Source organism: Aythya fuligula, chromosome 2, assembly GCF_009819795.1.
Source record: "Aythya fuligula isolate bAytFul2 chromosome 2, bAytFul2.pri, whole genome shotgun sequence".
In the NCBI taxonomy this organism is placed as follows: domain Eukaryota; kingdom Metazoa; phylum Chordata; class Aves; order Anseriformes; family Anatidae; genus Aythya; species Aythya fuligula.
Window position 1 is genome coordinate 117,225,139 of NC_045560.1, and position 72,089 is coordinate 117,297,227.

General features: G+C 40.9%; 1 protein-coding gene across 2 annotated transcripts; it reads left to right on the forward strand.

The window, feature by feature from the left end:
* Positions 1-13,084: 13,084 nt before the first annotated feature.
* On the forward strand, positions 13,085-21,819 carry AQP4 (aquaporin 4). 2 transcript variants are annotated; one of them, XM_032180731.1, is made up of 5 exons: positions 13,085-13,150; positions 17,140-17,554; positions 18,464-18,628; positions 19,005-19,085; positions 21,236-21,819. In XM_032180731.1, exons 2-5 carry the CDS (start codon positions 17,174-17,176, stop codon positions 21,512-21,514), a joined length of 906 nt encoding a protein of 301 aa, XP_032036622.1. In that variant the 5' UTR covers positions 13,085-13,150; positions 17,140-17,173; the 3' UTR covers positions 21,515-21,819. The 2 variants fall into 2 exon arrangements, with proteins under 2 accessions (XP_032036622.1, XP_032036621.1); XM_032180730.1 differs by lacking the exon at positions 13,085-13,150 and adding an exon at positions 13,280-13,353.
* The last annotated feature ends 50,270 nt before the right edge of the window (positions 21,820-72,089 follow it).

The following is a 72,089-nucleotide window of genomic DNA, read 5'->3' on the forward strand; positions in this document are numbered from 1 at the left end:
TAAAAATATTTATCTGGGGGGAGAACTGCTAAGCTCTTGGTTCTGTAGCTAATTGCAGGGAGTTCTTCAGAGTCCTGAGGTGTAGCTCTGCTTGTGGTTGCAGTATCAGACTTGGACTTCAGACACCTGGATTCTCCTCCAACTTCTGTAGCACCATGGACTTGTTGAGCAACCTGACCTGCTCTCTGCCTCAATTTCCCCACTGGTAAAATGGTCCTGTAAATGGGTGGTAATTATACCATGTGTCTTCTGCTAAAAGTATCGAACTCTGTGCTTTAACAGATGTGTTTTGAAGTAGGGTATTAGCATGGAATTTAACTCATAGGATGTTCATGCCCTTTCTTTACATTTTCTTTCCAGTGGATTGGAAGAAGCCAGGGACTTCCCAGTTTTGTTCCAGCCAAGAAGTGCATCATTCAGCTTTGTTCTTCGCAGTTGGCAGCCTTAAGAATGCAAGCTCTGTTTCAAAACACTGTGCATCTGTCAAGCCTGCCCAGGCACTGCCTCAGCATAAAACCAGTGCCAGGTTGTCTGACCAGAGGAAAGTGCCCCTCCGGTTCCTTTTGTACAGATGAGAGCAGACAGACAGGCTGAGAATCTTGCTTTCTCATTTTATTCTGAGCCCATTTTAAGAGAAGCTATTTTGTTCTGGTGCAATAGCCCTAAACAGCATGATGCTCAACTTAGAGGTTCTGCAGAAGTAGAAGAGAGATGTGAGCACAGTAAGCAACATTAATCATAGAATCATAGAATGGCTTGGGTTGGAAGGGACCTTAAAGGTCATCTAACTCCAACCCCCTGCCATGGGCATGGACACCTCCCACCAGATCAGTTTGCCCAAATCCCCATCCAACCTGGCTTGAACACCTCCAGGGATGGGGCATCCACAGCTTCTCTGGACAGCCTGTGCCACTGCCTCACCACCCTTACAGTGAAGAATGTCCTCCTAATGCCTAGTCTAAATCACCCCTCTTTTAGTTTAAGACCATTCTTCTTTGTCCTATCATTATCTATCTGAGTAAAGAGTCCTTCTCCATCTTTTTTGTAAGCTCCCTTTAAGTATTGAAAGCTCACAATGAGGTCTCCCCAGAGCCTTCTCTTCTCCAGGCTGCATATCCCCAGCTCTCTCAGCCTTTCTTCATGGATCCCACACATGTAAGCAAAATCCTTCCTTCTTGAAAACGCTACTGCTGCATCACCTTGCACCCAGGATCATATTCCACCAGTTCTGGCAAGGTTCTGGCAACCCTTGAGACAGCCTCCAGTTTGCCTGGCTTCTAGAGACTCTCAGGATTAACTCCCACTAGAACAGCCACTTTTCCTATGGCTCAGTGGAGGCTACTAATAACGTGGAGACTGTATTGACACAGAATACATTGCTTTGTCTTTAGAAAGTGATGTGATTCACAAACCTGATAGAGAATAAAGAACCCCCTTTCCTTACAAAATGAAATAGAAAAAGCATAACTATCATCACCTATATATGTGTATATATATGTTTAAATATGTAATTATTCCTGCCTTTCCTCTGCCTTCTCACAGTTTCCTGCCTTCTTAAGTATGTCAGCACAAACGGGTGCAGCGATTGCTGGTTCACTCTCAGCTGTCAAGCACAAGCCAGCTCCAGCCCAGCACATCTATGTTATCGTAGCACTGAGGCTGCACTAATAAGCCTGCCTGAGAGTATGGTACTGTCAGTCACCATCTGTGCGCACATATCTGTCTTGTCCTATTCACGTAGAAATTCCTCCCATGTATGTCAGATTTTCTCCTCAAATTCGTTCCAGAAAAGAGTTTCCACTGAACCTCCCAGTTCTGCTCATTTTTCAAGATTTGCAAATGAAGTGTCCCATAAAATTAGCATTCAACAACATTCTGGGACGTGACAGGTAGGAGCAGAGCAATTTTATCCAGGCATCACATAGAGCTGTAAATCAGCACTCCGTGGACTGTAAATACATGTCAGTAGGATATTAAATGCTAAAGGTTTAATTTTCCCAAGCTAGTTACTTGGGTGTAAAAACTGGATGTAGGCAGACTAGCATCTGCCTATTGAATTATCTCTTTCTTAATAAAAGCAGGCACTCATGTAGACAGATCTACAGATCTACAGATCAGTTTTAGGAATTAGTTATAATTCATCAGAAAACTGTGTGTGTGTGTGTACAGAGAGCTGAGTTCTCTATCTAAAAGTTTCCTCCCTACTAACTTACGCACATGCATGTATAAATGCATACATATATATTATAAATGCACTTGAACACACAATGTATTTATTTATTTGAGAGGCATAACATTTAGCCAAATGTTTTTCAATGATTGTATTGGGAGATACTTAGCTTAAGTTCTGCATTTGACCTTAGAGATCTTAAATCTGTATTAAGAGATACACTCTAAAGAAAAAGAGCTCCCATCTATTGGCTTGGGATGTACTGGCAGAACTCGGATTAACTTTATTCCCATCTCTGACTATAGCAGAGAATGAATGTGGTGGCATTCTAAGTGCAAAGGTATTGCATGATGTATAGGCATGAAGATGTCTTAATAGTGTGTTGTGGAGCCACCAGCTTATTCCAAATGAACCTGAGCTATTCATAGGGACTGCAAGTTTACCTTTTGCACAGGTTTTCTTCTTGCTTCTTTAGCTTGCCCAGAACAGAATGCTGCCAGGTCTGAGGGACTGCAGTTTATGCAGCTCTACCTGGTTCTTATCATGGGTAAGGCTACAGGTTTTGGGGGGAGAGGTCCTTTGGTGGGGAGCTTGGGAGGAGGGGAAGTTGGCAGGAGTATCAGCCTCTCTCTGCTTTCAGGAATGTCCTGGTGGTGTCACCTATAACGTACTCTGAGACATAGACACCAGCTGTCACCTTTTCTGTGACTTCTGCTATTGTTTAAAAAGAGAGAGAAAAAAAAGAAAAGGGACAGAGGGAAAACCTCTAATGAGAAGGGGAAATGTTAATTGTGGCTGGAGGTGACAGTGCACAATAAGAAATTTTGCTGCCTTGCTTTTGTATCTCTGATGAAAGTACCCTAAGAGTGCAGCACAGCAAACGCTCAGCTCTGAGGGAGGATGATGTTTCCAGAAATCATCATGATCCCTGAAGGTCCTCCTGAATAGCAGGAAAAACACAAATACAGAACCAAGTTTAGACAAAATTGTTCAGTGTCTCAGCCATGCTGCCAACAGATGCTCTTCTCCCATTTCTCCTTGAACCTTCCCAACTGCCTTCAGACAAGGGGCTACCAGGTAGGGACCAGGTGGGCCCAGGATCCTGCATTGCCTGTGAGTGCAGAAGCTTCAAATGGAAATGTCGCTACCAGGCAAAAATCTGACTCACAACTGGCTTTCTGCCATGCTTAAAAGTGCTGCTAAGACTGAATTTTTCAGGTTAAGCCATTGAACGTTAGGCTACTTCATCCGCAAGCCAGCGGTTGGAGGCTGCAGGCAAATCTCTTCAGGTCTGAGCAAGTGCTGCTGCCAGGCAGATCATGAGCAGCTGCAGGTGCCTCCTCAGAGAGGCAGGTGCCCCTAAGGGATCCCCCAAAGTGTGGCTGGAGAACCCACTTCTTAGGTAACCATGCCTAACAGCTGTGGGTAGGGTAGCAAGGTTTAGTATGAAAAAACAACCCTAAACGGACTTTAACTGGAAGCAGCAGAGGCTACTTTGTCAAACCCATAACTTTCTGAGCAAGCCATAGAGAAGGAGAGGGAATAATTCAGGACACTTGAGAGATTCTTTTTAGCATTTTAAGTTTTGCTATTTTTTTCTTCCCCTCCTGCAAGCACTAAGGCATTTCTATAATTTATTGCAATTTACCAAAGGAAAACAAGCTCTCCCACTGACATCTTTATAGCTCAAATCTGTTCTCTGTGCTGTCTTGGTTGCAAAACTGGGCACACACTGAATGAGAGAAGTGAGAGAAGCTGGGAACTCGTTATGTAAAATCTACAGTAACCAAGCTTTTCTAGTGCTATTATGCCCTGACCCCTTATTTTGGAGCAGTAACAAAACCACTGAGACTGGACAATTATAGGGTTTCCCAGGCTCTTTTTTTTTTTTTTTTTTTTTTTTCTTTTTTTTTCTTTTTCTTTTTCTTTTATTTTCTTTCTGGCCTCATCACAAAACCCAGGCAAATCAATGGTGTGCCCAAACTTTCTGATGTGGTCTAGGTCTTTCAGTATACCTAATGCACAAAGAAATAGTGGGGAAATAGCTCTGTTTTATTTATTATCTGAACAGGACAGTAGCCTGTCTACAAATTCCTTGCTCTGCATCACTGAAGAAATCTCTGACACGTTTTCTAATTGTTTGATATTTGGGCTGCACCATGATCCCTATCGCTTTTATATTCGCTTTGTTTTCTGCATGTGGTTTAAATTCTTGACACTCATGTGTGATTCAAGTAATTATTCTCCTCTCCAAGACTTGATATTTGTTCCATTTCAACATCCTCACTCAAGTAAAAAATAAAGAGCTTTCTTGTCTACAGGCTGCTAGGACTTCATACGCATATTCTGCCTCTTCATGATGTTGGAAACTGAGTCATCTACAATTCCACAGCTATGCTATCAGCACTTTGAGACAATGCATTTGGGATCAGGATGAGCTAAACCTTTTAAGGATGAATTAAGAATTTCTGAAACTGGACAGCAAAAACTACATTGTGAAACTGCATGGAAATGCCTTGCTGTGCCATTCACGCACATATGTTCAGTTCACAAGTCTAAAACCGTTTTCTAAGAGCCAGTTCTGCAAACTCCACCCTGCAGGACTGAGGAACAGCCGGTGTGGTTTTCTGCCCCTTTTTACAGCCCGAGGAACGAGCACGCTGGAGTCTCACTGATGACGGTGCTGATGAGGCGTGTAGCTGAAAAGAATCCCTTTCACTGGCGTGTTGGTTCTGCCGCGCTGCTGGGAAGAACAATCTGCTTGTGTCAGTCAAGTACACACTGTGAAACTGAAAATCTAATGGGTTTGGGGGATGTCAAACTTATTCAAAAGGGGATATATGATACCAAAAACCCCTCAGAATTTCCCATTTCTCTGATGCATTCTTAAAATATATATCTTCTCTGTACGCATTCTTACAAAAATAGATAGACTTTTAACAAATATTTTTGTCATATATCCTTGAAGAGTAGGATTAGCCATTTCTACTTCCTTTTTAAACACTAATTTAATACAATACCAGCCTTCACAAAAATAATTCTCTCCACAAAACTTACACAGGACACTGCAAACAGTTTATATCAGGGCTATAAAGGCTAGCCAAAGCACGGGTGCAGGAAAAGAGATGACTGATGATTATGGAGAAGTAAGCCTTGCAGAATGGTGTCAGGCTAATTGTTATGTATTAATGTCTGCAAACAAATCAACACAATATTTATTATCTTCTGGGAAAAAAAAAAAAAAAAAAAAAAGTGTTTTGGTGCTGTTTTTAATTATTTACACAGCTCACTGCTTTTTTCCTCAGTCGGCTTGAAAAAGAGCAGCTTATCCTTCTCTAGGAGCCCACAGAAGGCAGTAGTGGAGGTTATACTGGAAAAATATTGCTTAGAAAGGAACATGAGTTTCTTGCAAAGAAATACAAGGAAAGCCCTGTGGCCCACTGCTTGATTTCATCCAGTCTTCGCAAATTGCATCCACCACTCTCCCTCCACCCCCCTGGGGTGCCAGGAAACATGCAAACACTGGACTAGAGCTTTAGGTCTCAAAAGACTGTTTGCTATGGCTGCATGTGCTTCCAGGGCACATTCACAGCAATTCAGCAGCTGAAGACAGAATATTGTTGAGTGACCAGTTTTCATATGTTGGCCAACCAACCATGCACACCCATTCAGAGGCTATAAGCTGGTACCAATAAAGATGAAAGTGGTGGCAAGAAGTATTTATTTCTTTGTATTTTACTTTGCTGGCAATTCAGACAAATGCAAGACTCTTCAGAGCAGTACAGTTTCTGTCATAAAAGAAATTGAATAAATCCAATTTCTCAGTGTAAAAACCTTTTTATTAGTCCACTAAAAATGCAACTGCATCAAAAGTTATTAGTCTTTCCCTAATATTTTTTTGTATTTGTTTTTAAACTGTAAGCATGAGAAACTGACAGAAATGAAACTAATGTTCTACAAAGGATTTAAAAAACAAAAACAAAAACAAAAAACAAACAAAAAAAAACCACCATGCTGTCAGATTTTCTTTAGAAGCTTATGGACAAAAGAGCTTGAACTTGTAAATATGCATAGTCAGACCCTGCTCCTCAGGTAGTTCAATGAAAGAAGAACCTTTGCATTGAGGAAAGATCAACATCTTCACTTGTCCTGAGGTGTAGCTTTTAGAAGGTATTACTATTGAGGGGGAAGAAGAAAATAAATAAATAAATAAGAAAAAAATCCATAAAATACATAATATTAAGAAGCCTGTTACTATTGTAATCTGCAAAGACAGCCTGAATGATCTAAAACAAAATTGTCTTGTTCAAAACATGCTGCATAAACCCATTCATGGCATATATTTCCACTAAGTGTATTAAACTGTGAATATAAAGCTATATATGTATTATATGTATTATCATTATATTGTTATAGCAGATGGCTTGGACAAAGAAGAAATTCCCAGCATTGAGGCACATATCAACCATCCAATGCCACCAAGTCTTGGCATTTTCCTTCACTACCACCATCCCCAAAAATAAGAAAAAAAAAAAAAGTTAACAAATCATTTTTAAAATTACAGAGTGGTTGACAGAGGTAGCTGCACTGAGCAGTGTGTTTGTGCATTTCTTGAGGCTTTACCACAATACTGAGTGACATTTGTTTAAAACGTTACCACTGTACATTAGCCATGGAGCATTAAATGGATTCAGACCTGGTTGACAGATCTCTGAAAGTACTTAATGGACCTGTAATGGTAGCTGTTGGCAGGGATCTGAAGGGATTGCTGTAGGGCCTCATGTGCTTCAGGGGGTTCCTCAGTAAGTAAATCTGAAGGTAAATATAGAATCACTGCCAATTTAGTTTGAACATGGATTAGTATGTTTAGAAAAGGATGGACAGAGCAGAGTGGATTATTTTTCTAGTTTGATCCGTGCCAGACAACAAGTCTTCCAATACAAGGAAATTCAAAATTTCATGTCTCAGAGTAAAACAAGCCTTATCTGCAGAATGATGTCTGTGTCCTGAGAAGCACTGAGGGGGCTATGTGGAGGTGTGAGGAAGAACGCTTCCTCAGTGTGATGCTGCAGTGAGAATGGCTCATACAATTCCTAGGTGTGCTACAAGATGTGTTTTTACTTCAGAATAAGCCTGCTGGGAGCCCAATATTTAAAAAATAAAAAATAAAAAATTTAAATAACATGTTGGAAAAGTAGCAAAGGCAAACTCAAGAGCTGAAAAAAAACTGTTAGAGAAATTTCTTTAGAGTGAGAGCTCAGCCTGCTTAGCTTTTCAAAAGGATGATGAAGGGATGACTTGCTCACATTATATAAGTATCCTCATGGGAAAAAAGTAGAAGTACAAGAGGCTTTTTAATCTGGGAGAGATCAGCGTAAGAAGAACCACTGTATGGCAAATGAATTCATACAAACTCATTTTAGCGAGAAAGGCCATTTTTGGTGATGTAAATGATTAGTCTGGGGAATGAACTGCCAAGGGAATGGGTAGATTTTCTATCCAGTGAGTTTTCAAATCAAGTAAAGACGCTTTTTGTAAAATAGGTTTAAACGAATGTAAGTTATTGAGCTGTATTACGAGGTGAAAAGTGATGGTCTGTGATATATAACATTAGCTAGAAAATGTATTGCTGTCTAGTCTTAAACTGCATGATTCTTTGACTCTTGTGAACAGAGCCTTTCAGTTGTGGCCACATTAAGTAGAGATGGAAGTAATATAACAACTAAGACAAAATGCACCTTCAAATAAACCACCTTCTGCTGTTAGCAAGCAAAGTTCTCTCCTGGAAACCAGATTCTTGCTTGAGTGTGTTTCTTGTTGCACAGATAATGGAATTAGGTGTCATAAAATGTCTTTATGATATAGGTCTTTATGATAAAGATTTATGATATAGGTCTTTGTGATAAAGGTCTTCTGGTCAGTTATAACTTTGTGGGTGTGGGGTTTTTATTTATTTATTTATTTTTAAGTAGTACTCTTTGTTTTTAACATTAGGTATAAAAAAAAAATAAAATATGAAATACACAAACAACATCACTTCTACCATGGCTCAACAGCTGATAGGATCAAAAATCATTGAGGATAACAGCTGCACAGAGAAAGAGAGGCAGAGCTGTCATGACCTTCATTTCTGAAGGAAACTAAGAGCCTGGGGTGGTGCTGAGGGAAGAGGCTGAGTGTTTGGAGATGAGGAGCTGATAAACAGCAAGACTGTGAAGAATGAGCAGCTCAGATCAGCCAGGAAAGCATGTCTGGATATTAAAGAACGCGCAACAGTGGGGTATACAAACTGTAATACTGTTTTTTCTGTGGCTGATAAAACCTGTGAGAGCTTAACCGAATTTCAGTGTCCCACCTAGAGAAGTTAGACAAATCTCTTTGGCCCCACTGGGTGCAACTACTTGCCCTCAGCACATAGCCCATCAACACTTTGGGCTCTTTTTCTCTCCCAGCACAGGTCATTACCTCCCTCCTTCTCTCACGTTTTCAGTCGTCCTTCTGTGACCCTTTCACACCCACTGCTGCACCCCCATGAGTGCCCAGGGCTGCTCTTCCCCTCCAGCTCATCAACCCCTTACTGTGTGACTACTCCTACATATTGCTAGCGAAGGGCCTATCCATGCCACATTGTAATTAAACTGTTTCTAAAAACCAAAAGCCTCCAGGTGATTCCTATGCTACCTAGATCACAGTTTTGCTTTTCCAACTGTAACTGCTGCTTATTGAGCTGGGGTGGGGGGGAGAGCAAAGAAAAAGCAGTCAATCCAAATTGTCTCGTCAGGAAGGTAATGGAGCAGGACGAAGGAAGCACAGCAGTCATCCAAGTGCACAGCTTCTTGTAAAACCTTTATGAAAAGCCTGAATGAATCCCTCAAGTGAATGGCCATTTTGTCCCTTTCAGTTCTTCTTCTCCAGCATGGGACTCAATGTGCAGCTTGTGGACAGACAGATTCCACAATAAACAGAGAAGGAGAGTAAAACTAAACCCTCTGGAGCTTGGCCAGCAGCAATGTCAAATCTCTTGACTGATTTCCCAGTGAATTCTTGCTCTAAATGTCAGGAGAACATAGCCCTGCAGCCAAATCTGGACCAGACTGATACCAAGGCGTGACAAAATGAATGACCTAAGTAACAAGATTACACCACAGGAAAATTAGAACTTCAGAAATGTGCAAAGATCACATTTCAGTAAGCGGTGCTTTATGTAAGATCCTTTTAGTAGACAAAGCTTAGCCCAAACTTATAAAACATAAAGTGGTGAGGAGAGGAGGGTTCATTAGTGGCGACAGAACAAAATGTTCGGTCCAGCAGTAAAGAAAGTCGGCGTTTCTGCAAGCGTCAATCATTTCTGAAAGGCTTGCAGCCTGCTTTCAAGCGCTCTTGTCAACAGGAGCCAGGAAAGGGTCACAGGAATTTAGTCTCCTAGGAGCCTGTGCCACTGTGAAAATGGCAGCTAAGTCTCTCCATCACTTCAGGCGCTTCTGAAAATCCTTCTCAAGGCTCTCCTGTGAGTGGCAGCAAGTGTCCCTTTCGCTCTGGCTACCTGCTGCCTGCTCGTGCACACAGGGCTGGCAGGAACCTGAGCAGCCTGGAGATCTCTGACCTTCCTTCAGCTGCAGCTGAAATTGGCTTGGGGGCTCAAAACACATTGGAAAGGGCAAAGACACCCAAAGACAGAGAGTGGTAGCATGTTTGGGTAAGCTTCATTCCCTTTGGAAACTGAAAGCCTGAAGTGGAGCTGAGAGAGGAGCTGAGCGAGCTGAGGAGCTTAACGACAGCAGCATAAGGAGAGCAGTCCAGGTCCTCTGGGTACAAGTAGTAAAAGAACCATGGTCACTGAGAAAACACATAGTGCTTCTAAATTATGCTGTTTTACTGTTGTTCTGGATTTTCTTTTCTCTGCTTCAGCTGACAAAAGCCTTGAGGCAGATGTGATGGAGATGCCCAGGATGGATACCTGTGGGACTCGCCATAATAGTGAAGGGACACTGCAATTCAGCAAGGTGCCAGAGTCTACTCCAGGGAGAGTTTCTGTCTCCCTCCCTCGTATTATTTTAGCTGGAATTATCTGTGTGCACATTCCTCTCCAACTTTGGCAGAGTGCCCTCTCCTCCACAACAGACCAATCTGAAATCCCAGATCCAGCATGCTTCAACTGTCTGGGAAGTCCTTGTTCAGAAGGTGGATGTGCCTTACGTGTTGCAGCATCTTCTCGCCATGGCTTACTTTCCTAGGGAGATCTTTTATTCATGATGCCCTAAAAATGACTATGGGAAGTCGGCTGTAATGTTCAGTGAAGGAGAAGCAGAGGCATTGAGAGTTTCTGCCACGTATTTCTCCCCCTTAGACAGGGATTGAAAGTTAGCACAAATTTAAAAATTGTCATGTTCATTTGCAAGTTATTTCCTTAATTGTGTTAAGCACAGCAGCAGGAGGAATGTTGGAATGTTTCATCCTTGGGCAGAGGTCCAAACCAAGTTGAGCCAGGTTTTAAGGCGATGAAAATACATAGGGGAGGGAAAGAAGAAGAAGAAGAAAAAAAAAAAAAAAAAAAAAAAAAAAAGAGAGAGAGAGAGAAATCTACATGGTCCCCCAAATCCCAAGAATGGCAAATTTATAACAAATTTATCCCTGAATGAAATGGGACTGCTTTTCTCTGTTTTTCAGTGACACCTCAAGGGATGGCTTCATTGCCCCTGTGTTTTCAACACAACATAGCCTTTTTGTTTGATCAGGGCTGGCACAGTGCAGTTTGCTCCAGGTTTGTGCCCGAAGCATTGCCTTTCTCTGTTTATGTGGTCACTACCTTTGTCTAATTCTCCAGAAGATCTATTGCAGCAAGAATGGTAGCAGTGACAGAAGTTATTAATGTTCTGGCTTCTCTATGTGGTAGGGATCTGCTCTGAGGATCACAAAGAGCAGATACGTGCTGTCTGCAAGAAAAAGAAACGTAATTATTTGTTTTGTTAAGTGAATTTTGTTTGTGAATAAACTAATGGGCCACGAGAGCCCAATCTACAAGGTGCCAAAGAACAAGTGTGTTGTCAGGGCAAAGCTGTGAAAGCAACCTCAGCCCTAGTTGGAAACAGGCAGCTCCAAAACTGGAAAGAAATCTGAGATTTCTGTGTGCACCTTTTGTGGCCTTTGGAACAACAGAGAAAAGTATTTGTTAGAAGTAGCTGTGGTACTAGAGGCTGAAATAATCAAATAATGAGTTCATCAAATACAGGTGGGAAAAGTTATGATGTGTTCAAGCAAGGGAATCCACAGGTGTTTGAAACACAGCACTAAAAATAAGTTTCTTTTTTGTACAGTAATTCCTCTTCAAAAGGCAATAGGGGTGAAAAAAAATATTTATGCAGACGAACATCCTAAATAAAGCGCTTTCACTGTGGGCGGCAACTCCTGCAGCCTTGATGTGAAAGCTTGTCTGTGAGTATATGAAGTATATGACAGGCTTATGTGCCCATATGACACTATTAGGACTTGAAGTTTCTGGAATCATTGTAACAGGCTGTGAAACTGCCTGAGAAAGACTGAGAAACCCAAATGCACCAGAGGAAGGAGCAGAGCTGTGCAGTGATGCCTGCACCCCTTCTTCCATCTTGCACTTCGCTGAGTGCAAGATGGAAGAAAATGAAGCAAAGCTTGAAAACAAGGAAGTCTAACATCCAGCCAGCTGTTTTCCTTTGTCATCAAATTGTGAATGTCTCTTGGTTCCCTTTATGACTCTGCTCTAGAGAAGGGAATTGCAGGCAAACGTGAGAGAAACACCTACATTTGTACTTTATGATCACTTGGTATGTACCATTAACTCTGATCGGTAAGTATTTAACACACGGGCATTAGTTCTTTATTGCACGGTGTTCAAATTTGTTTAGGGCATCCTGAACTGATAGTGTCACACATTAGACTCATTTTTCACCACTGTAACTTGTTGCCTACAATCTCCTAGCAGAAGCTAAGAAAGGATTTCCATGTTTTTCCATGGTTTCCACATCCAAAGTAGTTCTTCAGCTCTTGCACTCTTTTCTAATGTGCAGAAAGATTGCCTGGCACAGCAGGTATAGCACAGGCCAGTTTATTATCACATCAGATTTTGATTCTTTCTCTGTTGCCATATGGGTGCAAGGCAATAGTTTCTTGGTGCATGCTGTTTTAACCTGGCTTAACCCCCGAACAGCATGTTCTTTAAACCATTTTTTGTGTAACTTATGCACTGATTATTTTACTGCACTCAAAGGTCAAAGCCACCTGAAAGAAAAAGAAAAAGAAAAAGAAAAAGAAAAAGAAAAAGAAAAAGAAAAAGAAAAAGAAAAAGAAAAAGAAAAAGAAAAAGAAAAAGAAAAAGAAAAAGAAAAAGGAAAAAAAAAAAAAAAAGAAAAGAAAAAGGGATTTTATTGATACTTTGTTCCATTTTCACGCCTGCCTTCTTCAAGTGTCAAGTTCTGTGCAGTGTCTAACAAAATAATCCTGCCAGGAAACTTAGGTAACTTTGTTGTTTGTCTGTTTTCTTATAGCCTAAAGGGCTGTTTTTTTCATCAGATTGTTCTCATGCTGCGGATGGAATAGGCTCCTCTCAAGGTGAGAACCACCTGAATTGCCTCACCAGCATCACAGACTAGTGTCAAGAGCTCTTTTCAGTGCCTCCCGTTAGCTTTCCACACGAGGAAAAACTTAAAAACTAACCCCTCTGCCCCTCTGGGAGCCAGCATGGTCCCGGTGAGGTACGGGGGTGTTTCAGGCACTCAGACCTCCCCACCTCAGGGCGCCTTGCACTCGATTCCCGTGAATCCAGCGCGCAGCGGGAGAAGAAACCGCAAAATCTCCGACTCCGAGCGATCTTCCAAACTGCGCAGCCCCCCCCCCCCCCCGCCCCACCCCGCGCTAATTAATTAATCCTATTCCCACGACCGCAAGCGCCCCCTCTCCGGCGGCAGCGCCTCGAGCCCCCCCCGGGCCGTCGGGGAGCAGCAGCAGGTAGGGAGGGCAGAGATTGGGAGCCGCGCCCCCCCCCCGGTCCCCTCCCGGTCCCCCCCAGGTCCTCCCCCGGCTCCGGCTCCGGCCCCGGTCCAGGTCCCGGCCCCGGCCCCGGCCCCCGCCCCGAGCCCCGCGCCCCCCCCGGCCGGTGCCGCAGCTCCGCGCGGAGGCATGAGCGACCGGGCGGCCGCTGAGCGCCGCGGGTGAGTGCGCGGCCCTCCGCGGGGTGCGGAGGGGGAAAAATGGAGGGGGGGCAGGGTTGGAGGAGGGGGGGAGGCAATAAAGCTCAACAGGGGCGCTGGGGAAAGTTTCGAGGGGGAAAAGGGGAGCCCCGGTGGGGATTCTCCGCGCACCCCCCACCCCCGTCCTGCAGTGCCAAGGTGGGGGGGAAGGAGGGAGGAGGGGGGTTTTGCATCATGGGGGGCTTGCAGGGAGCCGGCCCCTTCCCCGAAGGTGATATCTTTCAGTCGCCCTTGGGTTTGAGACTGGAGGTGCCGGAGGGCTGCAAGCCGGCGCTGTTCCGCGCCCTACAACTTTTATTCGCTGCTTTTATTCGTGCGCTTGCCCCCATCCCCTGCCGCTCCCTCCCCACAAGCGGGTGCCCGGTGTCCCGGCGGGACACGGCCGGCACACGTCGGGGGGGGCTCGTTGGTGCCCCCCAAAAAGCCTCGGATGCTGCCCCAAAAGCCACTGCTCACACAGAGCTTGTGCCCCAGGCAGGGTAGCTGCAAGCCCCCCCAGCTTCTGGCCCTGCTCCCCACAAGCATAGTAGTAAGGGGAGGAAGAATTTGGTAAATGCCGTTTGACATTTGTATGGAAGACAGCATTACTGCTTACACTGCTATGGCTTCAAGCTGTAATCACACTGATGATGTCCTGGACACCAGTGCGTCCTGTCCATAGCCCACGCTCTTTTGGCCTTGATGACAACATGAGCTGTGAAACCCACTGCACCCTATCAGACACAGTCTACCATGTAACTGTGTGGTCTAGACTAGAGGATTTCAAGTGTATCCATAGGAATTTAATGTGTGACCAGAACACGAAAGCGTCATTCTGCTTTTCCATTTTTTATTTGTGTAAGGCAACCATGAACAACAACTCCTCCAAAAATTGTTTTGCAACTTCGATGGTAAATCTTAGTGGCTGGAAAGTCACGTTTCAGTTTTAGACCTGGCAGCCATCACCATCTCATCTCAAGGCTTTAAATTAGCTGCATGCAGAAAGAATAGTGGACGTTGGAGGCGGTGTTGATTTCCACGTTGCTTTTGGATTTAAGTGAAAACCTGGGCTCAGGGCTAAAACACAGTATTAAGCTTTTATTAACAGGTGTGCAGCTTGAAAGAAAAAAAAAATGCTGTGACAGCTGGGTGTTTTGCTGGGTGTTGAAATCAGGGAAAAACAGGCTGCTTCAGAAAAACATTTCTGCATTGAAAATAGGTGTTTAGATCATTAACTATCAAAGTGTGGCTGGCAGTATAGTTCTACCATTTTCATATTTTCCATGCAGTGCGTTATTGGAGAAAAATAGAAACTTTCTTTATGTTGATGAACTAGATTTGTACTTGAGTTATGCTTTTGACTTGTATCCAGCATTTTTGCATTTTCAGGGCTCTAAAAAATGACCAAATTGATTGCACGTGTTCTCACATGTTCTCATAGGGTCTAGCAGTACTAGAGGTCTGAAATCTGACCTCCTTATTTGGTAGCCTGGACAGCAGAAGTTGTGATCTACTGGATCCTCCCTCTGTTACACACGTGCGTGCACCACTGACTCCTGGGACTCCCCCCAACTGGAATGAAGCTAAATACATGGTTTTAATACCAAATACAATCTCTCTTTTCTACAAGATGAGGGGATGTTGCTGATTTGCACATCTTGCTATTCTCTGCATACAGAAAGAGACAGGTTGGGTACTCTTGGACAATGAAGTCAGGAGTCACTATATCCTTATCTCACATTCTCCAGAAACCTATGTTCCCCTAACTCTCTTCGGTGGTAGGAAATTTTTCAAAAGTCTGGGATAAAATACCATGGCTTGTGCTTTGCTTTGCAAAAGCAGGTGCAAGCTAAAGCTCAAGGAAACCCATGTTGCATCCCAACTGAGATGGGTGTGAGAGGGTAGATGACTGCCACTTTCCTTGTCTGTGCATCCACGTTTCTTTTCCATGGACAGCAGGATGTGCCTCACCCCTATGTGAAATGTTCATCTGGGACATTTCCTGGGACACCAACATCTTTTCAGCGTAGATACAGCTCCCATGTCCTCCTGAGGCCACTAAATTAAGTTAGTGAGGGAGTAGCAAGGTTGTCGAAGGTAAGCTATTGACAGTCTTTAGGTTGCAGTGAGAGTCTGGGCATAGTGTTCAAAGACAAGGATCCCCAAAAAGCTGTGTGCTTTAGCACTGGGGGAGGTAGTGAATTTGGAGCCATTTTGAACAAAAAGCCTGATCTAGGTAGCTGGTCATTAACTGGTTGTTAATATGAGTTACAAGTCCCACTCTTACAAGTCCCACTCAAAATTCAGAGTCTGTCAGATTGCTTCACAAGCACTTTACAGCCATTTTCAGGAAATAATGTAATTCTTGTTCTCATCTGAGAGTCTAGAGAACTGAGATAGAGTACAAATGACCTACCCAAAATACACAGTAAATTAGCATAAGAAATGAGACAAGGAAACAAATTATTTGCTCCAGTCACAGGATTAAATTGCCTTTCCCTAACTCTCAGCAACTGTTAAGAAATTCATGGGCCATTCTTCTTGCAATAACTTGAAAAAGCAAGGCATGCATTTTATGCTTCTTTCTGATGTAAGTGGTATTAAATATGCATTGTAGCTCAGTTACCTTAGATAACTGAGCATAAATTCATCCATCTTCCACTTGAAATTCTGTTCCCAGATGTAACAGCTGAATATTCTTTCTTTTGTTTTCTGTTTTGTTTTGTTTTTGGTTTTGGAGGGGTTGGGTTTTTTGCTTTTGTTTTTAAAAGAAGAATTTTGTTAGCATTCCTTAGAAACTCATTAAAATGCTTCCCTTTTGGCTTATTCTTCTAATTTATTAATACCACAAATAACTTTTCTTTGGTGACCCACTTTCATAGGTATCTGAGCATCTAGCAAAACTGTAACTCATCAGGAAGGCTGCGCAGACTAACACATAGCATTTCCAGACAGGAAAATCAAGACATTTCTTTCTTTATCACACGCAGTAGCACACATCAAATGTACAGAAAACATGTTTCTATTCCACTACTTAACTCTGCACCCTTGGCCCCTAAAAAAGACTTAATTGACTGCAGGATTGATTTAAAAATCAGAATTTAGGATTTCATCTATTCTCCTGGCTGAATTCAAATTTTACCCTATGTCCACAGAGAAGAAAGAGCTTTTTGCATAAATATAAATTGAAGTATTGGTTTGTGTGAGTGTTCAGACAAATAGACTTTCTCTTTTATAGCTCCCTAAGCAACCTCCCAACACTACACTGTTGTAAAAAAACAGGGTTTGGCTAAGACACTGCTCTTTACTGAACTATTGTACCTACTTTGTGGAAACTACAGATTTGCTTAGAAAAAGAGAATGCCCACTGATCTAATGAGCATGATGTTTAACTGGCCACTGGAAGTGGTAGGGTTTTGCAGACTCTTAGGCAGGCAGAAGTCAGCTAGTGTAGAAGATTACACTTGTTTTCATTCTCATTTATTTCAAAAAATATAAGGAGGTTCTTTGCATGAACTAATAAGCTATAGGGACAGACTTATCACAGGGGATGACTAATTACTCTGTGTATTACACCTGCAGATGCTCAAACACTGGCAGCATTTTAAGGGCAGTCTGCTTTGCCAGTGCACGCATCCATGGTTATCCCAGTCCAAGGATACTCAGCCTTGAAATCTTCCCTCCAAAGCCTGCCAGATAGCAACCCTCTAACAGGAGAACATAGGGCTTATTGCTTGACTTCTGATGAAGACTTGTTTTCCTTTTCAGTAAGTGTGGACGTCTGTGCAAGTGTGAGAGCATCATGGTAGCATTTAAAGGCGTCTGGACTCAGCCCTTCTGGAAAGCTGTTTCAGCAGAATTTTTGGCCATGTTAATTTTTGTCCTCCTCAGCCTTGGTTCCACAATCAACTGGGGTGGATCGGAGAAGCCCCTGCCTGTAGACATGGTTCTTATCTCTCTTTGCTTTGGACTCAGCATCGCAACCATGGTGCAGTGCTTTGGGCACATCAGCGGTGGCCACATTAACCCCGCTGTGACAGTGGCAATGGTCTGCACAAGGAAAATCAGCCTCGCCAAGTCGGTCTTCTACATTCTCGCCCAGTGCCTGGGAGCCATCGTGGGGGCAGGCATCCTTTATCTCATCACACCACCAAGTGTAGTGGGAGGCCTGGGAGTCACTATGGTAATCACTTCTGCTCCAGCTCCTGGAGTAGACTAACTTAGAGCCTAAGAAAATATAATCAGTGTCACACAGAATAAAGAGAGCTCAAGTAGAGATTTTAGGAGCTGGTTGGTTTATTTATAACATCTAGACAGGGTTTAAAGCTCTCCCCGGGATGGCTTTATGCAGCGCAATATCTATAGCTATTCTTTTTATAGAAGTTCTCTTTTCTATAACTTCCCCAAATCTGATGACAGCAGGTAACGTTAATTTACATACAAAATTTAAATAATATATGCATGAAATGCCATTTTCATATGGACTGGGGAGGGGAAATTAATTCTATGCCATTATGATGGGGATTGAAAAAACATCAATTTAAAATGACATACTTTTGAAATAGATTGTGGCTTAGATTTCAGCTTTGTTCTAAACTAATAAGAAATGCCATCAGTTAGCCCTGTTGCAGGACTTATTAAAAATGCACTTGAGCCGCACACTGCTTAATTTTTAATTGAAATTTAAATTAATTAAGTCAGGGCTAATTAATGAATTTATAATTGAATAGTAAATTACAGCGCTCCCAAGAAAAAAAATGGTGAAGGGGAAGTGCAGCATTTGCAAATCCCTGTGTAAAAATAAACTACACTTCTGCAGTCTAACTTTGAAGTTCTTGTTCGATGTTACTGGCAAGCTGTCTGTTGTCAGTCCAGCTGTAATTTTCCATGGCTCTCAATTTAAAAAAAAAATAATGGCACAAGGGGGAGAAGAAGGGTGGGAATTTGTACCTCTAAAAGTTAATTTCACTGTGTAGTATTTAGGAAATCACTGAAAATACAGTTCACTGAAATATAATCAATGTATGTGGTTGCTTTCTGATTTACAAAATCACTTTTGCTTCATCTCCGGTGTTTCTTTCTCTTCTTCCAGGTACATGGAGATCTTTCCGCTGGCCATGGACTCCTGGTGGAGTTGATAATTACATTCCAGCTGGTTTTTACTATTTTTGCCAGCTGTGATTCAAAACGAAACGATGTCACTGGTTCGGTAGCTTTAGCAATTGGATTTTCTGTTGCAATTGGACATTTATTTGCTGTAAGTTAATGGCTTCTCTCAAAAAAAAAAAAAAAATAGAGTCTTTGTCCCATTATGTCTACTTCAGAAGTAAATGGAAACTTCTGTAGACTTTATAGCTGCTATAGCTACATAGCTGCTGTAGTCTTTACAGGTCCATGCCAAAAAAAATTTGAAAGTAGCAGGAGGGTCCTCTTGGGCTGCTGCCTCAGAGATTTCCTGCCTGTTCGCATGATGGCTTTGTTAATTTTGTGATGAGACTCTGGAGAGTGACACTATGTACTGTCAGGATTAGATGTCTTGCAAATCCAGGGTGTCCCATAGTGCAAGGAATAAAAGAAACTAAATGACTATCTTTAAGACTCTAATAACAGGCAATATTTTTTCTCTACTTTAGATCAATTACACCGGTGCCAGTATGAACCCTGCTCGATCATTTGGGCCTGCTGTCATCATGGGGAAATGGGAAAACCAATGGGTAACTCTTCTTTCATGCTTCCTTCACCCTAGCAACAAATAGCTATCAGCATTTTTTCATACATCATTTGCCTTTAGCTGTCTATCCTTGCACATCACATAGAGGCCATTGCTGACAGGTGCTGACCTGCCACGTGCTTTGGTATAATCATTCTCTTCTCCTGGAATTGTAATGTGGTACACAGCACACTAGAATAGCATCTTGCTATTCAGGGGGCATTTTGGGGAGGTAGTAGCTTTGGTAGAAAGGAAATCATACAAAAAGTTCAAAACAATAAAAAGCAATCCAGCAAGATGGAAAGAATCAAACTGTTAGAAAGAAAAAAAATCCTCCAAGGCAGATTGCAACCCCCCCAGTCGTGTCGATGAGAAGTTATGGAAGTAATTCTGTTGGCTTCATGTCTCACCTGGCTATACAGCAAAGTCGGGGGCAGAGATACACATTGAGAGCAGGGACCCTCTGTGATCTGTTTCCAGGGGGAGAACCTGTCTTTGCACATGCCCACGCTGAGAGACAAAGGGGTTGCAGCCTGGTCTTTACAAACTAGACCAGATGTTACCTGCTTTTATTAGAAAGCATCCCCTTAACTGGAAGTACTTGTTCAGGAAACAACTTGATAAACAGATTGTGAGTGACACAGTTATTTTTTATAGCGTCCCACTACTAAACTTATCAAAAAACAGTTAATGTTTTATAGGGAGAGATGGATTGCAGCTCAGCCTCCCCTAATTAAAGATAGGGAAAGCACTTCCAGGGACACTTTCAGTACTAACTGTAAGAGTTGCATATTACAGTGTATACAAGGATTTTCTTGATTTTTAAAGTATGGAGCCCACACTGCTCCCACTGCAACTAACAACAGAGATAGCATGGTCTTCAGGCCCTGAGGCTCCAGTTCTGCAAACATAATACCATGTGTAACTTTGCTCCCAAGAGTTATCCTATTGAGGCAGATCTACCCACTTATCAGTGAATGGCTTGTTCATATGAAAAAACTGCTATAGTTTTTCACAAGATTAATTATTCATACTCTGAGGGAGCCTGTAATTTACAACTAAAGCTGTAAATAATAAACAAATGTACTATGTAGAAACTTGTAGGAGAAGCTTATCTGTTGTCCTGGTCGTTTGGAAAGATAGCTGTTTTCTCCTCCTTCAGAGCGGTGACATTAGCGTGTCATTAAGAGAAGTCAGTGGGCCTCTGCACCTACTAATGTTACAGAACTGCTCCCTGTTGTACTGAAATAGCTACCCTACAAAATGGTGTGTGTCATTTGCATTCAGTTATACAAATTAGATGATCAGATAGATGGCTGCCTGTTGGGTTCTGCAGGATAAGAAGTCAAATTTGGACTCTTGGAAATGTGAGTCTGAAATATTGTAACAGAACTGCTTGCATATATGCATTAGGATAGGTTTTGTTTCCTTATAAGTTGATCATCATCTTTGGTGAAAATGTAGAAAGAAGATGTTTTCTACATTGATATTTATTTTGTATGTCACCTGGCAAACAGCATAGATATGTTATCTACAGGTGGAAAATAACCAATGAAAATTTAGAGAAAGCTTCTTGGAAAGAGGTGGATCGATAAAAGTTGACAAAAACATTTCTCTCTGAGGATATGAGCTTGGTTCTCAATCACCTTACTCTTGCTAGTTTAAAAGAAAAGCAGAAATACTAGGGAGTATTGCTGAAGTGGACAAAATACCTGTGAGAGAAGAGAGACTGAGAGAAGGAGGCAAAAAAAAAGAAAAAGGCTACATGGAACTAATGCTGTTAACTGCCTAAGAGGCTGACTCTTGACCTATTTCATACATCAATTTAGAGAAGTCATCTCACTGTTGAGCTCCAGGTCACCACCTGCGAAACTTAGTGTTCTTAACTAGAACCTAGCACTTCTCTGCCTCATAATCTGGTATGTGGGCAGACAGAAGAAGAAAAAAAGAAGACTCTTTTTACAGGTCATGAAATCCAGTGAATGATATGACCTTACACTTCTGGAAAACAGAGTTGTTTTAAATGATTGGGCTAGAGCACGTCACATAAAGTTTTCTGAGTGAAGTCTGTAGTGACATGATTTCCTCTGAGATCCTGGCTTCTTTCTTTGCTGTAGAGCTTAATGCCTATGTTTTTCCCACCTCTCTTTGTAGGTTTACTGGGTGGGACCAATAATCGGAGCAGTCCTTGCTGGTGCTCTTTATGAGTATGTCTATTGCCCAGATGTTGAACTCAAACGCCGTTTTAAAGATGTCTTCAGTAAGGCTACCCAGCCATCCAAAGGGAAATACACAGAGGTGGATGATAGCAGGAGCCACGTAGAGACCGATGACCTGATCCTGAAGCCTGGCATAGTTCACGTGATTGATATTGACCGGGGTGACGACAAGAAGGGAAGAGATCCGTCCAGCGAGGTGCTGTCTTCTGTATGACTAGCAAGGAGCACTGAAAGCAGAGAGCAGCCTGCTAGCATGTCCACAGATATCCTTCCACCTATTAAAGAAACAGATCTCCTCTAAACTGAGCATCTAACATTTCTTAAAAGATATGGTGTGGGCAGCTGCATGGTAGTGGCATCACCAAACCATACATCTGCTTGGTTGGAATATTAAGCCTTCACTACAATTACAATTCCCCATGAATTATTCCAAATTAAGAGTTGTCCCGACTGTTTTCATTCCCTTCTTTCTGGAACAACCCCAAAGTCCAAAAAAAAAAAAAAAAAAAAAAAAAAAAAAAAAAGGAGTTGAAAGCATTCTCCTTTAATAAATCAGTCAATAATGAGATGAAGATAGAGATGTTTAACATTCAGATTGACAGTTAAGACATATCAGGAAATGCCTATAGACACGAAGACCTACTTATCAGATTGTTCTTCTGACACTTAATTGGCTGTTGTCAGCTCTCATTAGAATGTCTTATCCATTAAGCTTTCTCTGCAAGGTTCAGGGAGAGCATCAATAGTATTTAAGAGTTCTATCCAAAGTCAAGCAAAGGAATATTGTTTCCACTCACATAGATCGCTATTGCCTTGCAAACTACCTCTGAAAAAAAATGGTATTTTAATAGGTTTTGAAAAAAATTCTATCAACCCATCAAATTTCACTCATATGATTTCCTGTATAAATATATTACCTTCATCTCTTCCCAGGAGTAAATGTGCTGAAATTGAATGTTGAAGTCTACCATAATACGGCTGCAAAGCATTTGACTGTACTTCATGCTCGCCCATGTCATTGTCTGTCTGGTGAAACATTCTCCTGGGGTTTGACTATTGACCATTTAGTGGCAGCAGACTTTCAAGGTCATGCAAAGAATATAAAGGCTTTCCTGTTACTTAATAACTCAAATAAGAGATATCAGAAGAAAAGAAGGCATATCTGTTTTCAGTGCACTTGTTCAAATACAGATTTCCGTGCTAATTTATGTAAACTAAAGGTTTAAATTACTTACCTACTTTCTTACAAGATGGTTGGAAATCTGGGGTTTATAATTTATTAGTAATGTAGAGGGTTTTTAACTTTTAACTGTATTGAAACACTGATTGGGAAATATTTTTTTATAACAGATGATAAAAATATGACTGCTTTTGTTTTTCTGTTGTAGCTGATGCCTAACTAGTTGAACAAGATCCTTGCTTGTTCCACTGCTCATGCAGTCTTAATTAAACCTCCAGCACCTTCACCAGCTTCTTTATTTGTTGTTAGGAAAAGATGCAAGCACTTGCAGGGTTGTTTTTTTAGGGGGAAAGGGTCATGAAATATTTTCAGTAATCAGTCTTTCCCTCATAGAAGTATTTTGATAGATATAATCACCCCAACAAGACATTTTATAAAGATTGTACTGACTTACTGCTTTTGCTACTGATCAGTGGTTTTGAGTTTTACAATATGCAGCAGCCAAGCAGTCAGGAGCATTACATTATTACTGTAATTGTATAGTTTTATTTTGAAATTGAAAAGCTACTCCTGCCTACTTAGCAATAAGAGGGAAAAAAAAAATGCATTAGTCCTGACAATGGGATGTAATAGACTCTTTGGCTCTTTGACATACTCTACTTGCAATTTTTATTACAGGGAATGAGATGATTCTAGCGAGATAATAAACCACTGCTAAACTCAAGTCTGTGTACTTTGATCCAAGGGCAATTCTACTATCCCAGCTCACCAGCACTGTGTAGCCCCAGCATATCCTGCTGTACTGTTCTCCTACTTTCACACTTTTCTTGCCTTAAAAAATATGGTAGAGAGTGGCACAAGCTCCCTGCATTGAGCATGAGATTTGTGACTCCTCCATGCACTGCAGTTGGGCTACAGACTTCCTCTGCTCCCCTGGGACACAGCATGTAGCTCATGTGTGCAGGTCAGGGCTTCCTTGGGTGACCCTGGAACAGCTCTGCTTTGTGCTCACGAGTCCTCTCATTCTCTATCATGTACCTGTGTGGAGTCTGGTAAAACAGATGATATTTGTCCCTAGCTGTGCCTCTGACACAGCAACAGCATCACACTTCAAGGGCTTGAGTATAGTTAGGGAATTGCTTGGCAGATACAATGTCAGATCACAGATAAGAGCCAAGCAGGAGCTGAGTAGCACTGGTAAGGAGCTAAGCCACAGCAAGGACTGAGTCTCCTGGGGAAGGGCAGGTGTTTGGATTCCTGTGTGCTTCTCCTCAGATAGGTAAACATCATGCTAAATAGATTCAATCAGAAAGATTAAAACTCATGTGCTTTTTTGTATGTGTGTGTAGGCATTTGTTCTGACTTTATTGGTTTGTTTTGTTTTATTTCATTTTGTTTCATTTTGTTTTGTTTTGTTCAAATGCTGTGTTTGTTAAAGGGACACTTTGATTAAACCTTTTGCATGGATTAAGCAGATAAAATGAAGAGAGTAACACACATAGCACTGGTGGATTGTTAGGAAATTTTTTACATTTTCATATTTAAAAACACTCCTTAGAAGCTCATTTATGAAGTGAATTTTGCATGGTACTGTATTATTTAAATAAGAAACTGTGATTTGTTTTATGCTTGAGAGTCCTTTACACAAATGGCATGATACTTTTCTCCACCCAGCCTGATTCGACTGCTGAGGATAGCATAACAGGAGCATGGTGCTAGCCAATTCAATTGGGAGGATTTTTTTTCCTTGGAACACACTTTTTTTAACAAAGTGTGGATACCACTCAGAGCCAGTCCTGGGAGAGCACCTCGCTCAACAGGAGTATTGGACATAAGATGCTGAGACTCCTGAAAAGATCAGGAGAAAAAAGGAAGCTGAAGTAAAGAGACCATTAGACCATAAAGGATGTTGCCATGCATTGGACAAGCGAAATATGGTAGGCCTGCTCCTGCTCCCATGGAATGAGACTCGTGGTTAGGTTTGTTGTTAACTACAATGGAAATGATCCTGAGCTATTTATGATGGCTTCTGTCATGGACTTCGCTGTAGTTTTTCCAAAATAAGAGCTTTTAGTCAAGATAGTTATTTCTGGAAGGAGATACATTTGACTTTAGGTTTATGACCCACCCTTAAGTAAATTTTTAGGTGTATGTGCCACCAAAGCTGGCTGTACCCCACAACAAGAGATCACCATTTTATGTGATGATCACCATTTATGTAAGGGAATGTCACACTTCAGCATCCCTTACGACTTAGCTTTAAAATGCAGGGATATGTGCTTTTCTAAGTTATTGCACAGTGGTATCATCATCATAAAATAGTAAAATTTTGTTAAATAATAGACTAGCATGATCTTTTCATGTATTGGAAATAAAGTATTTATTGGTTTATGTTGGTTGATAAATATCACAGTAAGTTTGATGGGCATTTCACCATTAGTTTGGGTTCCTAAAAAAATATGGATGAGTCTTACTCCTTCATGATGGCACAGTTCTTTAAATATTGTTATATATTCATAATATTTAATCACTGGACATCAGAAAAAAAAGGGATGAAAGTTAAAGGTGGTTACACAGAGTCACACAAATATCTTTCAGGTTGCACCATTTCCAAGGCGTTTATCAGCCAAATTCTAAACATTCTCATGAAAGAAGAAATAAATAATAATAATAAAACAAGATTCCTTCAGCATTTTGAGTTGTCATAAGCTTTCTCCTGTTAAAGTATATGTAAATTTTACCTTTTTTTTTTTTCATTCAGTGGAAGCAGGAGCAAGACATGTCTCATATGCAGTGTTTAGGCTTGTCACATATATTTACACATGATTTTTTCAAAATGAGTTTTATTTCTGATTATTAATTAGCCATGGTACCTGCACAAAAAGCTAAACAGCCTTCAAATAGGATTTCCACCTTTCTAGTGCTTGGCAACAGAGCAGTTGCTGTTGTGCCCTGCAACATTTTATCTTCAGTCTGTGTAACACATGCAGGATATTATGCACCATCCAGTATTTATAATCTAAATAAAATATGTGAAAATTTATGTTGTGAACCTTTTTGTCTAAGGTGAGAGAAGAGAACACCATACAAAATTTGTCTCAAATCGACCTATGTGTGTATCTTAGTTTCTCAAGGACTTACTAAACAGATGTGATGCAAATTCAGACTGAATTACTTGTTACATAGTTACTTACATGATCTAAATCATACTGATGCAGTCTCTGTAATTTAAGACAAATGAGGTAGAGCAAACTAAGCACAAGGATTTTTCCACAAGACTGCTTATTGTGGTAATGTTAGTCACCATGGTATCAGAACTAATATTATAGGACTTAAAATTTCCTTATGTTACATTTGGAATAATCTACTGAAAAATACACTGTGAAATAATATATGATTTTCTGGTTCCCACTTGTACTCTACTGTATCTCACACTACTGTTGCAAATAAATTACCTGTTAAAAAAAAAAATAAAGTAAAATACCATTTGGTCATTGAAAGCATTCAACGGTCCTAAAGATCACAACCAAAACATAAGAAAGAAAAAATAATCCAGAAAATTGAGTATGCCTAAGAGGAGCCTGGAATTGTGTGTGTGCAGCTGAGAATGAGTTATTTACTGTAGAAAAGATAAAATCTGTCAGTAAAGAGATGTGATTGCAAAAGGTATAATATCTTTACGCAAACAAGGTAAACCAACTAGAGCAAAAGTTTTGCTGGTGTACATACACCACCGATTGTGCCAGATGGGTTTAAAACTCATGTGGAATAATGGAGAGCTAAGGTTTTATACAAGTGATAGCAATGATGCAGGCACTTCAGAGCCCTTTTGCTATTGCATGGGTTTTGAGACCAAGCTCCCATGAGGAGCTTCAACATGAGGCAGCATCAACATCAGGTCCTGTAGGGATAATGTTCTTTGTTGTCTGTGCCCTTACTTGGAATGCAAAGTTTAGCTCCTAAAACATGTATGACACTAATGCAGAGAGTTCTTTACAATTATTAATATGAAAACCCATCACCTGGGGGAACACCTAATCAGCAGGAAGAGCTGAGAGCAGACTCATACCTGACACTTTGCACTTTCAGAGATTTGGCTCTTGCCTTCAGCTGCTGCAGAGGTAGCTTCAGGGATATCTCCCAAGGGGCTGAAGTGTGTATGTGGCTGTGTGTGGCATATATCTTACTACACCTTACTGAAATGGGCTCCCAGGACAATTTAGGCAGAACTAGACATTATTTTGTGGTCACAAACAGGCAGGAGCCACTTTGACATTTTGGGACTATCTCAAAAGAGGAGCTAACAAGAAATGATGTAGCTGCCTCCAGGGTTAGGACACAAGAGTCCTGGGAGGGACAGTAGAACAGCAGTGTAGGCAAGGGAGAGCTTTGTTTTATAGCTCTCACTGACGCTGTGGTGTCAGAGGATAATGGTCCCTATCATACGAGGACTTGCATGTAGGCTTGTGGGATCACACCAGAGCCACTGAACATCGTACTGCATCATACCAGGTGAGTGATATCCTCACTCTGAGCATCAGTGGGAACACAGGCTACAGCAGGAAACTGCAACTGTGGCCCAGCTGTCTTCTTAAAAAGAGAACTGAGAGTGTAGATACTCCCAATATCAGCTTCCTTTTGAACCTTCCTTTCACTTTAGAGTCCCTTATCTGTTGCAGATTGTGGTGCATTGCAAATGTTATAAGCTGCTTAATTTATATCAGCCTGATAGCTTTTATCTTAGCTATTAATTTCTTTTGACCTCTCTTACCTCATTAGAAAAGCAATCCTTACAAGTACAAAGACTGTGGAATAATCTAGCTAAAAAAGCAGTTGCAAGGTTCTTTTGAAAGGCAAAAGGAACTTATATTATTTGTCTCTCACCTTGTGGTGTAAGGCATGCAGAGGCAGAGGCTTTCTTTAGGGCTCGATGGGCATGCCTGGCAAACATGGTTCCCAGCCACTCTTCTCCACTCACCACAGCAATGGCCTTCCTCTGATGTTTCATTTACACTTCTTTTTTGATATGAATCTTCATATAATGCTCTGGAACTCACAATATGTATAAAAGTTTATATTAGTCTACTCTGTAAGTGTGAAAGTGTGTATATGAAAGTGAGCTGCACAAAAATGAGCAACTGGATTTACTCCTGGGAAAGGACAAGATCAGTGGGTAAATCTGTGGGAGGTTGGCTGCCATTTGAGATTGCTGCATGCTCCACTGAGATCCCAATGACTCATTTATTTCCAGTTATTTCTGAGACATATGGATTTCAGCCTGAAGAAGGGTCAGGGCTGTCTCCTACTGCCATGGACTGAATTGGGTTCTTCTGCTCTTCCTTCCAAGGATCAGCTGTCACAAGTTGTTTTTTTCCACACATGAAACATTCAAAAACTGTTTTTCTTACACATTTTGGAACCTTCTAGCATTATGAATATTTCACCATTATCCTATTCTACCTTACAGTTTGCCTCATTTCTTATGTAGGGATTGTTGCTTTCCTTTGGACCAGCAGATCTCAGGGCATTAGAGATACATTAATTTTTCTCAAAGATTCCTTTGATAATTCCAGATATCTCCAATATTTTTTTTTCTGTTATTTAATTACTTCCATTTGCGTGGTATCTCAGTGTCTAGCTGCCTAGTGATCACATCTTCAGATCAGAATGCATGTTGATTTGGTTTGGTTTTATTCCCTGCCTTCCCAGCAGGATGAGCTCATCAGAGCTGGAGCTTAGTCTTCTGAGCATCCTCCCCTGAGCTTCTTCAAAGGGCTGCTACCTCTCCTTGGTCTTGTGGCCACTCTCTGCATGTGGCAGCAGAGAAGCCTCAAAGGGGTGCTTATTATTTGCCTTGACTTGCCAGAGCTGTACAGTACTCGGGGTAAATCTTGCCTTATCTTCACAGAAAAGACAAAGTTAGTTTGCACCAGCTGAACCCAGTCTTAGAGAATTGCAGTAAACAGGGACCCAGCAAGGAAATAATCAATTCTGAAAGATTGGATTTGGGCTTGTAGCAAGTCCCTGGGCTCCGATTTGAAAGAAAAACATCAATAGGGAAACTGGAACAATGGTAGATTGGCCCTGTAAGTTCTGAACATATGCACATGAATATCCAGTAAGAAAAAACTGAATGCTTCATGATTAAACATGACAGAGTAGGGACAAAATGAACTCTGGAGATCAGAAAGACGTACATAGATGTTGGACTCTGCTTGCCCACAGGTATAGCTCCAGAGAAACAGCTGCACAGCATCTTCTCAGAGCTGAGTCAGACCAGCTGTACAGGCTAGGATGCACACAAACACAAATGTTTCAGACACAAGGCTTTTTTGTTTTTTACCCTCCTTCCACAGCTGCCCAGCACAGTTCAGATTTACTGGAGGCAAACATTGCTGGGGCATAAAAGCAGAAGCTTCTGTGGCCTCCAGACTAAAATGAGAAAAGCTTTGTGTCCTCCAACCTCTTCACTTTGAAAAAGCCCAGCAAATACCATGGAAGGAGCTTTAACAGAGGAGGTCAAAAAGTTCATCTGGATCCCTCAACATCCTAGTCATTCCTGGGGCTATCCTTAGAGTACTACTCCTTAGGTTAAATTATTGCTGTGTAAATAAAATATCCCCCAACTCCTTGTACCACTAGCCTTTCTGAGTTAGAATAAATACCCTTTGGATGAGTGCAGCTGAAGAACATCTAAAGTTTATATATAGCAGCTATTGCTATTGTGTCTGAATGGTGAGGAAAAGGTCAAATCAAAATTATTTTATTCTCTCCCCAGTTAGAAAAAATTATTCGTCTGCTTGTATTTGTGTGGGAGTTTGGTCTTTTTTCCTCTTATCTAACTATGTTCCTTTCAGGATATCTATGCTATATTTTACCTCTTCTACAGGTTGAATCCTCAAACATTTTATAAAATTAAGTAGAACACTTCATTTTCTCATCTAGTGAAACCTTTTGTTATCCTATTTATTTATTTACTTTTTTTTTTTTTTTTTTTTTTTTTTCAAATATCCTCACTGGAGGGTGTTTTAACTTTTCTAGCTGATTGAGATCTTTGCTTTGCAAGATCTGGTGGCACTTTCCATCACATGGTCTCCATTTCTCTATATTTTCTGCACAGACAGTTGTCCCTTCAGTGAAGACCCTATGGCAACTGCTGAGGTTTTTTACAATGAAGCTCCAAGCATACAAATTACTCATTCAGATCCTTCTTTTTCTTGTTTTTTTTTTTTTTTTTTTTTTTTTGTTGTTGTTGTTGTTGGTGGTGGTGGTGGTGGTGGTGGTGGTTTTTTGTTTGTTTTTTTTTTGTTTGTTTGTTTTGATTTGTGTTTTTCTTTCAAGATGGTATTTTCCATAATAAAACACACAAAGTCTCCATAAACTTAATTTCATGATGAACCTGAATTTTTCCTGAAGTCTTACCCTCTTATCAATTTTTCCAACTTCTTGTTAATTATTTTGAACTTAACATTAAAACCTGCATATCTGAGAGAAGTTATTGAGTAATGTTTGTGTTTCCTGTATTTCGTTCCATTTGTTTCATATTTTCAGTGTTTGAGGAGTCAGTAGCTTTTGTGACAAGTATGCGTAAACGTTTTGTAAAGGAAGAAGGCTCATATTCTGGCAGATGTAAGTGGATTAACTGGAGTCTTAGGTACTGGAAGAAGCCTGAAAAGCTGCCATTTTGTATCTTTGCAAACAGAAATTTTAGTCAATAGTCACAGTTTCAGTGAGAACTGAAAATATAAAATTCAACCATGAAGTGAAAATCTAGATACTGAATTCAGCTCTGCGGTCAGTGGATGGAAAATCCAAATCATACCTCTCAGCCCTGGGAATGGCTTCCAAGAGATTTTCCAAGTACAAAAAAAAAAAAAAAAAAAAAAAAAAAAAAAAGCCTTGTACGGTTTGGGGCTCAACCATTTCAGCTGATACAACTACTTAATGATTTGAAGTTTCTTTTGCCTAAGAGCAGAAGTACTGCCCCTTCAGAGTGTCTCCTTGGGCAGAAGATGGAGAGAGAAATGGACTTCACATATCTGAACTCACCTGTGAGTTTAACACAACAGCAGAAAATTAGACATGGGGTTTGGCATTGCCAGTTAATGAGGAGGCAAGCTGAGGACACGCAGAGAAGGGAACAAGCACTTGGCAAATCTAGAAATGACCTGTGTTGCTCCAGGCTGTTCCCCTGACAGCTTCTATAGAGCCATGGATGCAAAGTTCCTCCCTCCACATCCAAGAAAATATGTGGTAGAAAAACCTAAATAACAATAGCTTTTCCAGCTCCCAGAAGGAAATCCTGTAGCACCCCATAGCTAAAACAGCTTTCGAACACTAAATTATGCAGTCCTAGGAAATGTTTAAAACTATTTTACAATTACAATTTTATATTCATATATAATTTTAACATTTAAAATTACATATATATGTTATATAAATATGTGTCTATATGTATATCATATATGTGCATATATTATAAATAGTTAAGCAGTCTTGAAGTGCTCTTTGTACCATCATGTTTTAATGGTAAACTTTAACAAGGAAGATAAAGCAGGCAGCCTGACACCCATAGTTCTTTTCTGAACATTGTTATTTTCTCTCTTATGAGTGTTAACGTTTCTACAGCCAACATGAAGTGTTTATTCTGCAGATAAATCTGAAAATCGGAGACTTTACTCTCACGGTTGTTACAGGGACAGCATTTTCCACATGGTTTGATTTGACATGAAGCTACAAATGTTCTGTGTAAATATCAAACTGTAAAATACCAGCACTGAGTAAAAGTAATACAGCTTGCTTTTGCTGAAATCTGATGGTTTTCTTGTCTGCTTTGTACCTTCTTGAAAGCAAAGCCAGGTCAGGCTTCACTTCCCACAATGGCAATATGTCTTACCAGACCCTTTCCCTCAGAACATCACCAGAACCAATCTATTACAGACATTTTTTTTCTTGTGGGTCCTTCTGTCTGCCTGAGACACCTTTGGTGCTGAAAATCCATTGACAAAAATAATGACAAAGATATTTATTTTGTTTATTTTTTAATTATTTTTTTTTAACAGACCAAACTTTACTAGTGAGTTTGATGCCTATAAGATAGGCATGTCATTTCCTCAAGTCAACTATTTTTCTTCTGCAGGCCTACATACGAACCTAAAGGAAAGATGATGCCAAAATTACTATCTTGATAATATAATTATGCATTATGGCTGTGCTTCCCCTGTCACTCCTTAATGTCAGCAGCAGGGCTGTAGAAACCTGCTCAGCCACAGGTATAGTGTCTTTATGGCTGATAACATGAAGCTTCCTTCCTCTTCCTCCCTGTTACTATTTATCCTGACTGAGGACATTGCAATGGGTGGTCTGATATTTCTCAGCTGCCCCAGACTCATGAGTTTGAGCTTAAGGTTGAAAGACAGAGTTAATGAGCACCTTGAGGACATGTAGTTGCCTTCCACACACACACACCTGGAGTACTGCATTCAACTCTTGTGGCCGCCAACACTAGAAGGGCATGGAGATGTTGGAGTGAGTCCCGAGGAGGGTCACAAGGATGCTCAGAGGGCTGGAGCACTTCTTCTGTGAAGACAGACTAAGGGAGCTGGGGTTGTTCCCAGCCTGGAGAAGAGAAGGCCCTTAGGAAACCTTATGGCAGCACTGGAACAAGTTGCCCATAGCAGGGGGGATGGAAATAAATGATCTTTAAGCTCCCTTCCAACCCAAACCATTCTATGATTCTGTGATTAAATAGGGAGAGAAAGGAAAAGGCAAGCAACGCTTGTGTCTCCTTAGTAAAGACAAGAGAAGGAGACAAGATTTGTAATGACATTAGGAAAGTTTTACAGTAACTTATGTGCCAAATCCAAAACATTAGCATTTGTGCACTAGGCCTCAGAATCAAAACAGTCTCTTTCTGAAGTCAGATGAGTTTTAAATTATTTTTATTTTTTAAACCTTGTGTGATCATCTGTTACAATCGTGAGAGCTGGAAATTTCATAATCTGAGACTCCAGGTCTTAAAGAATAACCCCAGACTGATAATGAAGACTTTACTAGTAGTTTTGTTATTATACACTTGCTCTAGCTCTTGATTTTTAATGATGTTGTGCCCTGTAACAAATGAAGCAGGTGTACTCTTGAGGGAGTGACTCAAGGATTAAATGCTGTCTGGAAATAGGGGTGGTTATCCTTCTCACAGTACTCCATGGGAGCTCAATAAACCCCACCTCTAGACAGCTCAAAAAGGCTCAAAAAAAAAGTGGCCTTGTCTCAGACAGTGTAACCATGAAATGCCAGAGATGCTGCAGCAGTGGTGTTGGTTGGCTCTGTACAGTGTGATCCTGCTAGCATAAATTGTCTATGGGAAAAACTGTTCGTGTTAAGGATAAATATTGTTTTAAAAACAGATGGTAAGATAAAGAGCATGAAAGCAATCACTTCAAAGACATTTCATGGCACAGTGTATCTCATATTAAGAGCTTCACATTAGGAATCACACTGTATTTCAGTCCTTTTGATTCAATTTGTTGGCCTGACTAGTCCCTCAGAACATTCCTTATGTGACCCTCAGAACTTCTGTCAAAATCCAGTCGTGAGCCAATCTCATAAGGGAGGCAAGAGTTTATGCTGCTAATTAGTAAGGCCAACTAAAAGACGAGCTCACAGTCCCAGAGGCAGCAATAAATTGTTCTAATCTCTGTTAAGAAATGAGATCTCCTTTTTATGCTGGACGTCACCTACTCAGTCAAACTAATGTATGGAAACAAAGCTGTAATGCTGTGCTGCAAGAGTAAGTCAGTATCCTGTCCACTGACAGTGAAAATAAATTATTCAAATGACAAAATGATGTGTTGTAGAGTCCTCATTACCAGAACTAAAGTTAGCCAATTGAAGTGTGCTCCATAAAGAAGCCAGGCTCCTTGGAAGAAGCAAAACTCTTAAGCGTAGGTGCCAGACCTCCAGTCCCAGAAGACTGCAAGTCGTTCCCTCCATCATTGACACAGACAAGAAGAATTTTTCAGCATGCTTGCTTTTGACAATTAAATTTCCCTACTAGTATAGGCACAGTCTACGCTGTCCTGTATGCATTTCTAGCCATTTTAAGCCATTTTAAAATTCGTTTTAAGCCATTGCTTTTCATGTAGGCTACTGTTGAGATCACTTACTGTGCCAAAGGTTTATATAGTGCCAGTGTTCCTATGACTGGCAATTGCCACTAGGGGACTTCATCATGGAGTGGGACATGTTTGCACAGATACAGCGGGAGAGGATTATTCCTACATTTTGCTCCAGAGTACCCATCTCTTGCAGACTCTGGAACAGAGCAAGTGCATGCTTCTCAGTGGAAGGCAACCTTGGCTAAGCAGTGTGCGACGATTATTTAAACCAACCTGACAGAGTTTGTACAGATACCTTTGAAGCCCATTCACATGATTACTCCTAAGGGTTTTGCTCAGGAGGCAGCAAGGAGACAAGCACATGAAAGTGATGTCTGTGACTCTTAGACTTTTTTACAAGAGGACTTCTGATGGTCAGCTGGATAGAAAACCAACATGCAGAGTGTGCTGACAATATGTGACATCTGCAAGCACTGTTACCCAATTATTTTTAGGGGACTCCTGTTTAGAATATTAATGCCATAATACTTGAAAGTAGATAGCTTCATCTTCTTGACAGCAACCAGGCTGACAACATTGTACAGCAGCAGTGGCGTTTCTACCAATCAGAGATGTGGTAATAGCCTTGTCAAATTATTTAGGAAGGCTGTGGGTTTTACTCCTTGATGTTTATCACTTTTCATTACACAATATTCTGTACCAGCAGGTCAGATTTCCATTATTAGGAGTTAACTGTAGTATGATAACCTGGAGGTCAGGGCTTCACTGTACTAGGAACTGCGCAAGTATAACAAAGAAATGATCTCTGTCCCAGAAGCCTGGCCTTCATACTAGAGGGCTATTGGCTGGAGTGGGGATAAAACAAACAGCCCTGGGGAGCTGAGGGAACTCAAAACAATGCAGAGGCAGCCAGGAAAACAAGGATCGCATCAAACCAGGTGTGACCTGCAGGAGATTCTCTTCAACTTTCTGAAATGCCTCACTAACACAAGAAATCTTTCACTAGATTGTACTGATAGAAACGTGTATAAATTGTACTTATTCGACATATATGTGTGTTTGATTTGTGTTTCAGATATACATTAGAATTTGGTATATTTCCTGACTTTCTACAAAAATGAAAGTAAATGACACAGAATATATGTGGACTTACTGTTGAAAGAAAAAAAAAAAAAAAAAAAAAAGTATCCTCTATCAAGCAGTATTTTGATACAAAGGTATTTCTTCACTAATGTGAAGAATTCCTGAATACTTTCTGGATAATTATCATAGTTACTGAGTAGGGAAAAAACTATTAAGTCCATCTAGTGTATCTCTCTGCCAGAGCCTGATTGTTTTTCATAATTCATGTGTTAATACTTTTCCATCCTACTTGCAGAAGTACTTTGGTCTTGATCTGAAAGTCAGGATTAGATTTGTAGTAGCCTCTTCTTTTCTCCATTTTGTTATATCCTGTTTCTATTGAGCTACAGTTTTTCTCTACCCAGAAAGCTTATGGCCTTCAGATATCATGGTTGATTTTTTGTTATTGTTGCTTTGTTTTTAATGTCATTTTAACTAAATAATATATCCTGTCTTTCATTTACAAGTTGATCCTTTTGGCTAATTGATCATTTTTCTTATTTATATCTGCACTCCTGATACTGATGCTGTCAGAACCTTTTTAGCAGTATAAGGTCTGGGACTCAAGAAAACGTTGCTGTGTCTCCTGTGATAAACACTGAGACATTTATTTTGCCTCACCCCAAAATAGGATGTCTGATAGAAATACACTGAGCCCAGGAAATCACAGATTCATTAAAACTGTGACCAGAAATATTGTCTTTAAGTGGACCAGTACTGCAAGCTTTGAAACTCTCACTTAAGAGCAATCTGAAGAAAGACTGCAAGGTTGAGAGTAAGGAACGAGAAGCGAGCAGACAAACAAATATTTGGAAACTCAATGGCAAGCCTTCTGCACTTCCTGCAGTATGCGAACACTGCACGGTCTCAGCGGGGAAGCAACTGGCACTGCTCAGCCCTAGGAGATGTTTCCTGGGCTGAAGCTGCAGCTGCAGCGTGCCCTCTTATGGCCACACCAGTTGCTTTCCCTCTCGGCTTTGCTCAGTGGTATTGAGGGGGGAAAGAAGAGGGTCACTTTGCTTATTTTTGTTCTCTTATTTTTATTTTTCCTTCCCTGAGAAAAGAAACATGGGAAGAGAGTATTAACTCAGTGTGCTGTAACATGTTTAGAAAAAGGGGTTGAAACTTCATGACAAGATCATTGAGCAGTGCCTCGTGTGCCGAAGAAGGTGAAATAGTGAACAAAACTAAAAGAGAGGATAAATGTCAGGTTTGGCATTTGCTGATGACATGTATGGCTTTCATGCCAAGGCGTATGTAAACTGAAACTGGGTTATTGATTAAAGGCCCTGCATTTAACAGACAACATCAGGGTAGTTGGATGAGTGTTTCTGTGCTGGCTCATCATAAACTGGGCTGAGTACATAATCATCTGTATTGCTGCAGCATTTCCACTAAGGGGCTGACTGAAGTATCAGCACTGTTTTGTCAGTAGTCGATCATCAGACCTGTTCCGAAGAGCGTGCTCCCAATGCCTTCCTCTCCCTCTGCATCTGGTACCTTGTTCTCCCCTGATTTTCCCTTGTCACTTCTCAAGCCTGCCCCCCCAGTTCCCTCTTAGACCCCTTCCTGGTTCCAGTGTGGCCATCTCCCACCACCCCAGCATCCCCAGCACCTCTCCCCCCACCTGCTGAGGATGCTTCCATTCCTGCAGCATTTTCCAACCCACTGAACCCCAGCTGGAGTACATTGGGACTCAGCTCATTCCTTCACACCTTTTGTATCACAACAGCCACCTCAGTCTTGATTATCTGATAGTACCTCTGCTCTGTGGATGTTTAAAAACACACAGAAGTAGCTGAGAGCTCCAGGCAAGAGCTGTGACTGTGGCATCAATGCCTGCAGTGCAGCATCTTGGCACTGCCTCAGAAAAGAGGCATGGGGCAAACTCTCCCTTTCCTATTTCCCAGTCAGCCTTGGAGATTCAGTATATTCTGACTATTGAATTTTCCAGTTCCAAAGCTGACCTAACCCACAGGAAAATAAACACATCCCCCTGTTAGACTTCTGGCTGCTCCATCAGAATAAATCCTGGTGCCACAGGACGGTAGGCACCAGTCCTTGCAGACAACGCTGCATGCTCCAAGCATAGACTATTCCTGGGATGACCTGTCATCCCGGGGTGCAGGTTCATAATGGTGCCTGGCAGCCATGCATGCACACCCTGGTATTTCTGATTGCAATGTGTTTGTGCTTCTACTTTCCCTCTGGCTCATTGCCTTTTATATTTACTTCAGCGTGCCCATTCACCTTAAAAAAAAAAAAAAAAAAAAAAAAAAAAAAAAAGCAGTCCAAACACTTTTTCTGTAGATCAGAGAGTTTCTGCTGCAGCTCATTCTGATGCAGTTAACCTTCGTAAAGTCTGTCCTTCATTATAAAAATGTACAAATCAGGCAGTTATAATACCTCTGATTATTGATGTTAACACAGATGATATTTAATACAAAAGGTGAAGGTTGTTTTAGAAACTAGAAACCTATCTGCAGGCTTACTTCAACTGAACCAAAGCCCACTGGAATGGCTCTAAAAACCTAAGATAAAGCTATCTGAAATGTCACAATTATCTTGGTACTGCTTGCCTTGAAAATGAAGAGAGCAAGGTTAGAGAGTTTCTAGAGTTATATCACTTCTACCCAGCCCTTGGGAGCACAGCTCGGTGACCCTCCAACGTTTATTTTGTACTTTCTCCTTGATGATTGGACAGGAATTTTGTAATTAAGACAGCTTTTGCTGCATTGTTACAGTTTTCCATGCCATGAGAAATGCCTTTTGCAGTTGACAGGGAGCAAGCATGTCAGAATCCGACCTTTCTTATTCATCCACACAGAAGCACTGGAGAGATTCACTGCCTAGCACTGTGCCCCCAGTGTGTATTTATTTATTCTTCAAGCCTTGCATTTATTTTAATGTTTACAGTAAGGTTTGTGCTGTGGAGGAAAATGCTCATATGGAAGCTCTAGGAGGAACAAAAGGATTTCTGTGCCTCTGAGGTGTTCTTTCTCATACCCACAGCATGGTAGGTAGTGACCAAATGCTTTGTTTAACTAGGAAGCAGGGAAGGATCTTGAGGGCTAGAATGCTCAGTCTTTTACCATCTCCAGTAACCATAAAACATAATGCTTTTCACCCAACATATCCACCTTTCTTAATGTTAGGATAAGTGGCTTGTCTGCAACAGCTCTAATTAAAAGGCTGCTCCAGAGCTTACAGCTCTGAAGGCTAGAAAACTTCTCTTAATTTCCAACCTAAATTTATTCCTAGCTAACTTGCATTCATCTGCTCAGCGGTGGTGATCCCAACAGCAGCTCAGAGGGGATTTGTATCAGCCAGGGTGCTGGTCACCCCCTTCCCCTTCTCGCCTCTGTGCCAGTACCTCCCTGTGAGCATTTGCTACCTTCCCCAAAGGCTGTAGTTGCTTCTCCTCATTCCTCCCTTTTAGTTTTAACACATGTAGCAAACAAAGGTGTGCACACTCATACTTCAGACATTACCTTAAGGCTTCTGGTTTTCTTCCTTAGCTTCCCCTCCAGCAGTCCCCAAAATAAAAGAAGGATTTGTGAGTTCTTCTTTTAATCCTAAAAGGATAAAAATAATATAGACCTGTGCAAGAAACAGGGAAAACTCTCAACCAAATGAGTGCCAATAGCTGCCAATTCTCGTCTCTTGATTTTGTTTTCAAGGCTGGGAAACTCTCCATATATCTGCAGGGATATAAATGAGCTGATACTGGATAAAGCTCAAATAAATATGTTCTATGCAAGTGGAAGCATATTTTGCAGAATATACATACATATTCTTCTAAAGGGCTACATTCAAAATTGAAACTGAGCACCACATAGAAAATTGGTCTTCGTAATTCTCCCTGATTTAAGCAGAAAAAAAAAAAAAAAAAAAAAAAAAAAAAAAGAAAAAAAAAAAAAAAAAGCAGAGGAAAACTAAGGCTAGGTGACATTTGAAAATACACCAAGGTGGGAAGTACAGAGTGAAGATATTTGGACACTGCAGTTGTTCAGGACTACTGTTTTGTCTCCACTTCCTCCGCCTTCAGATGCTGACAAGTTCCCAGGGAGTGACTTGCTTATGTCAATCCTTCTCTCAATAAAACATCACAGATATTAAAAGCCTTGGCCCAGGGAGATGATGTCTTGTGTAACCAACCCCTTGTGGTGGTATGGTGGCTCACAAACCACCAAATTCTGCAGATTAGTCATCATCTAATTTTTTATTTTTAGTGGAAGCAGTCTCTGTGTTTTGAAAACCAATGAAGGCTGGAGCATGCCTCTCCGTGTGTGTTCCACTTGTGTATGCATGCTTGAAGTAAGAATCTGCTCTCCCCCAAAGACATTTTGCTGTGAAAATCCTATTATAATGGATGTCTGTACATTCATGATGATGACTGATAGTTTATCTGAGGCTACCTGCAAATTTTCTTTCTTTTAGTAATGAAGTCTATGGATTTGGCTACATCTAGAAATTAAAACATCATCTTCAGCCACATGTCAATAGAAATGGAAATCCAAAGGATTATTTCATTTTTTCAGTAGAGGAAACTAGAGAAAGGAGATGGAGGGAAGGAAGGAAGAAAGGAAGGAAGGAAGGAAGGAAGGAAGGAAGGAAGGAAGGAAGGAAGGAAGGAAGGAAGGAAGGAAGGAAGGAGACTCAGAAATATTTTAAACTTTGAAATTTTCTAGATTTCAAAATTTTTTCAACATGAAGATTTCTCGGAAAAGAGGAAAATACCCTGCTATGACAGACAGATAAATCTGGTTATGGTTTCCAATGCAAAACTGAGGAGCCTGCAGTAACTGATTTTCTTCATTAAAGTAGGGGGGATTTCAGATAAGAGTGGATCATTATAGGTAAGTTCTGGAACTATCACACTAAGCAAGTCCTCTGATTTCCACCACAAACCAGAGATGTAGTCTATGATCAATCACAGCAGCTGTTTCTAAGGTGTTTAAAGTGTCCTATCTTCCTTAGTTTGGCAGTTAAAAGCAAGAATAGGTTAAGAGAACGTATAGGATATATTTTTTTATTTATTTTTTTAAGTGGATAAATAAAGGAGTGTGGAGACATCACAACATTCCACTAGTATTGCCCGATATAACTGTCTCCCTTGCTGAGGGACAGATGAAGCTGTGCATGTCCCTCCACCTCTCCTCCACCTCTGCTCTAACTGGCCTGGTAGAGGGACACAGCAATGAGATTTAACCGAGCAGGTCAAGGGGGTGGTCTAACAGCAATACTTCTGTGCTCATGGCAGGTGAATTTGTCCCACTGCAAAATGTTGACCCTGATGCCCAAAGATCTATATAAAGCTTGCCCATGTATCTTTCCAAAGAGTACAGAATAAGGTGTGCCAGTTTTCAGTGTTTCTGAGGCCACACTTCTAATGGCACTGAATCTCCATTTTAGTTGCTTGTGACAACATAAGTCAAACATTGAAAATAAATTATATTAATTAATTACTAGTGTTAATGAAAAAGGGCTGCACAAAGGAGGAATCATAGAATCATCATAGAACCATAGAATGGCTCAGGTTGGAAGATGATCTTAAAGATCATCTAACTCCAACCCCCTGCCATGGGTGGGGACACCTCCCACCAGATCAGGTTGCCCAAAGCCCCATCCAGCCTGGCCTTGAACACCTCCAGGGATGGGGCATCCACAGCTTCTCTGGGCAGCCTGTGACAGTGCCTCACCACCCTCATAGTGAAGAATTTCCTCCTAATGTCCAGACTGGATGCCAGAATGCTTCCTCCTGATGTCTAGACTAGGGGCTGGAAGCTTAGGCATGAGGGGATTCAGTGTGCTTGTTACTGCTCTTCTCACCACCTTGAAATCACAAGAAAGCTTCGCTTGACTTTACCGGTCATGGGTAAGGTTAATCAGAGGTGTAGGGGGAGTTTAATGGTGTGTGAGCCCCATGGAGTGACCATACAGAGCATTTCTGCATGTGACGGGGCAGCCACCTCTTCTGGCCTTCTCCCCACAGCAGGGTTAAGCCGTGCTCCAGTCACTGCGTGGAGAATCCCAAGAAAACTCTTTGAAGATTTCGAGACAACTGGAATCCCATGCCAGCCTGCGCTGCTGGGGAGGATAGAAAGGCATCTCCCTCCTCTCCTGCCATCCTGAATCATTGTCTGTGCCATCCTTTTGCTTTCTCATGGGGGACAAAGACCACCAGGAAATGCATTTAAAAATCATCTGTGGCACACAGAAGAGAGAAAGTTGTTGGTACATTTCAGCAAGCCTCGTTAAAAACATCTCTAGGCACTACAAAGTGCATGTTATCAATATGCATATGTGATGTCTCTGAGGCAGAGTTGCCTTTAAGGTACATATTCAGCAGGACAACATTTTCCCATGTGAGGCAAGGAACAACAGTGAATCATATGTGTGGGAGGGAAAGGCCTTCTGGCTATGTACAGTATTTATTCCCTTTTGTGTCTTGCTTCCCCCCCTCCCCTCTTTTATTAATGGCTTTTGCAATTACTGGTAACAGAGTATTGCTAGCTGGCAGAAAGTGGTGACTTCTGCAGTCGATTGTTTGGAGATGCTGGATGCATAAGGAAACAAAACTAGGCTTGTGCAGTAGCATTATGTACCCCTCCAACCCCTGAGTGCAACTTGCCTCCCCAGCAAAGTGCCACATTACTTGACCTCACATAAACACACACAGATTTAGAAATCCAGAAGGTGAGGCCTGCAGTGCACACATTGAAAATTCCTACTGAAGATGTCAGTAGGGGGGCCAGAGAAGCTGATTTAGATTTAAGAGGGAATCTGGAGAAAAGGTATCTGGAGAAAAAAGCACCTGCTCCATGTAGAACCACAAAGGCTGGTTACAAGACTTGTTTTTTTCTTTCGCACCTTCTCTGCATCTCCCTAAGTACTGATCAGGGACCATCAACAGATGCAAGTGGTGGTATGCAGTCAGTAGGCAGCAATTTTCTCATGGTTTTTGGAATAAATTGTGTCCAAATAGGAAACCAGGAGCACACAGCTGTAATCAAGGAGCCCTGATGCCCCAGCAAAGAGCGTGTTCTGGCAGTGGGGCAGTTAGCCTCTAGCAGGCCTGGGAGGCTGGCTATGTGTTTCCCAGGGATTATGACAGAGATAAAGGGCAGGCCACTCCAGACAAATGGGGTTTTGGTTGTTTTTAATAGAATTACATTGTCTAAGAAGAGAAAGGTGTGGTACCAATGTGCATCGATGCAGAGCTAGTGCAGCTGTGACTATGTCGGCCATGCAACTACATACACCACTGGGGCAGCAGTGGTGTTACGGCTTCCTTACAGTTCCCTCTTCTCATTGCCATCCCTCCTTACCTTTTCTTTGTTCCTCTAAATATGTCTTTAGAGGCTCCTGCTGGAGCTGCAATATCAAAATGCAAGATACTGCACAATATAGGAGTATAAGTGACCTGATATTTTAACTCTGGAGCAAAAGAATTAAGAAAGAAACATTAAAACTGGCATCACTGAGCTGGCAGTTACCATTTGCAGGCACTGGTATCAGGATATCTCTGATCAGAAGTTCTGCTGTTTACTTTATTTTTCTCTTGCTTGAGAAGCAGAGGGGCACTGGTGAGAGGGGAAAGGGTAGCAGGGAAAATGGGCAGGTGGAGTGAGCAGGATGAGGCTCGTAGGAAAGACTGCGAGAGGGGTCAGAGGGGGGAATTGGAGCCAGCAGCTCACTGATGAGAAAAGAGCATCTGGAAAGGAACTGAAAGGTTTTGAGGCACCAGTGAGTAGAAATGGTTGGCAATTTCCTGTCAGAATGGAAAGGATGTCATTCTTCGCTTTGGAAAATGCCCTTTTAATGACTGTCCATCAGATAATATTTCTTTGAAAATTTCCAATTTTACCTGACTCTTATTTTAAATTTGTGTTGGGGAGGAATAGTCACGCAGCTGGGAGTTGACATTTCTGGCAGGCTCTTATCATTCACATTTTCTACCTAGAGGCAAAGAGCGTGAGATCCTTCCAATCTGGGAGCTACAGCTGGGCTGACAGGGAGACGCTGAGCCTGGTGCTTGCTCCCAGCCATCTGCCTGGAAGCCTCACACCATGGCAATTCTCCCCCCGTAGGCAAAAGTCAGGCTGACAAGAGCCTTTCAAGACGGCAACCAGCAAATCAAATAAAGGCTTTGTTCCTTCGAATTGGAATGTTTCCCTTTTCTTCCCAAATGAGACATGGATGTACAAACAATTTTGTGAGAAAAGTCTGACTCTATTGATGACCTTAGAGAGTACAAAGGTCCTTTGGTAGCTGCTTGCCTGTGCTTCCACTGGCTATATTTCTTGACAGACCAGTTATTTTGTTCCTGAATTTCACATGGTTGCAAGCAGGACCAGCTGCCCGGAGGAAAAGGCTCTCCTGTACACATTTCTGTCCCTGGGAGCACTCAGAAAGAAGGAATGTGCTTTGCTTCCCCTCTCCTCTGCCTCCTCCCCGTGCCCATCACACGCATTTGCTCTGCTCTGTGACAGCTCTCTAGCTAACAAAATTAAGCAGGGCACTGTAAAATGAGTGCAGCCGGGCATCAACACTGGTGTATGTAACAGACTGAAAACTTTACTGCCTACATTAGGAAACACTAGCCAGCCTATAGAAGTCCTACAGGGTCTGTTAGTGTCTCCAGAGGGCCCCACAGACCGAGCTCTGTGAGTAGGTTTACCCTATGTGCTGCTTCCCACTGCATTGCAGCTGGAGCATCCCCTAGGAAAAGATGGTTTTAGTCATAATAATCCCGAAAAATAAAACTCAGATGAAGACACATTTTTCTGTTCTATTCTATTCAGAATACTCTAGGGTTTGGGCACTGAACTTCTAGAACAAGATAAGTTAACTGGAGACAATCCACACAGAGAGCAACAACAATGGTTAGACATCTAGAAAACCTGACGCTAAAAAGAGTGTCCTGATATCTGATGGACCTAAATAGTTTGTCTACAGAAGAAGACATTCTGACAGATATCAAATACAGTGTCCTCTATCATGGAAAGACTAAAAAATAATGGATTTAAATTTTTAAATTGCAATAAGAAAATTCATATGAAATATTATAAAAATTTAGAAATTATATGGTAGGGAATGCATTGCTAGGAGAGTTTTCCAAGTAAATATCCTTGGAGAAGAACGAGGTAGGGAAAGATGTGTCACATATGGAGGTTGATCCTGTCTTGGATAAGGGAAAGAAGCAGATGACCTTTTGAGGTCCTTCTCAGGATGATGCTTGTCTGTTCTGTGCCCTCTGATAGAAAAAAAAAAAAACTTAGGTTGGGTTTGCGTGTTTTTTTTTTTTCTTGACGCCTTCATTGGTTAGAAAGTAGATATGCAGGCAGAATCCAAATGCACAGAAAAGAAGACAGGTAGAGGAATTCTGGGCAGCATCAGGCAAACTAAACAGACTGTCTGAATAGACAGAGGATAATCCAGTGAGCTACTCACTTATTAGGTTAAGGATCCTTGTGTATGCTGAGAGTTGTATGAAAAAGGGTTCTGTGAATGGGACTGCTATCTGCTATCTTGGCTTTGCCTGCACTACACTTACCTGTGTTAAATAAACAAAGAAAGCGCTCTAAGTGTTGCTCTAAGATTGAATAATAAGTGAAACATTTCTTCTTTTGTTAGTAGCTTGTGTCCTTGCTCATTAAGTCTCAGGCTGAGCAGCCAAAGGGAGTGTTTGAGACATAAGTGCCAGAGGGGACTCCCACTGCTGAAAGCAACCGACAAGCAGCTTGAAATGTGTTATTTCTATTCCTGGAAGACCATGCTGATCAGAAATACAAGCTCTGTGTCCTTTCCTCCCTGCCCTCTCTTCTTTTCCTCTGCAGCCCCTTGAATAGCACTCAGGAAGTTCAAAACATCCTTAATCACAAACTGGTGACCAATAAAGTGAAATTATTCTTTTGTCTTTTGCTGACTAAATTAGCAGAAATCAGTTTTGGATAAACTGATCATTTTAGCTAGCAGTAAGATATATAATAACTTTTCCCTGCTTCTCTGTCTCTTTTTTCTTCAGGTTCATTTTTTAAATCACCTCACAAAAAACTTCTGCTTCTTGAAAAATCTACCAAGTCAGAATATAAGAAAAGAAATAGGAAGTCTACCCAGATTCATTGGACCTTTCAAAACCAAACCTTTCTCCCTCCAATAAATAAATAAATAATAAATAAATAAATAAATAAATAAAGGGCATATTCACTGCTCTGAAAAGTAACAACCACCTACACCAGACCATCGTGTGCCTTTTAAGTCATTTCCTCATGAAAATTTCCTTTTCCTTACCAAAGTCAAATCCCTCAGACAAAGCCGAGCTTTGTTAGTCCTAGCAAGAAACATTGGTTCCAGTGCAGAGGACAACTCAAGAAAAATTTCCTACCCTCTTTTTATATGTCTGTTAAGATTTTTAGCTCTAGCACAGCTACTAATCATAACTGCCTATCACCGAGAGAGCAAGACACAGTCTTTCCATCTATACCTGACACTTCCCAAAAGAATAATTGGAGCCAGTGCAGATATTGTAAAATGTTCCCTTTGTAAAGCAACTGCATGACAGAGAGATGATCTAATGTGGACTGAGCAGTGCTGTGTTTTATGTTATAACAACTCACTCCTGCAATTATTGCCAGATGTTAGCAAACGTTCTGTGAGTCTCCCATCAAATGTTAACCACTCTTTCCAAATTCATACAGCATTCAGAAGCTGAGACTGCTGTTTGGTTACTACTGGCAAGGAAGAGAAGAGGAATTAAATAGCCTGTTTTCTTCCTTTCTTTCTACCTATAGTTACAGGGATTAAACCACTTGAGTAATAGGGAAGTCCACAATGCTATTGAGACACATGAGAACTTGATTTTCAGGTCTCCTTTGTAAATGATATACCTCAGCCTCAATAATGCAATCTGCGCTTCTACTTAGTCAAGTATTTAAGAATGATATTTCATTGCTGGTGTATGTCACAATTTCTGAAAGAATAAGCATCTATGTATACAGACAATATTAATTAATATACAGATTAAGTGGCTTAAAGTGTTGACACTATTCACTAACACACTCTTATTTGCAGGCAGCAGAATGAAATGTATTGACCACTTCATCCTGCTTCAGAACAGCTTTTGGAGGATTTACCTGCAATTACCCACTGAAAATGAAATAAAAGATTAGTAGAAATAAGATGTCACTCTGGACTTAAGGCTTCTGTTGCTAGGGAAACCTTAGAGTTAGCATCCTGATTAGGGCAAAATTTGCTGTAACCCAGCTCTACCTTTGTCAGCATCTGTGTTCAGTACAGCTGCAGACATCCTGTTTGTTTGGTGAGGGACTGTGCTTGCCCACTGTGATCTCCTGGTTGACCGAACAGCCCTTACTGAAGGTGCCTCATCTAGAAAACAATTGCCAGAGATACATAGCAGGGGCTGCATAACTGAATTACACAGATACAACACCAGTGCAAGCAGATGGGGGAAAATGGAAAAGGCTGATGGAGCAAGGGGGATTAATTATGTTCAAAACCCACTGCCTCCAATATCAAACAATTCATGAGTATCCAGACACCCAGTGTCTGCCAACCATTCCTGCAAGAACACATTTCCTACCGGACGAACAATAATGGAGAGACATTATTCAAGCAAGATCTTGGCAATAAAACTGCAAAAGGACTCAAAGCAGTGAAGCAAGGCCAAAGAAAATTAAAAGTACTCTTACATGTTTGTGTTTGGGCCTCCAGAGAGGAAAAATGAGTGATCACATGGAAAGTAATGGAGGTGGGAAAGGGAAAAAGAGTCTTCTCAAGGGATCATGATTTGTTACATGGTCCTTGCTGAGAAAGAAACTCCTTTGCATTTTTGGAGGGTCAAAAGAACTTATATCAGAAATTCTGCCTCTTCCACTTTCCCCCATATTGGGGAACCCCCATACTGGAGAACCCTCTCTGAAGATTCTGGTGTCTGCAGCTTCATGTAGGAGCCAAAATTGGATCCAGCGTAGCACTCAACACCACAAGACACTGAATAAGGCCTTTGCCTGTGTAATGGCAAGAGAACAGATTTCAGACCTGTTCAAAACACAAGCTAATGCTATACATTTGCAGAGTTTGAAAGCTGTCAAGGATCAGTCTGTCAGCATAACTGAATTACCTGTAATCAGTACTTGGCTGGATTCAGTAAAATAGATGCTTCTGTGTTTGTATTTTGAGGTAACTTCTGCTTCAACTCTGTTGGATGTATGACACTTAAAAATGCACTAGCTCACAAAAACACTGTTAGAGAGTTACCTTATTAGATGAGAAAGATTATGGGCCATATTGTTTTTCAAAGCTTTTTTTAATATAGTGCATTACCCATCATTTCATTTAACATGAATAATGAACTTGGGCTACATGTAAATTAGAGAGTAAATTTATAAAATTATCTCATATTTAAGTTACTGGTTTACTTTGTACCTGCCCTTCGGGAAAGAATAACCATCTTTAAGAGGAGAAACTGAAATTTTGCATGCTCAGATCATGACCAGAAACACCAAAACCAAACCACTTTATTAGTTCTTTCTTCTTTAATGTTACCCAAGTGCTGATTTTTTAAAATTATCTGGGATTAATGTCTTAAATATGCACAGACGTTCTTGCATTCTTCTAACCACAACTTCAGTACCAAAAGAAACACTAGAAATGCCAGGACTGTAGGAGTGCTGAAAAGAAAATTATATTCAGAGCTCAAGAAATATAGCTTGTCTGTGTGCTTACAAAGCTTTCCATTTCTTAGATATTTGGAGAGTTCAGCACTGAAATTTAAAGGGTGTCAATATTGGGTCTCAGGTGTATTTTAGCTGCAGTGACTTAATTAATTAATGCTTCCAGCAGTCCACCACTTCTTTCTGTAGTAGATTATAACACATTATATAGGGTATGGCAAAAAGCAGGGTGCGTCCATTCCTTAGCCACCACAGGTCACAACTAAATGAGTCATTACTCTGAAATTCTCAATGCTGCGTCTGAATCACAGAATCACAGAATTTCTATGTTGGAAGAGACCTCAAGATCATCGAGTCCAACCTCTGACCTAACGCTAACAGTCCCCACTAAACCATATCCCTAAGCTCTACATCTAAACTTCTTTTAAAAACTTCCAGGGATGGTGACTCCACCACTTCCCTTAGGCTGCCTGTTCCAATGCCTCACAACCCTTTCGGTAAAGAAGTTCTTCCTAACATCTAACCTAAAACTACCCTGGCGCAACTTAAGCCCATTCCCCCTCGTCCTGTCACCAGGCACGTGGGAGAACAGACCAACCCCCACCTCGCTACAGCCTCCCTTGAGGTACCTATAGAGAGCGATAAGGTCGCCCCTGAGCCTCCTCTTCTCCAGGCTGAACAAGCCCAGATCCCTCAGCCGCTCCTCGTAGGACTTGTTCTCCAGGCCCCTCACCAGCTTCGTCACCCTTCTCTGGACCTGCTCAAGCACCTCAATGTCCTTCTTGTAGCGAGGGGCCCAAAACTGAACACAGTACTCGAGGTGCGGCCTCACCAGAGCTGAGTACAGGGGGACGATCACCTCCCTAGCCCTGCTGGCCACACAGTTTCTGATACAAGCCAGGATGCCGTTGGCCTTCTTGGCCACCTGAGCACACTGCTGGCTCATATTCAGCCGACTATCAACCATCACTCCCAGGTCCTTCTCTGCCTGGCAGCTCTCCAACCACTCATCTTCCAGCCTGTAGCTCTGCTTGGGGTTATTGCGCCCCAGGTGCAGGACCCAGCACTTGGCCTTGTTGAACTTCATACAGTTGGCCTCAGCCCATCGGTGCAGCCTATCCAGATCCTCCTGCAGAGCCTTCCTACCCTCAAGCAGATCGACACACGCACCTAACTTGGTGTCATCTGCAAACTTACTGAGGGTGCACTCGATGCCCTCGTCCAGATCATTGATGAAGATATTAAAGAGGACCGGCCCCAGCACCGAGCCCTGGGGGACGCCACTAGTGACTGGCCTCCAACTGGACTTGGCTCCATTCACCACGACTCTTTGGGCCCGGCTATCCAGCCAGTTTCTAACCCAACGAAGTGTGCGCCAGTCCAAGTCAAGAGCAGCCAGTTTCTTGAGGAGAATGCTGTGGGAGACGGTGTCAAAAGCCTTGCTGAAGTCAAGGTAGACCACATCCACAGCCTTTCCCTCATCCACCCAGCGCGTCACTTTGTCATAGAAGGAGATCAGGTTCGTCAAGCAGGATCTGCCTTTCTTAAACCCATGCTGACTGGGCCTGATCGCCTGCTTACCCTGCAAGTGCTGCATGATGACTCTCAGGAGGATCTGCTCCATGAGCTTCCCTGGCACTGAGGTCAAACTGACAGGCCTGTAGTTTCCCGGGTCTGCCCTCCGGCCCTTCTTGTAGATGGGCGTCACATTTGCTAGCCGCCAGTCAACTGGGACCTCCCCCGATCACCAGGACTGCTGATAAATGATGGACAGTGGCTTGGCCAGCTCCTCTGCCAGTTCTCTCAGTACCCTTGGGTGGATCCCATCCGGCCCCATCGACTTGTGCACATCCAAATTTTGTTCTCTCTGAAGAGAGAACAAAAATTTTCAGCATTTTGCTTAGGTGGAAGACTCCTTTCAGGTCTTAGTAATTCTAAGCAAGCCATCATCTGATTGCTAAATAATGATGAAACCAACTTCTTTTATTCTCTTATGACTGCGTTTATTTCACGAAAATTTTCTTCTCACTTTTTTTTTTTTTTTTTTCTTATCAGCTACGGGTTTCCTATCATCTACAGGCAAGAGTCCTTACATTGGAAAATTGTGTGCATATATAGATATATATTTTGCACATTTATAATATATATATATTTACACTCTCCACTCTCCAGTAGTGACTTGACCAGTTCATAGTGATTTAATGGCAGAAACTTTGCTACTTTGGAGGATATGAGAGCATTTAATTTCTAAAAAAATACTAAATCAAAACATTCTGTTTTGTGATATACTGTAGTGTATTCTAGCCATAACTGTGAATCTCTTTTGTCCTAAGATTTGAAGGGTCTATATTAACAAAATAAGTGAATGGTACTATGTATAGAAACACAGCTGAAGGGATACTCTTCCAGATACAGTAAATGGATTTCCTTTGTTCTTTTCCCCATGAGTTTTTCCAATGCATTATAAGTTCAGTCGGAAGACAGACCAAAAACAACTTCTCAACCCAGACGAGTAAGACCATAAAGTTGTTTTTATTACCTGCACATCATAAAATAGCACCAAGGTGCTATTCACACCCCCATTATGATAGGTTGACTCCAGCCAACAGCCAAACACCACGGGGTTACTTGCTTGAATTCCCTCTTCAATTGGATCTCTCCCTTGACATTATACTCCAGGAAATTTATGGTCATTTTTGCTCCAAGTGGCCTTCTTATGTCTCTGCATACCATGCTGGTAATGACAGTTCAGTGGAGGTCCTCTTAGACCTAGAGAGTGTATTCTGTGATCAAAGGCTGCTGCATACTGATGGCCTTATGATGGTCCCCAGTCAGATCCTGCTCACTCCTCTCTCCCACAGGACAGGGGGATAATAGAAGGAAGGCGAGAAGACTCCTTTGAGAAGAACCCCTTCTCCTCTGAATGGTGCTGGACATGCTCTCCTGGAGGAGAACTCCGGGCTCTGCCTTTGAGTACACTAAGGCTGAGATAGAAAACCATCTCCTAGCTCTCGTGATTGTCCTAGGAGTCAAAATGAACACAGTGGATTAGGTTTACATGGCAAGGTTTTGGTAGCAAGGGAACTGTAGGGATGGCATCTGTGAGCAGAGCCCAGCAGCTGCCCCATATCAAATCAGAGCCAGCTCCAGCTGGATCCACAAGGGACCCGCTGCTGGCCAGAGCTGAGCCAGTGAGAAACACTGTTTGGGCCTCTGGGAGAGCTGACTGAAGAAAAGGGGGGGGGATAAAAATAAATAAATAAATAAATGCTGTGCAGCAGCAGCTGGGATTGAGGAATGAGAAACAGCCCTGCAAAAAAAACATCGAAGTCTGTGTAGCAGGAGGACAGGAGGTGCTCCGGGCACACAGCAGCAGTTCCCCTGCGGCCTGTGGAGAGGCCCCTGGTGGAGCAGGCTGTCCCCCTGCAGCCCATGGGTCCCACATGGAGCAGATCTCCACGCTGCAGCCCGTGGAGGAGCCCCTGGTTGAGCAGGTGGATGTGGCCTGGAGGAGGCCCTGCGCTGGAGCAGCAGGCTGTGGAGGGCCCATTTTGGAGCAGTTTGCTCCTGGTGGATGGACCCCATGGTACAGAGCCATGTGGGAGCAGCTCTTGAAGAGCTGCTGCCTGTGGGCAGCCCCTGCAGACTCAGTTCAAGAAGGACAGCATCCCGTCCGTGGGAGGGACCCCACGTGGAGCAGGGGCAGAGGGGACTCTGAAGGAAAGGTGGAGACAAAGCATCAGGGACTGACCACAGTCCCCATTCCCTGTTCCCCTGCGCTGCTCAGGGGGAGGAGGTTGAAGAGGGTAGATTGGGGGGAAGGTGTTTTTAGTTTGCTTTTAGTTCTCACTACTCTAGTCTGTTAGTAATAAGCAGTAAATTACATTAATATTCTTTATGCTGAGTCTGTTTTGCTCATGGTGGTAATTGGTGAGTGATCTGCCTGTCTCATCTCAGCCCATGAGCTTTTTTTCATCATATTTTCTCCACCTATTCTTCTGAGTAGAAGTGAGAGAGCAGCATGGTGGAGTTCAGCTGCCCATTGGTGTTAAACAACAAACCAGAAGCGGATGCTGACCAGTCCATATCAGCATTCCTAATTAGAAGAGGGTGGAGAGATTTGTGGCTGCATTGTTCATCTCTGGTGTAGTGAAAAACTGTTTTCATGGCAAATATTCATTACCGAAAGTATGGTAATTAGTGTCGATCTTAGTAGCACTTGTTGTGTGTGGATGCACATTATAAAAGCTGTCAACAGAAGACAAATGTAAGCACCCTTCCATAAACCATTTCTCCTGTGTTTTTAACTCCACACACTGATGCAGCTATGCATTACATGCATATCCATCTGTGGTGCCTCATGGAAATCAGAGCTGCATTCCAAGTTGGGACAGGGCCTTGAGTAAAAGGGTGCCATGTTAACTGTGGTTTGCATGATGCTTCCTAGAAGAAGTTCTGGAATTTCTGCTCCTGGGGTGGCCTTAGGCTCCAGGCTGCTCATATTAGCTGCTCATATTAGAGGAATTTTCACTGTAAGAACAGGAAGGAAATTCTGAAGTAGTAAAAGAAAAAAGATACCCACAAAACAAGGAAAAATGAGGAAGGAGATCACAAGAAGACACAGAAGAGATTATATATGTCTAGTGAAGAAAATGCTTCAGTGTCTGCCCTTTCATAATGAGTAATCAAAACAGGAGTATGATTCCACCAGAGTATTTTGGAAATACAGTGTTTTCTTTTCTAGATTAAGTTTATGGATTACTAGAACTCTAAAAACCAATGATCAGAGACAGGTGCTGTCTGAATTAAATGAACAACCGTTGTGCACAGAAGCAGTAACCTTGAGGAAAAACACATTTGAAAATACTCTTCACAAGCATTCATCAAGCCAGAATTTTGCAGTTCTTTTCATGTTCCTTCTGTCCAAAGCATAGCTCCTGGTAATGTCTGTCCTGGTGATGAAGGTAAGAGTAAAATTTATCTGTGCAACAGGAAGGAAAAAGACATCTTCAGACTCCTTTGAAATTTTGTAGCCTTGTACCAATGGCAAAACAAAAACTAGAAGAGAAATCCTGATTCCATTGACATCAATGGCAAAAATCCATTAAATTCAGTTAGTTTAGGGTTTTGTACCAGAAAGCCATCCAGAGACTGATAATACAGAATACGGGCATCATTAACCATCCCACCAAAGCAATCCTAAGTTTAATATGTGGACTGTAATATAGGTGGGTTACCCTGCTCGGTTACTACTATGGCTGATCTAATTAGTTCAGGGCTAGTACACTGAATGCAAATGTAGGCATAACCTGAGACAGTCATTGCAACAATTAATATGAATGAGATAAACTTTCCCAGCCAATGACATTTTGCCATGTCAAAGACTTTGCTCCATAAAGAAAGCGTAGTGAGAGCTTCAGTCAAAAGGTGCATTTGTCCATGGGAAGATTCCTTTTTAAAAATCTGCTCTTTTTCTGATAGAGTCTGTCTTCCAAACAGTGGAATTTGAAGCTGAACATCTGTGAAATGAATATTTTCAGTACATGCTAATTCAGAAATATGCTGCAGGCAAAAAAGGTGCAGCAGCTGTGAGCACCACAGGTTCTGGTTGGGTGCCAGTACAAGGCAGTCAGTACGCAGCAGACCTTGACCACTGTATACACTCTCTAGATCTGAGAGGACCTCTGCTGAATAGTCCTTACCGGTGGGCAGGAAAACAGCAGGATGACCACTCGGAGCAAAAGTGACTGCAAATTTCCCAATTTTCCTCTGTATAAGGGGAGAGATCCAATTAAAAAATCAGAACTGGAAAGTGTAAGAAAGTTCCTGATGATTAATCCAATTACCTGAAAGAGATACTGGAAAAGAATAAGTTTAAGAAACATCCACAGAAGCCATGAATAAGCTTTGACCAGTGGCAGGATTGATTTTCTACTCAGCAGAGAAGCTGCACCTGGAAAATATTCACCCTGGATTCCCTGTATATATGTATACATATTTATATTACTAAAAGGGAGGGGGGGGAAATGCTGATGAAATGATTCCTGTGTCAAAAATGTTCAATGATTATTAAATGCTTGTTTATATTAAACAAGCAGCTACAGGTCCCACCTTATTTTGAGGACCCACCATGTCAGATGTGCTATGTGGGTCAGATGTTACAGTATGTGTGATACGTAATATTTGGGAGCCTTCTTTGAAAAGATTACATCAGTTGAAAGATAGACAAAAGGTAGACAAGAGGAAGTGCTGTCTCTTTTTCTGTATGTATATGGCTAACTATATTTTGGAGCAGAAGTTGAGCAGGGCTGGAAGGGGTCAACAAGAAGGAAGGAGCAGCCAAAGAGCAGCAGCAGGGAGGTAAGAACCAGGCCTGGACTTGATTAAATCCAGCTGAGGCAGAAGCTGTTCTCCCACTGCAGCAGAAAGCAAAGTGGCACAGCTCGCCACTAGCCTGCAGAGCTAGAAACACTGCTGATCACATCCAGTGTAAGCATAAGCAGTGTGTCCTGCTGAGAAGGGAAGAGGGAAACAAGGTTCCATGAGTGCCAAAGCAGCTAGAAGAAGAAATTTTTTTCCTGAAATGGTGAGAAGGAAGAGTAGGAGCCAGAGTTTCAAATGGGACAACTCCAACTTTCACCTTCATCTGCTCTCCATCAAAGTAGGACTCTTGAGCATGTGAGATTGAGACAACCACTTCAAAAGTTCTGAGGATCATTTGGCCTTGTTACTGATTTTTGGGGGGTATAAAAGGAGACCTTTGCCTTTCCAGCCTCCTGTTCTTCTAATGTTTATCATCATTATGCTATTAGAGCATAAGATAGTTGTGAAGAGAAGATAAAAACAACCAGAGAGCCTACCACATGATCATGATGCTTGATCTCATGCATGATTGCTCCTGAAGCTGTGGCCCCATCTTCCATCTCTCTGGGTTACCTGTGATGACCACCCACTGCTGCAGAGAACTGGACATGTGGAAGCTCTCCTTTCTACCTCACTCCAGAAGGATTTTGGTGCAGAGACTACAGCTCTGCAGCTTATTGTCTTATATTTCAGCCTCCCCAGTGACAATTTCCCCTATCTCTAGTGTTTCTGAAGGTAAAAAAAAAAAAAAACAACACAACAAACAACCACCAGCTGCAGAGGAGGCATGACAACCGGGGAAGTGACCTTACAAAATGCACATACACATAGTACATAAGTATATTCCCTCTTTCTTTCTCATCATTCTTTAGGCCAGGTCCACCAAGCAGTGTTTAGTGTACTTATGTAAGCAGTAGCAGAACTAACAAAGGCAAGAAGTAGAACATTTTTTCTTGACTGAATTAAAACCAGTCCTACGCAAACATGAGTAAAATGGATGAATATTCATGTCCTAGTTTGAATATGTGGTTTGTCAGCTATTTACCTACATGTATTTAACACCCACAGAAGGCCTAAGGCAGATGCCATAGACTTTCTTCCACTTGCTTTTGCAGAGATCTTACAGAAACCCCAAAGGAGTTACATTACTGCCATTATGATGCTATGAATGACTGATAGAAGTATATTATTCTCCAGTGTTGGTTGGCTTAATGTAAGCCAACATGCAGCTGGTGCATAATGGCTCGGGACTAATTCTACTGGATCCTCAGCTATGGCCTTTGGGAGCCCAGCAAAGTTGGCTTATGTTTCTTCTTTGTTTTGTGCCTCAAAGAGTGATCCAAACTGGGTCTTGGGGCTAAATATGGTGTTTCAGTACCTATAACTAGATCTGGATAACTGGCAAATGAGGGAAGACAGTTCTTTCTGATTCCTCCATGTTCTTGCCCCACCTGTTTGGGAGATACGTTGGAAATTAGTTTAATCTCGATTTGACTATTCAACAATAGTAAAATGCATATCTGTAGACTGTTTACTGTGACTTTAGTGAAGCCATTTATTAAATGGCTTATTGTAAGTAGCAGTTTTAATAAATCCCTGATTCTGTTAAAATTAACACTAAAAGTAACTTCCATATTCATTGAATTTTAGGAGAGAAAGAGAAAAATCCCATTTGTCTGCAAGATCTCAGTCATGATTACAGTAAATCTACAAAGGTCTATGGCCATAGTGGAAAGACACCTGGTAGCAAGACAACCTCTTAGAAATACAAAGGAGTCTTTGTCAAAGAAAGGCACATTGCAAAAATCTTTTTCTCCCCCTCCAACTCCTTCCTTTAGTACACAACGTTTCAGCATGATCCCTTTGTGAGAGGGATCTATTCACGTATATCTCTGGGGATCATCTGGAGAGCTAATAATTATTGAGACTCTTGTTTTTCTTTCTCATTGTCTTATTCTGTCTGCCTTTGAAACATCTGAGTACAGGTTGGCCCTTGATGTTGTGGCTATCTTGATATGACAGTTTCCTAATAAACACCTGGTGTCATGGTAATTCAATGTTCGACAGAAACCAGTCTGGCTTGGTCTCCTTTTCTTTTGACTGCAAAAGGGGTTTTTTTGTTTTGTTTTGTTTTGTTTTGTTTTCTAGGCTGAAAGATAGTATGTGTGCTCAGAAAATAAAGGGAAATAGGGAGATGAAACTGTGCTTATGTACACACAGAAAGAAGAAGAAAAAAAAATGTAATGCATGAAATTTTGCAATGTAATAGGTGAGTACACCAGGAGAAATGTCTTTCAGATATGAGAGCATGGGGACAGGATGTTACTGACTCAGGAGATGGAGAGAAATGGGGATAATGCAATCCCAAAATGTTGTGTAAGGGAATGGGGTGCTCTGAGTTATGCTGGGTGCCATAGAGGTAGCAGTCTATTTTGGCAGCCTGTGAATCCCAAGATAAACATAAGCTGTTAAAAAAGAATATTTTCTTTATGTCATTATTTTAGAGGAAATTTCAAAAGCATTCTAGAAACTTCCACAATGGCAATATATTTCTATTCAGTCGTAGCACAGTTCTTCTATCACTGGGGAAAACATAATGTTCTGCAAGACAAGAACCTAACCAGCAGAATGGTATATTACAGACTGGAGTAAAGATTTTTTGTTACCTGGATTCCTAAACATCAAATATTTCTGAAGGAACAGTTGGGCTAGAAAATGCTATTATAGATTAAATCGCTTAATTAAAGAACAAACAAAAAAGAACACCAATGCTTTTTTACTTCAAAAGTTTTTAATGTTGCATTGTTACATTAGACTTCATCAACTGAGATGACAGTCTAAATGGAAACTTTTCTTCCTCCTGCCCTATCAGTAAAGCATTAGTGTCAGCCTATCCTCATACCTAGTCACAGTATTTAGAATAAATCACTCAGTAGTTCATACTTTAATGCATTTTTAGCTTTTTTTTTTTTTTTTCACATTTGTAGTAAAATGAAACTGTGTTTCCTTGCTCTAGTAGTTGGTTTGGTTTCTTTAGTTTAAATAACATCTCTTCAACTCCTGCTATTCCAATGTGCCAACTTTTAACCCAGGAGAATGGTGAAACACATTCAGAAACCCAAATATTAGCCAGACTGATCCCTTCTGCACATGAAATGAGCATTCTGCAAATACAAGCCCTGTTTGTTGATTCCCATCTTCAGACTTCTCTCTTCATTGCACTGGAAATAACTTTAAGAAGATTTCACTTATCTGTGCATAATCACAAGACTTGCCCTGGGGCCTACAGAAACAACTGTAATGTTTTAGCACAAGAAAGAGAGAAGGCTGTAGGCAAGGACAGACAATGAAATGGCTTGCAGATACAAAGGCTGTGTGGCAGTCTCTTCCAAAGTCCTGGATATCTTGTGTTCAGTATCCCTTTCCTCCTCCCACCGGTCTCTTGGAGATCATCCACCAGTGGAAATCTTGCCCAGATATTCCTTCCTATTCACCTTTTGCTCTGTTTTTTTTTTTTTTTTTGTTTGTTTTGTTTTTTGTTTTCTTTTCATCAAGGGCAGGTGGAGTCCAGGGTGTTCTTTGACACCTGTAGTTAAACTGCTCTGAATGCTTTTTGTATAGGATTAAAACTAGGTCTTTGCCTCTTCTCAAGCACTTCTCAGATCATTTTGTCACTCTCTGTAAAGATTAAGATGAATAGCTACAGCTATCCCTCCTTTTATGTGTATAAAGAGTGCAATTTCTACATCTGAGGTGTGACAACAGATGCAAGGAATTAGATGTAATTGCAGTATTGTCACCCTTAGTTAACGAAACATTTGGAGTAATTAAAAAGTGGTAATATAACAGATTAGTATCACATGTTGGCTTTATTATGTACAACTATTACATTTGTAGCTTGACAATTTTTTGCTGTGTTCTGCATTTTGGGAGCTTAACACAGAATTAAATGTCAGGGTTGTCGTTTGCAAAATCTTGATGAGTGGGTGCTATTACCCTATTACCTTAATAATGTATATTATCTATAGCATCTATAACATGTGTAGCATCTATATTATCTATATTATCTATATTGGCACTATGGGTATTATTATAACCCATTAAGGCTATGAAATGTCTTGCATAGAGTAGTAACACTATGCTGTAAACAAGCATTGCTGTAAACAAGCATTTCACTTACACAGAGGTTTGGTTTTTTGGTTTTGTTTTTAAACAAAGTTCCCTAGGGAATTTCTGTAGTATTTGTTTTGCAAGACACGCTCCACTGAGGTCCATCAGCCAGCATGCAGGACTTGGGGAGCTCTCTGCCCGTGGCGAAACACTGCAGCTTCAGAAGCAGCTGCTGAGATCTGCACTACGATATTTCCAGCCCCTCCTGCCCAGCAGTTCCCCAGCCTCTCCCACTTTGGATGAGAACTACCAAATGGAGCATGCAGAATAGAAAAGCCAGTCTTGGCTGTGCATCTGATCTCCAGATGGGACCATCTATTTCCTGAAAACCCTTTCAGGAAGTAAGGCTTGAAAGGAGCAGGGAAGCACCCGCACCAAGGCAAGGGGTGAGGCATGGAGAAGACAACATTGTTGGAGCCACAGAGCTGTTTCTCCAACTTCTGACATGGTTTTTCAACCAGTGGCAGAAGAAAGCAGCTCCCCATGTGTTTATTTGATGCTGGCTTCATCCCAAAGCTGTGCTGCTGTGCTTTGGAAAAAAAAAAAAAAAAAAAAAAATTCTCATCTTGGTACCAAATGCAGAGATGAAGATGGAGCAACCTGCTTCAACCACTGCTTCATTTCCCAAGTCATCTCCTCTTCAGCTACCTCTAGATTTCCACCTGAGGGTTGCTAAGGTTCAACATTATTGCTGGTAGCATCAGTAAAGGGTGCATTGGTTTGATGGAGCACACAGAGATATTGTTATATCCTGAATCAGGAGGCAGTGTTAGGCTACAACCAATAGACAGAGCAATTAAAATGCTTACTGCTGTCATCTTCAGTTTGCATTTAAATGTGTGTGCTCTGAAATATTCACGTAGCCTTACCTGTGCCTCTGCCCTTCTGCCCTGCTCCATGAAGCAGAAAGCAGACTGGGATAAAAATATCATCTAGCTCACCAAAAATTTATGCTTTCTGAGCTACCTCAGAGAATTTAGGCATTGATTAGCTGGGAGTAAGCAGATACAAAGCTTAGGGATCTGTTAATGGAATATCAATACCTCAAAGCTTGCAGGTTGAAAAATCAGGATATGCACTCAAAGAATCCTGTGGGATTGTTGTGCTTTATTTTGAAATCTCATTATATTTTGGTCATGTGGATTACTATTATTTTTAACTCCTGCGTTACCCTTTTCTGAGGGGGTAAACTTTTAGTAAAATCCAAGAGAAGCAGAGTGAAGAGACTTTCTGATTCCTGATGAAGGTCTGGGATGATTTCCCTATTGGGAGGCCTCCCCTTATTGCTGCTGGACTCAGCCTGTTTTATATTTGCTGTGCCTCCACTCCTAGATGCCATCTTCTCTACTGCCTTTGCCCTAGCAAGGTAGTTTGGCCAAAGAAAGTGAAATAGGCTGTAAGTTTTGGCAAAGCATTGAGCATGTCTTCCTTTTTTTTAACTTTTCATTATTATCAATGCAGGCCTCCAGGAAGTGAAGGGGAATGGGTTGGACCTCCCACACTGATGCCACATCCAGTATCCTTCTGTCCTCTACGGTACTAAGAGAGCTGGTCGTATGCTCAAGGGAAGGTGACCAACAGCAGCATCTAGTGGCTCAAGCATGGTTTCAAAGCAGATTTTGTCTGCAACCTTCAGCCACTAGGAATTTTTTTGCACATTGAAATGAAGTAAGATTTCTCCAAAGTTAAAACACTTGTGAAAGTATGCTACTTGGCAACCTTGGTGCACAGAGAGGTTTTACAGCTGGGTGAGCAGTTTTAATATACCACCTCTTGTGTGCAGACACCTAATGACCTCTGTGGGATGACTCAAGGCCAAATTAATAGTCAGCATTTGAATATTGAGAGATGTGAGTAACAACAGAAGAAAGAAGATGAATGACAAGGCAGTGAGGCAGAGCACATGGTAACTGTGTTTGCAGAGCCAGGTTGATGAGCAGCTTCCTCCAGTGCTGCCAGAGGCCATTTGCTGTGTATGCAGTGGGTGAACACCTCTGTCCACTGAGCAGGCTCAGCAGATGTGCCCACAAACCAGCTGTTTGCCTGGGCAGAAAAATAAATACCAAAAGTAAATGATGATTTCCACACTGTCCACACAGCAGATTTTGTCATGTATTTTTGGGAAGCGGTTTGAATATTGGAATGTAGTAGCTTGGATCAAAGTGGACTTCCCACTCCTGTCCATGGAGGGCTGCTAAATGATTTGGTCACAGATGCTTACAGAGGTTTTGCCTGTTTCCCTGGACCTTACAGGGTCTCTCAAGAAATGTTGTGCTTTACTTGTGTGCCTGGAAAACTGCAGAAAAAGAAGACGTGTTCCTTTTATTCTTCCAGTGACTCAGATACATCTCTTTCTTGAGAACGTTGCAGTTCTGCAGAGAGGGAGGTTTCCTCTACTGTTTTCCTCTACATTTCTCTCTACTCAAGGGGTAACAGAATCAAGAATTTAAAAAAACTGCCAACAACTTGGAAGGTTCTGCTGCCTGCCACCACTAGGCAGAAATTGGAGGTCTTGCAAATTCAATAACTTGAATACTAGGCACTGACTGTTTACTGTAAACAAGGATCAGTGTGGTTTGGCAGATAATTAATCTCCTGATAAGCCTATTTACCTGCAGCTCACCTCCCTCCCCTACTATTTCATTTCTGGCTCTATCCTATTAACTCCCCACACATATTTTAAGCATTTATACTTGTTTTCTCTGCGTAGCTGATTCCAGTCAGTAATAGGTCATAGTCCCTGCTTCTTACTTTCTCAGAGTAGGCTTCTCTGTGCTAATGTCTGGTTGGCTTGTTTTTAATCTTTATTTTTCCCCCCAGTACAGAGAATTTCACCCTCTGATCTGGAATGATGAAGTGCTCACCACTACCAGCCTGCCTCACATAAGTATGTGGTTTTAGGTGTAATTATTTTACACGGCGTTTCTCACCTGGCAGTGAATTGCTGTGGTAACAGGACTTGTGTAACTGCCTGTGAGATACAGGGCTTCATCTAAACACACCTTTCCCAGCAGATTTGAGTCTCCTTTTATCTCGATGGTAAACTCCCTGATGTTTGGGATTTCTTTTTATTTGAAACAAATATTTGACATATACTCTGGGGGCACCCAACCTTGAGCAGAGCAGGATGCCATACCTGAGTGGGATGGCACTAGGGCAGAAGGGTGGCGTGGCCCCAGAAATTTCCATTTTGCCAACATGAAGGCAACTGTGTTCATCTGGCTCCGAGCATCCCCACACACCCTTGTGCACCTTGCTTTTACCTCCCCATCTCCTGGAAGGAAAACAGCCAAGGACCTGAAATAACCCCAGTTAGAAAATATTATGTGTGTAGTTTTTGCAACAGTTTTCTGTGCAAAGAAAGGAAAGAGTGCAGCAGGCAATTTTTGCACAAAATTCATCCCTGACAAAGTGCAGCAGTTCATGAACATTGGATTAACAGATACAAACCTGTATTGCATCAGGTTATGAAATTTGTCTCTCACTGCTCATCCTCTTGCCTTGGTATCAGATTCTGCAAATTACCTGGCAACTTCTGAAGGCATTAGTGCCTTTCTCTGTTGTGTCTGTAATAATATTAACACTGAAATGACTTTCTTATAGGTTTAAAAATATCCTAGTGCCTGCTTCAAATCTGTCTGAAGATAATAGGAACTGGCTTAAGTGATTCCAGTCAAGGTCTGGAGACTACAAAAAGCTTGCTAGAAGTTGGTCAGAATTACTTGTGTATTGTTACTGCTATGTGTCTGTTTGAGCTAACACAGGTAAGGGTTTCCTCAACAAAAAGGCTTTGTGAAACAGCACTACTGACATACTAAATACATTTTTAGCAATGTATGCTGGGTTATGATTATGATTTTGTGATTAGTGAGTATGTAGTTTTCTGCTGTGCCAGGCTAGTTTTTCTAATCACACCACCTTCACGCCACCTTCAGTAAAGAGATGCCTCTGCCTGGGACACAGGGAAAACCAAGAAAGTTAATCAGCTGGGCAAAAGTGGAAAGATCTGGAATGTACCTATACTCTGAGTAGACTTTATTAGCCAAAAAAAAAGTAGCCATTACTGGAGCCAAAATTCATAAGATTTTATGGTAGCTTTCTGACAAAACTGTGCATTTTGGAGCCTGTAAAATTTGCAAGATTTGAAGAACTCTTAAAAAGAGCTTAAGAACTCAGAGAACAGCTTTTGCATAGCTTAGTGCTCATGTTGATCTCTGTTCATCTCTACTTGCTGTCAAACTGAGAAGAAGTATCTTATAATGGGAGGTGCTGCCTCCAAGTTTCTAATATAGAAGCTCCAAATACAAGCTTCTTATCGTTGCATGTGTGATGTTTTCAAGCCAGCCCTTCTTCCACAGCTGGTGGTTGCTGACAATATCTTTACTTCAAAACATCCTAACAACTACATCTCTTTCTAGGTCTTGAATTTGTGATGTGCTAAAGTGATTTTTTTGTTGTTGTTATTTTCAGAAATATAGGGGTAGGGGAAAAATATATTGCATATTAAAACTACAGTCTTTGAGACTGACTCCTTGACATGTTCTCCTCCAAAGACTGCTTTCCAACTTAGGCATGGAACAGAAGAGGGAAGGAGCAGCACATCCAGCCATGAAGCCTCGTGTTCTGTTGGAGAAAACTGTTTCTGCCAGAACGTGAAACAATTCCTGTTTCCCTGCCAAAACAATTGTTTGATGTGTGCTCCCTAATAGCTCATAATGAACCACAAACAAGCTTTTAAAGTAAGGATAAGGACACACATGCTTATAATGTTCATGAACATCCAGAGAATTTAACAAAGTGCCAAAGAATAATTCGGCTTAAGGGGGGATGCAGTGTTCTGCTAATTAAAACAATGGTTCTCTGAACTATAGCATTTCCTCTCCTTGAGATATTTAGACACTCAAATTCTTCCATTCTTCCAAATAAGTGTTCCTCCAATCAGTATGTTAAAAGTAAAATAGAACACTGATCCTGAAAGGTGATGCACATATTTAGTTCCCTCCCTCCACAAATTCAGTGGATATTTGTGCAGGAAATGGACTCAGTTGGGGCATTTTTTTAGGATCACATAAGTCTTACAGTAGTGAGGACTGAGGTTATTCTAACATAGAATATTTGACCTACAGAAGCATCTGTTTAATACAGTTGGCACTGATAGTCCGCTTCAAACCTGTTGAAATCTGGATGCATATCCCCTTTGACTTGGGTGGCCTTCAGTTTCTGTCCTCCCTTTTTTTTCCTTTGATCTCTTCTTAAAGGTTTTTAAAATAAGACTGTTTATTCTTGTAATAAAACAGATTTTAAAGGGAAATTAGTGGATATCCAAAGCACTTACCTAATGTTTTCCATCCACATATCTCAATCATATTAAGATTTGAATACATGTGTGTTTTATATCCACTTTTGACCACTGGGATAATAAAAGCACACAATGTCCAGATGAGTCACCCAAGGTCAGAGCAAGTCAATGGCTTAGAAAGAAATTCAGATCACCTTAATTTCCCAGGTCTTACCCACAAGAGAATGTTGTCTTTTACATGAAAGGAACAACAACAAAAAGCTTTTATTCATTTACAGGAAGAAAAAACACAAGTACCCCTGAGGATGACAATAAATTATTAGTCCAAACCTCACAGGTTTTTATGCTGTATGATTTACAACATCCAGCAAAATTCAACAGTTACAACATTAAATAATAGAGAAAAATTAAAAACTATAAAAAAGGAAAAAATGTATTATTTGAATAAAATATGGTAAGGAAGCAGAAATCAGTGAGGCAGGAAGATGCAAGCAAAAGTATTGTGATGGACTGGAAGGATGAAGTCTCATGCACCAATGTGGTGAGTTTATATTAATTTACTTATAACAACAACTCTTACTCAAGTTGAAAGGTATATAGTGCATACACATACAGAAGGAAAATCATGCTAAAATACAGCTTTAGGTTTAGCTTGGGATAGCTCACTATTGCCTTAGTTAATGCAAGTAGTTCCAACACAGTTGTTTGTACTATTTGTGTAACTAAAAAGAGCAAGGTCTCTAGGGCCAAGCCAGCTTTTAACTTGGCCAAATGCTGAACAGCTGAAACATATTTTTATTATTTATTTTTTTTCTGGCTACTATCTCGAAGGATATTCTCAACAAAAGCCTGTTTTGTTTCTTCTCTTATTTTAAAAAAGTTCAGGCCTAAGCAAGGACAGCAAAGTGGTAGAAGAAGATGGGAACTGTTGAAAGACGGAAACCTGTGGTTGATGCACAGCCAGAGACGCAGAGCAATCCACCCTTCCTGAGGCCAGGAGTCCTGTTAGTCCTACTCTTGCTTCTCTTCATCTGCTGCAACCCATTGACAGGCCAGATCCATGTCCATGATCTCTATATGTTTTTGTACTATAAGGTGCAGCGTAATTCCAGGTGCTAATTAAACCCACAGCCGACAATGTAATATGCACATATGTGTGCAGTTGTTTAGAGTACATTCCCATTTGCATTACCTTTAGAAATGTGTGAACAACTGGCTATGTTATACCAGACATAAAACTCTAGGAAGAAACGTGTATGGAAAGAAATTGTTATGTGGACGCAAGCCCAGAGGACACAAACTTCTCAGTAAAGCAATGAAAACCAGCCTTTCAGGTAGGGCATTGAACTCAAGAGAGTTAGGTTCAATTTTCCAGCAGTTCAGCCACAGATTTTTTTTTTTTTTTTTTTTTTTGATTCTGAGCAGGTTAAATAGACACATCAAAACACAGTTGCAGACAAATCAAAGCACATGAAAATTATCTCCCATCATCCTATACAAGATACCTTTAATGCCAGTGTTTCTCAGAAGCCAGAAGATGCTTCAGGCACCCACTGAAACTCTGAATGAGCTCCTCTCTCTGGTCAGCTGCCTGGTGATGAGAGGGCTATAAACTGGAATAAGGGCATTGGGAATTTACCTTGGGAGTCATGTATTTTTTTATTACTAATACTAGTTATTATTTAATTCACTTTGGCTTTAGGAACTACTATGAGGCCTGAGTTTCTTCCCCTGTGTTGATAGGAGGATTCCCATTGCCATCACTGGATATGCAGTGAGGCCTGGTGCACAGATAGCCAAGGCATGTTTTTTGTTACTGAGCCTGTTATTCATTCTCTGTGCTTATGCAGCTTTCATGACAAAATTCAGAAAGCAATTATGTAGAATATCATTTGGGTACATGTCTCTGGAGGTACATGGGAAAAAAGCCACTAATGGAGTCACATTCTGGCATTGTGGACCACTTTCACCTTAAAAAAAATAAAAAAATAAAATATCATTTCCAGTAGATTTCCAGCCACTTTTGACGCCTCTGATCCCAGGGGTAAAATAGCTATGGAAAACTCTGCCATTTAGGAAAGGCTGTTTCTGTGCTGTACCAGTATATTTGGAAGAAAGGTTACCAGGCCAGAACATGCAGTTTCCTTTTATCTAGTAGGGAGATTTCCTCTCTAATGCATGCAGACAATGATAAGAAATTGAAATGGATTGGGATTTCCAGCCTAGTCTAAGATCATTGCTGGACATTTTTGAGAAGGCATGTGGTATGTTGTCACACTGGGATTGTGCTGTAGATGTTTACTTGTTCTAGCTCTTCATCTAGGACCTCACTTAAAACATTTCATATGTTAGAAAAGCACAGTGAGAATAGATCCACTATATAAAGATGTTTTGTATATAAAAAGGTTGGCAGCTTAAAAGGTCAAGTTAAATGAAATATAACCATTGTTTTTTTTTTTCTATCCAGAAGTCCCATGTTTGTATTTATATGCCCTCAAAGGTTGGCCAAATGTCCTTTATTGTCCTGTTTCACTTAAATATTTAAACATGTTTATACTTATGAATACTTACATAGATGACAAGCTGAGGCAGGGCAGGGCACTATTTTTTAATGTGCCAAATTTTTGATTAAATACTTCTCTGTTTTGGAAAAGAGACAGTAACTAATCAGTTGTCATGCTGTGAGGGCAAAGCTAATAGTCATTAAAATAATAGACTAATCCTACCAGGATTTAAAACTTGCTGTTTCTGCAGTGTGATGCAGATTGGCAACAAAGTCCAAACCAACTAGACTGTGTAATTCACATCATCTTGCCATCACTCTCCACACATGTAACAATTTATCTTCCTTCTAGACTGCGTTGACTTTTATACAGTTGAGTCTCGTATTGAAAGCACAAAGAATTCAGGAAAGACTGACTTGGGCTCTTAGTTGATCAGTAGAAGAGAAAACAATAAAAATAAAATAAAATAAATAAATAAATAGATAAATAAATAAATAAGCATGGCATTTTCACAAGGCAAATAACTGTCTAGATAGCAGGGCTGTAGAATTTCTTATATGCTCTACAACGTGGGATCAAAAAATCACATATTAACATATATCTGAATACAACCTAGAGACCTAAGAATTTTTGTTCTTTAGTCTTACAGACATTTATATCAGGTCACTGTATGCTAATCAAAAGGTTTCAGGAGTTCAGTAAATCTTCACGAGTTAATAAGTAAGGCTTAGAATTACTAATACCTGTTCTAACAGCAACACTTTCTGATGCAGCAGACAGATTCAAAACAAAACAATTTTTTTTCTAGTATCCTGCTCCAAAAACTATTCAATTCTTCACAATGTGGATAAATTCCTGCAGATGGAGAAGTACCAGGATCTAATTCCTGTGGACCTCTTGGTCTCTTTTTAGCATTTTATGGTGGCACTGTTACCATACAATATCACCACAATGCTGAGACTCCAGAGAATCTTCACCATGGCAAATCATGGGTTTCTTCGAAAATTACACCTTTACAGAGATCAAGGAGGCCCAGGGACTTAGCCTTCATTACACATGGTATGAGTTTACTAGTTATTGCTCAGGGACAACTGGAAAGATATAATGGAGACATTTGTTGGAAGACTGACTTGTAGAGCATGACAATCCTCCACCAAAGGTCTGGATAAGTTGAGCTAAGAAAAGAAACCCATTGCCCTGGCACAGACAAGAGACTGGCTAAAAATAAATAAATAAATAAATAAAATAAAATAAATATATATAAAAGAACAGCAATGATAAAGAACAAGTTTTTATGATGGATAGTTGTTACCAGAGCAGTCTTACGACATCTGAACTGAGATCCATGCAAACCAAAACAGTCAAAGGTGATCTGGAAAATAAGGTTAAAAATGAGGCAATCAAATCTGCATGACACAAAATTATTTGGGATAGTGAAACGTGCAATTGACTGCAAACAGCTAGGGAAGTATTTCACAGTACTGAGTGATGAGGCAATAAAATCACAAATGAAATTCAATGAAAATCACAAATGAAATGTCAATAAATGCAACTAAGGCACATGAGAGAGAAAAAAAATAACCATCTATATGACTATACACACAGTGATGAACTCTAAATTAGCTATTAGCTAGGGGAATTAGCTATTACCACTCTAGAAAGAGATGTGGGAGTCATTATGGATAGTACTTTGAAAAGTCAGCTCCATGGCAGTCAAGTGGCAAATAGTGCATAGGGAATTATTAGGGAAGGAACTGAAAACAAAGCAGATAGCATCTGTATAGTATTATATGAATGCGTGGTGTGTATGAATCTTGAGTACTGCTGGTAATTTTAATTGCCTTTTCTTCAAAAGAGTATGCTAACATTAGGAAAGATACTGAGAAGGATCACAGTTTGGGATATTTCTTCATGGAAAAGGAGATGATAGAATGTGTGTAAGAAAAGAGTCAAGTTCAAATGGTAGGAATTAGCCTCTTTAACAGGAACGGGAGATCATTATTTAATAATAAATATTAATTAGTAATAAATATTATTATTTAGTAATAAATATTTTGCAGGTGCTAGCAGAAACTCCAGGAAAACTCTGTATAACTTTTGTTTCTTTGTCCACAGTAAAAACTTTTTCCTTTCTGGCAGTTGCTTGAGTTATATAGCATTTGTAGTTGTTTGTAGCACTGTGGAGACAGGAAGTGAGCAGAAAATATCCTTTTCCCTGAGGTACAGAGAGCAGGGGAGATCCTGGTCTCAGGAGTTCAGGTGTGTTTGAAGAGGCTTCTTAGAAGTTCTGAAGGGCAAGCTGGGGGCAATGAAGGGTTATTTCTGGAAGTTGGTACAAGTTCAGGCTTTACTGGATGCTGGCATGCAAGGATTTGGTGAGGGGACAGAAAGTTACACTTCAAAGAAGGAAGTGAGGAGCTGATGGTTGGGCTGCCTTTATTTAGGAAAAGTCAAGGAATGAAGTTACATAAACTTGTATGATGGGAAAAGATAAGGGCAAGGAAGAAAAGGGGAAAAAATAGCCAAACCTGAATACTCAGAGAATCAATTTAATTATGGCCTATAAAATCACAGATGTTACAGAGAATGTGAATAGGGTATGATTATTTAATATTTTCAATAAAGACAGTACCGTGAGTAACGATCAGGTAGAAGATTGAAAGCAAACTTATAGAAATACTTTTTGCCCCACAAAACTTAATGATTGAAATCACTATGACATGTTGTGGAGGCCAATGGGTTTCAAAATGGACCAAGTAATTGGGCAATGAATGACCAAGAAAGCATGATGACCTCAGTTCATCCATTCCCTCTGATCAGCTGTACTGTTCTCTGCTTTCAAAGCACAAGGTACTAAGGACCATCTTGGATCCTAACATGTCCATCACACCATTACTGTGCATTAAATTCCCCATGTAGAAAAAACTGTGAGTGGGTATGTTTTACAACAGAAGGCAGAAAAAAACGTTGGTGGTCTTCTATTATGTGTCTGTGCTATAAATTAGTCTTTTCTGTTTTCCTCTACAGAAACTGTAGGAACATCTGATTTAGCTCAAAAAGTACATTTAATGGAAAAAGTACTGATTTACACAGAATTTCTCCATTTTGAACTTTGAACTGGATTGTTTACAATAAAGTGATGATTTTGATGCTGACAACAAAGGCAGAAAAAACAAGCTGTTAAATGGCAGTCTAAGAAACATTGACTTTGAACTTGTGTATGGTTTGCTTGAAAATCAAAGGCAAAATGCTTATTAGGCTCAAGAGGGTTCTCGACATGTTATTTTCCTTAAAGAGGAGTTAGGAGATGTTTGGTCACCAAAGTGTTCCCACACTTTCCATTGAAACACTGAATAGGATTTTAAAAATAAACACCTAATGAACCTACATTCAGGTTGTTCTTTTTTTTTTTTTTTTCTTTTTCTGTCTAACTTGGCAGTCAAATAAAATCATATTGAATTTCTTGTTTTGCTTTGCTAATATGAAGAATTGTCTTATTTTTTTCCTTATTATTATGTCTGTGGTGTTTCTCCATAGACTGAGACAGATAACTATATAGATAAATAGATTCACAGATAGATAGAATCATAGATAGATACACAAATAAATAGATATGCATTAGTTCCAGCCTTACAAAGGACTTTGCAAATAAGCTGAATGCTATTATGTCTTCCTGTCCAGGAATCACCAAGTAAATTAGTTCAGGCACCTATTTTCATAAGAGCCTGACAACTGTGTCAATTTAATCAAAAAGATCATGCTAAACTGAGCAACCTAAAGCTAGTTCAGCGTCCCTGTATGGACAAACCCAAGCTTGGCCATGCATGCTGCATACTCTGTTTCACAGCAATTTTCCTTTCTTGTTCTTTAATCTGTCAACCAATAAGCAAGCAAGACTATGAAAATAACGTTAGATGAAAACTCTTTTAAATACTAACATATATATATTTACATGTAGCAGTCAGAATGAGCTCCTTGGAAAAGTATCCCAAGTTCTGGAAAATAATTGCCTTTATTAGAGAATAATGACATGACTGTACTTCTTTTCTAGTAGCTGAAATCACTGCCATGACTCAATTAGCCTATTCAGGTGAGAAGGGGGAGAGAATCTTCTTCCTTTGTGTTGCAGAATTCATGTATGTACAGGGGAAGTCTTCTTGAAAGAACATGTGGTATCTATCTGTTTGCCATTGTAACTTTCAGGGGAGACAAGCTTAATAACGTAGCTACTAATTTTTCCCCACATTTTTTGTATGGAAACAAAATTCTTAAAAATAGGCTGTTAGGCTATTATTGTGTAACAGAGAAATAGAATATAGAGTTAATGCCAAGATATACTCCTGCTGTATCAATATAACTTTATATGGTAAATCTGTTGGTGTATTTGCTATTTCTTGAAAGGTATTTGCTTGATTTGCACAAAGCCTTTCCTTTTCTCTCTCTTTCTCTCTCTCCCTTTTCTCATAATAGTGTAGTTATAAAGTAGGAAGCATATTACACTAAAAGAGCCTCAGACTGAGGCTCCGTTCCAAAGATATATTACAGCAATACTCCAGGAGAGCAAGCTGCCAATTACTGAATAGGAAGACTTGGTGATAGGCCTTATTACTCAAAACATGACATGTGAGAGGAAGAGCCAAAGCATGGATCCTGCACTGTTGGAGTGTGCAGCTCAGCAAACAGCCAGTGAGTGGAGAGCTGCTCTGATTGCCCTCTGCCAGGTAGCAGTAGGAAAGCTGCCAGTAATGCTAAAACTGTTGTTTTTCATTTAGCAGGAAGATTTTCCACAAAAGGGTAAGTTTTGCACCTGCTTTAGCACAGGTTGTTAAAACTGAATGATTCAAATGAATTCTCTTGTGTAAGATAATTCAGAGACAATAGAGAAAAAACATATTTTTCAACTGCAATAGCTGTTCATGAACTGGTAGAAAAGTACATATTCCTTGGCTCTACTGGTGATCTGAATCTCATTTAAACTAATGTTTCTCCCACCTGCAAAAAGCCACAGATAAATCTAGTGAATACATGCTGTTTATGAAACTCTTTCTTCACATAAAAAGCAGTGGGGTCATATAAAGTTATTGTAGCTTTGCTCCTGAAAGCACTGTGACTCGTTAAATATGCTAGGATAGTCAGGAGACAGTACCTGTCTCTGAAGCATGCCTAGGAGACAGGTATTTAATTGCTCTCCATCCTAGATTTCCTGAATGTTTCCGTACTATTGCTACTCCTCAGTTCTTCCTCCATAACATCAGGATAACACTCTCCTACCTTCTGGGGTGCTGGCAAGGACAAATAAATTAAACACATTGAGATACTATGGCACAGAGAAGGGAATTTATAAAAGGCTCTAAGATGGATTGTCTGTTCTTCGTTGCAACATGCACAGCTCTTGGCTCCCACGAGCACTTCCACTGAGGGGCAGTGACTCATCTGTGGCAGATGAGAGCAAAGTGATCAGCCCAAACACCCTCTGGAACAAGATCTATAATACATCGTAAAGTATTAATCAATGTAATGCTCTTCTGTCTGCCTTAGACTCCACATGTAATCTTAAGAAAAGTGTAGTGGCAGTGGATTTATCTCAAAGAGGACTGGACAATGCATTAGATACTTAACTGGAATAAACCATGATAGACTTAGTGAAAGTCTACTGAATTACAACAGTCAAAGATATGATCTAAAGTTCAACTGACTGAGTGCATACTTCATGGTTAAACAGTTAAGAGAAATGTTCTGTCTCCAGCTTTATAAACATATGGGAAAGTGAAATATTTCTGCCCAAGCAGAATCCCAGAGAAAAATCTAGATTGTTTGAAATCCTTGAAATAATATATGTTTCTTTACTTTTGGTACAAGTAAGTTAAGATTACTAACTTCAATATATTTTAGGGAAAACTCCTGTACAACTGCTCTCCCTGATGTGCATTGCTATGATATGACAATTTTCTCTGGCTATTTATTACTGTACCGCGTGTCCCACAGTTCAGAGGCAAATACATAGATCAGACTTGTGGCTTGTTCCACTTCTCTTTCTGGCAAAGTGACAGAGATGGAAGGACTATGAATATCATGATTGTCTATGCCACCTCAGTCTGCCAAAATAAACCCTCTACACCAGTGAGCAAGAGGAAAACAAGTGAAGAGCTCTTTCAGGAACCAGAGCTTTGCCTTGGAGTGATAATGCTAGCTCAGCTTTTCACACATAATTCTGAAAATGTATGGGTCTAAAATTTCAGTGAGCATATGGTTTACTCACTTCTCCATATGAGTGAAGTTTTTCTTCAGTCTTGGTCCAAAGAAAGGAAAATGCCATTTTTTGTTGTAAAATAAATG

Coding starts and splice junctions, on each gene's coding strand:
- AQP4 (XM_032180730.1), top strand. CDS start 13,322: ATGAGCGACCGGGCGGCCGCTGAGCGCCGCGG. Junction 18,629..19,004: donor CAATTGGACATTTATTTGCT/GTAAGTTAATGG, acceptor TCTCTACTTTAG/ATCAATTACACCGGTGCCAG. Junction 19,086..21,235: donor GGAAATGGGAAAACCAATGG/GTAACTCTTCTT, acceptor CTCTCTTTGTAG/GTTTACTGGGTGGGACCAAT.